We start from the raw sequence: 70,678 nt of genomic DNA on the forward strand, positions 1-70,678 counted from the left end.
ATCTCCAGCCTCCATCGGTCCATAAGTATTGTCAACGGTGATCGGTCCAGGGGAATCTAGGGGGCCCGGTAGAGGAGGCGCACCAAAGCCAGCAGACTCGAGGCCCTCAACATATCACAAATAAACAAGGAAAGTTAGATATTGGCAGATTTCCAAGAACAAAAATACAATGGATAGCCATAGTACCTCAGGATCTAATGGTGGTATAGCCTCCAGCAGTGGTCCGGTGTCTGTAGCCGCAAGGGTGGGTGGAGCTCAGGGCCCTCCAAGCGTGGTCATTGCATAGCATCAATCATTGGGTCGATAAGCTCCATTATTTCAAAAAATATATTTTGAACTCACACCTTACCTATAGCAATTAAATGCAACAAGTGGGCAAAAAAAAATAAAACTCACAGTGAATACAACAAAATGAATATATCATATTGAATATTACAACCATATAGCAATACAATGCAAGAAGTGGACAATAATAATTTAACTCACAGTAAATACAACTGAACGAACAGTACATAGTTTGAGCACAGATTACAACAGCATCTAAAGCATTCCAACACATACCATATTGCAACATAGTCTGAATATTTCAAAAGTTTGATTCATATTGCAACATAGTGCGAATATTACAACAGCTCGATACATATTGCAACATAGTGTGAATATTACAATAGTTTGATACATATTACAACATAGTCTGAATATTACAATAGTTATATACATATTACAACATGGTCCGAATATTAAAATAGTTCAACACATAATGTCATCAATATTACAAAATTACCGCATGAAACACTTAGTAATACAACATAATGAACTGTCACCACAAGCTTCAAATCTAAGTCTCATTTGCAGTGCCCTTTTTATTCTTTGGCTTTTGGACTGGCACTGGCCTTACCTACTTGCCTGATGCTAGAGTCTCCACTGGGTACTACTCGTATTATGCCCTCGAATGCAGCCCTCGACATATTAGACATTCCATGCAGGCTCGTGTCCCATGAGCAGCATCCATGTCATTCCTAATCCGCTGAGTCTTGTGTCAACCTTGCTATTTTGGTCTGGAATCCAAGTCGGGCCATTAAGAGGCAGCTTAGTGAAGTCCATTACCGCCTGCCACCCAGGCAACTCGCCTCGCCAGGTACCTTCTGCGGCTTCCTTCCGGTAGTATGGTGATTAAAATTCATCGATCCTATGTTGCCCTTTGTGCAACAAGAAAGCACACGAGAGCATGGCAAATGCAACAGGGATGATTTGTTGTAGGTGCATTGGCACTTGTTTTCCGCTAGCCACAAGTAGCATATAATAGTTATTTCATGTCTTCTAATGTCAAGTCCTGTCAAATATTAGTCCCAAATAATATATCCGTAATTAAATAGGGGTACCTTCGAGATCAAGGATTGATCAGGAAACAAGGAAAGCATTGTAGACAGGTTCGGGCCCCCGGTTAGAGTAATACCCTATATCCTGTGTAGATGATGTTGCATATTGATTATCTCGAGTAAAAGTAATGTGGCTAGACCTATTACAATGAATGGGATTGGATGTAGACTAATTAAGGGTTGAAATCACCAAGTATCTCTGATTGCTATGATCTTGGATTTGCTTGTGTCGAGTTGCATGCGCGTCCATTCTCCATATGGGGGTTAGGGTCCCCGCCTTATAAAGGGGTCCTGACACCGCCTTAGTCCCGATTGTAGTCGATAGGGAATCCTTCATCTTGTCAGCCAAGGCAAACCAGCCGAATCCATCCTAGATACTAGTCGTACTCAAGTCGGATAACTCGATTGAGACCTTTGTAATATATGTGTTCATGATCCCCGGGAGTATCGGGTCCCGTAGATTCAGATCCGTAATATCCAGAGTTGTTAAGGAGGTGTAGGATGTACCTTGTCTGTGTATGGTGCACTCCTTACGCGTATATACCCTGTAGTTAGATATTCGACAACTCTACCCATCTCACACAACACCACCTCAAACACGTGCTAACGATTACCAACCGCTAGAACCTTGTGCATCTTGCCCTTCTCACTCTTCTCTTTCATGCATGTAACATGTTATCTTCTCTATGCAAACCTAAAGGAGGTGCTACCTATTTTTTTTATAGGTTAGCATGCTTGTAGTGCAGTTAAGTAGCATTCCAGGCTTTTGTGGGACCCTAGGGTGTTACAATTAGTATCAGAGCCTAGGCTTTAGATTCTAGATAAATAAGGCTTAATTTGACACACTTGCACATATAGGAAGGGTACGGGTTTTCATATCTTGCGTACCACTTGATGATGAAGTGTAAGTTGTTCTACTTTTCTTTTTTTATTTGTTGGATGTAGTATATTGTGATTCCTATTGTTTTGATATCCTAATGTGTTATAACATTGTTGTTGTTATCTGTAAATGATTACCTCTTACTTTATAGCTTATGCTTGTGTTACTTTTTTATCTTGATGTTCTAATTGGTACTCTATTAAGGTCTTTTAGTTATTGATGTTGAGTGGTGTTGCGGTTGAGAGGTTTAACGGTAGTTCATGTGGTATGTAAGACCTAAGAACTTTTGGACGCTTGTAGAGGATAGGTAGATTTGGGCAGTGCGGATGGGTTGAGTGGACGGCCCCACAATGCCTTTTCTGCATTGTTGAGTGAGGTTGCCCTACTGTTAGAGTTACGCCCTAACTATCTATATTAGAAGCAAATATTTGAGTGACGGATGGATTCGCCACCATAACGTGCACCCTATCTATTCACTCTCGATATATCAGATGGGTGGGTCATTGTGTGCCTTGTCCTATAGACATCTCAGCCTGACTTTCGTATGATGCAGGGTTGTTCCTTATAATGCAAGGGCAATTATATGTCGACCGTGGAGACATGAATGGAGTCCTGAAAGGTTTTGAGTTGTGTTTGCAGTCGTGTTGGGGATGAGTGAGCGCTAGTTCTTTTGAGGCCTAATGTCTAAGCCTGAGAGCTTGCACTTTGAGTTGGTTTAGGAGAAGTGTTTTTCTTGAAGTCATAGAGGCTTTGTAGTGTTATTTGGCATGCCTGTTTGTTTGTAGTAGCCTTAAAGCCTACGTCTTGGTTCTAAGTGGTTTGGGGTTAGCTAACTGGAGTGGTCCATAGGCTCCAGAAGCAGCGGTTCTGTTGTAGTAGCTGGTTGCACTAGCGCGATGCTAGTAGAGTGCCGTTGTGAGGAACCGTTCAAATTTTATTCTAATTAATCATCAGGAATAATCTATAACATAATCACATCCATAACGATTAACCAGAATCCAATACTGGTAATCTCGGCACGTATTTTGTGCCCAAGATCAGAACACATGTCTTTCCAACATATAACATCACAACAGAGCTTAAGAAAGAGTGAGTAATTAAATTATATTACAAGTTCTTAAGCACTTAACTATTTACACAATTTACAATAAAAGGAAGCTAGGAAGATAAAGAATAGATCACCTCCTAACCAAAACTAGATAGTACGTATCGGATGATAACACCCATTAACACCAAAAGCTAGGTGAAGCCATATGACCTTAGGCTCCACCCAAAAGCATGCCACACGAGTAGTTTGCACTACTTATTCCCGTCACCTACATTGGCGGGTGTGATGTAGCCAAACACGAGCCCTCCTCTTTGGCAGAACCTGAAAGAGCAGCGTGAGTACGAAGGTAGTCGCAAGACTTAATCCATAATGGGTACATATAGATAACCCGACTCTAAGGATTATGCAATGAGTCATTAGTAAGGAGTAGACCACAAGGTTAAGTGAATTTATAAGCGTAAGCAACCTAACATATATGTGTGAGCATCTATACTTAACTCAAAGCACATCTATCATGCAACATCAACCTATACATAAATGTAAAAGAAACCATCCCATATAATCAATAATCCTCAACAACCAAACCCAACATACTATGTCATATCCCTAAATTCGGAAACTCTATGGCCGATGCAGATGGACAAAAGCATGCTCATGACCGAGAGCATGACAATGCGTTTATTCACGAACAAAAGGCATACCAAACTGATGCGATGGCATACCGATGAGCGCAAGGATGATGGAATGCTGAGACACCCCATTGATTCTACGCATTGGAGAAACATCGATAGGAAATACAAGAAGCCCTTTGCAAAAGATCTGAGGAATATAAGATTTGGGTTGAGTAAGGATGGGATGAATCCATACGGCAACATGAGCAGTAGTCATAGCACTTGGCCTATGACTCTATGTATCTACAACCATCCTCCTTGTTTGTGTATGAAGCGGAAGTATATTATGATGCTGGTGCTGATACCAGGGCCGAGGCAACCTAGCAACGATATTGATATCTACCTGAAACCAATAATGGAAGATCTTGTAATACTGTGGAATGATGGTGTGTAGGTATGGGATGCATACAAATGAGAGAACTTCATCCTACGCACAATGCTGTTCGTAACAATCCAAGATTGACCAGCCCTTGGCAACCTATCAGGCCAGACTGTTAAAGGCTATTGTGCATGCGTGTATTGTTTGGATGAAACATAGAGCTTGTGGCTGAAGAACAGCCAAAAAATGGTGTACCTAGGTCATTGTAAATTTCTTCGCAAGGATCACCCGTACCGTAGCAACAAGAGAGCTTTTGATGGGAAAGTTGAGACACGATCACCTCCTAAGCATTGCACTGGGAGACAGGTATATGAGATGGTAAAGGGACTTAGGGTTATCCTTGGAAAGGGACAAGGGAGTACACCGGTTCCGAAATCTAATCTTAGAGCTTCTATGTTCAAAAAGAAATAAATCTTTTATGACTTAGCATATTGGCCGGATTTGGTGGTTCGACACGCAATCGATGTCATGCACATTAAGAAGAACGTGTGTGATAGCTTGATTGGTATGTTACTAGACATACCTGGCAAAACAAAGGATACACTCCAAGCACGGAAGGACCTAAAATGTTTGAAACTCAGACATGATCTACATCCCAAAGAGGTGGAAGAAGGCAACAAATTTCTTGGCCCTGCGAGTTACAATCTGAGCAAGGCGGAGAAAATTGCAATATGCAAGTGCTTACATGGCATCAAAGTTTCATCCGGTTACTCCATCAACATAAAGAGACTAGTAAACATGAAAGACTTGAAATTAACAGGTATGAAGTCTCATGATTGTCATGTGATTATGACACAAATGCTTCCAATTGCAATTAGAGGTATTCTACTGCCGAGGGTCCGAAACCCAATCATAAAGTTGTGTTCATTCTTCAACGCGATATCACAGAAGGCCATCTATCCAACCAAGCTAGATAAGCTGCATGAAGATATGGTCGAGACTCTATCCTAGCTTGAGGCGTTGTTCCCTCCATCATTTTTTTGATATCATGGTGCATCTCATTGTTCACATTATGAAAGAGATACGGATTCTTGGCCCGTGTTTCTACATCAAATGTACCCTTTCGAGAGGTTCATGGGAGTTCTTAAGAAATATGTTCGTAACTAAAATGGCCGGAAGGCTGCATGGCCAAGGGCTAGTGTCGGTGTATCAGGAACCGAGGGTCCCTGAGTCCCGAGACCAGGCCAGCCGTCCGCCACGTGTCACCATCCCGCGAGGTCCCTCCTGCGGGATGAGGAGAATCTAAGTTACGGGAGAAGGTGCTCGGGGCCACAGCCTCTGATCCCCGAGCACCCCAGTTCCCCGATGACCCGCAGAGTCCAAGTACCAGGAAGAAAGTGCTCGGGGAGGTGCCCGCTCGCCCCCGAGTACCCTAGTCCCCCGATGGGCAGAAGAGCTAAGTACTCGGGAGAGAGTGCTCGGGGCTGCACGGGGCAGCCCCCGAGCGTTCGGTTCCCCGAAGGTTCTACTGAAATGCTCGAGAGAGAGTGCTCGGGGCTGCACGTGGCGGCCCCTGAGCGCTCGGTTCTCCGAATGTTCTACAGAAGTGCTCTGGAGAGAGTGCTCGGGGCTGCATGTGGTGGCCTCCGAGCACTCGATTCCCCGAAGGTGCGTGCGAGGGTGCTCGGGAGAGGGTACTCGGGGTTGCACGTGGCAGCCCCCGAGCACTCGGTTCCCCGAAGGTTCGCACGAGGGTACCCGAAGCCCCGACGACCCAGAGGGGCCCGCCGGCGAGGTGTCAACCAGTCAGGGGTCCAAGGCCGCATTTAATGAGCATGCGCGGCCTGACATCCTGACATCCCCAACTGCTCCCGCCACAGTGTCAGTCCCTGCCATGCTTTGGCAGGGGGGCGTGGGTCCATTAATTACACGGGTCCCGTCCCGTGTCATCCGGGGTATCTCAGGATAACGTTGCCAGGATCAAAGCGTCCGCCTGCCACCCTGCCCTGGCAGAGGAACAAGACAGGGTGGGCGCGCCGGGTGCCTCTGTGGCTGCCCGGTGGGCCCTCTCAATGGCACCAGGGCGTCCACAGTGATGGATGGTCGGACGCGCGCCGCGTTTTTCCACCGCCCCTGTCACTTCGCCCAGAGGGAATGATGACTCCTTTTCTCAGCCGTGGCGTCTTGGAACATGTGCCCCTTCTTTCCCATTTGGGGTATGTCGTGGCCGGCGAGTGCATAAAAGGATGGGCATACAGAAAGAAGACGAGAGGAGGGATCGAGAACACAGACCAAGACAACCCAAACACATGAGAAAACATCCGAAGATAGATCGAGACGATCGAAGGCATCATCCGAAGAACACCGCAAGTGAGCTTGAGCAGAGCTAGAACAAGGGAGCCTCAAGCTCTCACTTAGACAATATATTCTTGTAACCAGATATATCCCTGAGGAATCCCCTTCGAGGAAGGATATTGCATCCACACAGGAGTAGGGTATTACGCCTCCGTGCTGCCCGAACCTGTCTAGACTCCGGTGCATTTATTTCTCTTTGCACTAGGACGACCATCCCCCACCACCGGCCGTTGCATTTATTTCCAGTTCTATTTATTTCTCCGACGAACTCATTCAGGATCATCCCCCCGGCCGAATCTCTAAAAAGGGGTCTCTCGGGACCCCTGCGACAGGAGTTCATCCTCTGACAGCTAGGGAACCGAGGAGGTCATTGATTTCTGCATCGACTACATGAATCTCAAATCGATTGGTGTGCATGTATCTTGCCATGAGGGGAGGCTATAGGGGAAAGGGATGATAGGTGAAACGCATTCTGCACTAACGACCTTGTTTCATTCACGCAAGCACATTTTGCAGTTCTGCAATAATTAGTTGTAGTGGACCCGTATGTCGAAGAACACTAGAAGAAGCTACGCACCAGAAACCCAGGGAAGTCTGATGTTTGGATCGCGCAAGAGAACAGGGATCATTTTGGTGCTTGGTTACACAGACAAGTGATGCATAAGCAGATAGAGTGTGCTCAGTTCAATGTGTTGGCTCATGGACTGTCCACTACAATCCTCACATTCTAAGGATATGACATGAATGGCTATACATTTTATATGAGAGATCAAGATAATAAGAGCTCCAACCAAAATAGCGATGTCCGTATAGATGCCTATGACTGCAATGGAAATAGGGAGACCTATTACAGATGCATAGAGGAGATCCAGGAGCTCGACTATGAAATGTTAAAGGTTCATCTTTTCCGGTGCCAATGGATCAGACATCCAGGGGGTGTGAAGATCGATAAGTACGGTATGATGAAAGTGGACCAAAAACTCGTTGGATACAGAGAAGAACTATTTGTACTTGTGAATGATGTTATGCAGATCTTCTATGTTAAGGACCCGGACCCGGCTAATAAGGAGGAGCGCCACGTGGTTCTTCAAGAAAAAATAAGGATTGTCAGAGTGGAGAATGTTGTTGAAGAGGAAGACTACAATCAATTCGACGCGCTACCTCCTTTCGGAGAGGACGTCGACCTAGGTCCCATGGAAGACACCGACGAACCTCCCTATGTACATCGTGATCATAATGAAGGGCAAATCGTTAAGACAAAGTAGCTAAATTGTATTAATTACTATGTATGAATTTATTTTAGATGCAATTATACCTCACTTTTGTTATGGAAGCTTCAATTTGTAGTGTATGGTGGAAGATATATTTATTGTTGAGCATATTGATTTTTGATTTTAGGTATATACAAAAATTAATTTTGGTATATAGCAAGTTCAAATTTAAATAAACTGCTAGGTCAACTTAATGTTAATAAATATAGATAGTACAAACTCAGTTGAAATCACTGAGTAGTGCAACAGTTTGTTCAGTCTTACTTGGTGTAGGGCTTGGTATAGATAGTACAACCTAACAATGAAAGTAGTTTCACTGCCGGCCCAATATGTCCACCGGCGGTGAAAGCCCTTTCATTGCTGGTGTCGCGGGGTGCAAAAAAATTGTTTTATATTAGCTTCACGCGCATGCGCCCAGAGACTCAAACCCAAGCAGTGAAGGTACTTATTGAGCCGGCAGTGAAAGTAGTTTCACTGTCGGTTGTCCTAGTGAGCCGATAATGAAGTACCATTTCACTGCTTGTGGTCATATTGAGCTGGCAGTGAAAGTCCTGACCTATAAAATAGATCGACGCCCTGCGCCCTTTGACACTTAGAAAAAATTTCTCGTTCCCTGTGCCGTCCACCGAAACGCCTCCTGACGCCGAGGAGCCCACATCGCCGGAGGTCCACGAGCCCGTGCACGATGTCCATGTGCTCCTCGATGTCATCGTCTTCCTCCCCACCGCCATCGCCATCCTCCTGCCCGATGCCATTCCCGTCCTCCTCGATGTCGTCATCCTCATCCCTACCGCCGTCTTCGTCCTCCTCCCCAGCGCCATTCTCATCCTCCTCTCCGGCGCCATTCTCGTCCTCCCAAGATCCAATACATCATCGTTGTGAGTACTCCACCGCCTGTCGTCTCCCTCCACCTCCCAAACGGGGTCTGTGGTTGCTACGAAGTGATAGATTTTGTGAGGTTGATGGTTGATTTGGTAATTGAGTTCTAGTTTCACCACTGGGTGGTTTAGTCAATTGAAATTGAGCTAAGTGAGCTCAGTTGTGGTGTTTAGGCAATCGATTGGTGGTGGTGTTGTGATGGTGGAGGTGCTGTGTTGGAGGTAATATGCTCTGTGTTGGAGGTGATATGCTCTGTGATGATCAAATGGAACACTGAGATTGGGCTAGATGTCTAAGTGCAATAGATGTTAAATCTATTTGTTCTCTATTGTTGGATCGGCACAGATTGCTCTGATAGTAGTGGTGCATTCCATTATTTAGTCCCTATGCTTATTGTTGATAGTCTATACATTGCCAGTTAGGCTTCATTCCTGGACTAGGAGCTGTTGTATTTGTTCATTCAATTCATCTTGTTTTGATTGAATTCTGGAAGAGCGGGAAAACCTTTGGTACTGCTCTGATATTTTGCTACTCAATTAGTGTTTGTTTATCAAAGAGTAATCCTCTCCCTATCAGCTTTTATGTCCAGCAGCATTGTCCAGGAAGAAAGCTCAATTTCATAGAACATTTTTTTTCAGTTTTACATCTAGTTGTGATCTTAGCTTCTAGCCCAGTTTGTGATATGTCAAATGGACAATTAGGGAGCAGGATATCGTAGTCCTGGGGCCAATTGTTATATTTATTTGAGAGCAATTTTATTCAATCATCCATATGTTGTTCAATTCATTATCCTGCTTGATGGGAGGTGGTTTTGCTTCTGTACTTATGGCACTTATGTGTATGTTCATGTTGAGTGTATATGAACTACTTTGTTTCTTGATTTTTATATTCGGGTGGTCCTCAAGCATATTTTGCATTCGTAAATGATGAAAGGAGATAACTATTTACCATATATATGACTGCAAAGCTGGACTAGGATGGTTATTATACATGCACCTTACACGTCTTTTCACTATCCCAGCCGAGCTTGCAGTCCTATATAATTAACTCTATAATCCGATGTGGATCAATCAAATAATAATGGCGATGATGATATGGCTCGAGGCCATATTTCTTTATTACTTCTAGGACTTTAGTACTGAGTTCGTGGGTTCGGAGAGGAAGCATTCTTCTCAAGTCAGCATTTATATGCCAGTCCTACTAGTTCAGAGAGTAGCTTCTCTCAAGAAAATTGTTTAGGCCAACCTCAGATAGGACGTCCAGCTCGTCTTGAGAGAAGCTGCTCTCTGAACTAGTAGGACTGGCACATAAATGCAGACTTGAGAGAATGCTTTCTCTCTGAACATGTAATCAATATTGAAGTCCTAATAAGGCCATTTGCTAGAGCCACTGAGCCTCACTCCCTCCCTCGTTGGCTTTATCTCTACCTCCCTCCTTTCTCAGCTCTCTATACATATACTACTCAATCGCTCGTCGTCATCGTATGCAAAACTTCCAGGAAGGAATGGCACCATCAACCACCAATCCGACCCAAGTGCCAAAAGGAGATGTAGTGCCACCGTCAAACATTGAAGAAGGTAGCCCGAGCCACTACCTCATCGTAGAACAAATAGGCGCATGTGGAGTTGATGAGGTAATTCATAATTAGATGAATGCATCTCTTCTACATATTATCGTATAGGTTCCTAATAGTTTTTTCGCATCTGCACAGATGCTTGATGCTCCGGAGGGTCACGACAATGAGCAATCCCAAGCGCGGCATCGTGTCCGAGGTCCCTCGAAGATGCCTACCGAGCAATTTGTGATCACGAAGGTCTCTCCAGCAGGGGAGTCAACTGCACCTGAGAGAGTTCTAGGACCGTATAAGTCAGTCTGTGGTATTGCTGTTAAGGATCACGTGCCCATCAGCTACAGATTGTGGACTCGCGAACGAGGTGATCCGCATGTGGTTCCTGATTCGATCAAGAACGACATCTTGTGGCCTAAGATATTAGAGAAGTTCGACTTCCCTGAAAGGACAAATATGGACTGGCGAACTCAAAGAAGAACCTTTACCCCCACAAAATCGGCAGCTGTGGGTATCTAAGGAAAGAACGACAGTGGAAACAACAGCTAGATCAACTGCGAGAGAGAGGTGTCACGCTTGAGACGGAGAGCTCAAACGATCGATCGATGTGCTTCATTCTTGGGAGGGGTGCTTCTTACTCATCTGATGGAAGCTTATACTTTACAAACTACAAAGACCAAAAAGTGATGCAAACGCTTGCAAAAAAGCTTTTGGAAGCCCACGAGCAGTCTGCACAAGGCTCTTTCAAGCCAGACAGGGATAGGGACGAGCTCACTTTGGCCCTGAGAAACAAGGAGCACGGTGGTCGCACATGAGGCGTTGGGGTGATGGGTTGGAAATATGGATTTCCAGATGAAGTCGATGGTTACAAGAGCCGAAAGAGATCCCAAGCACAGTGAAATGCAGAACGAAAGGCAGAATAAGCTAGGATGATGGAAATACTTGAACAAGCGCTAAAAAATGAGAGAGAATATACAAAAGAAAAAATAGCACAAGCAGTAACACAAGCCCTCATCCGTGAACGAGGCACCATTGTGAGCCAATAGGAATGGCCGGCAACGTCTCCTGAGGTTGTGTGCTCCAGCCCCAGTGATCGTCGAAGTAGTTGTGCGTCCACGGGAGTTTCGGGAGCTGACCCCATCACTTATCCCGTGGATCTCATCACAGCACGGACACCATATGAACTACACAATGGTGCTAGGAATTACCATCAAGGTGGCTTTCGGCGTGGCTTATCCTCGTGGCTCCCATGAACATTTGCACAGACATCCGATACCTAAGGGCTACACTATGATCGAAGTAGATGAGGTAGTTGACCAATACCGCCATGTTGAGGTGGACTACCCCGCAAAGGAGGGGATGAACATTATAGGAGAGAACGAGCACACATTCATCGCATGTGAGAAGGTCTACATAGTATTTCCACCAGGTATGGGACAGTCCTGGTCTATTAATTAGCAGATCCTCAGCATAGAATGAGCCACTTGTGGTGTAGTGGGGGAAGAATGAAACTTTCTGGAGCTACAAGGCACAAGAGGGGACTTCTGGGTGGTGTGACGTCACTTTGACGGTGGTGAAACCTTAGCAAGCTTATTCTTGTTAGGAAGATGCTTTGTAAGGGCCCTGTAGTGATTTTTTGGTGACACACAATAGACATGTGTTAAGTGTTTTGCAAACATAGCAACATAGAAATTACGACTTATGAGGAAAGCTAAACAACCTATGTATATTGTAAAATCTGATATATCAGTCGTACTCACGATTATGAGATACTTGGATCCTCACATGATTTATTAGTTTTGTTTGGTTTGGTTGGTTGGTGGGATGTTACCTGTGATAGGTATCAAATCGGTTGGTTTGGTGATAGTTCAAAAACATATAGAGATGTTTCTAGGCAGTATAAGTCTAGTGATAAATCACCTAGTTAAATAGGTTGCTTTTATAATTCTAAGATAGTATAGTTAGCATTTATACAAGTTTAACTTGTTATAGCATGTTCTTTTATTTAAGCTTGTATGTCATTTATTTTTCACATTTGGGGAGTACGATATATACTCACACTTGTTATTTCCATCCAAATATATATCAAACATTGCTAAGACAATGAAAGAGAATCAGACTACTACATCGATAAAAATGAAGATTACTAGACTGATGGATCCTGGTCAATCGACTATGGAAGATGGGAGCTTCGTTATGTTTTACTAGTATGCTTTAGTTAAAGACTTTGATGCCTTTATTTTGTTTAAGTTAAATGTTGTAATAATGGTACTGTGTACGATAAATACACTGATGAAATCGCTACATATATAAAACTTGAGTATATATGTGGTTTATATCTTGTTTTGTTCTTTTATAAAATCGAGTGTGACAAGTCTTTATAAAATTTTGCAAGAACTTTTATTTTTTTTGTAAAACGTTTTTATTTCTTTTATGTTCAGGATTTAGGCTGTTACAACATGCTTCATTCTCTTTTTATCACCAGGCTTTGTACTCTATATGCAATGAAGCCTCCTGCATAGGATTAACCTGTTAGGTTGAGTAAGAATGCCATGTAGTTCGCTTGCTGATTCTTATGGATTCCATAACATTGCAATACTACGAGTGAAAAGCTATAGATGATGGGCTTGAGATCACCCCAACAAAGGAAATGGGAGCAAAGAGCGACAGAGGGGAAAAAACAGGGAGAAGGTAGGCTCAGCCTTTTCTAGCTGTCGGAGATAGTATGTTGCCTTGGTCGGAAAATGATGGTACCAATACACGTGCAAAATAAGATTCTCAGGTGCTCAGTTGGTAACTCCTGTCGCGGAGGCTACCCATCCAGACTAAGCCCGTGGCATCGCACCGCCCATGAGTTAATTTCTTTCCGATAGCCTCAACACCTCTGGATCATAATTAGATCGCTCATGTCCATTGCTAGTGGAGTCGAATGCTTCGTAATCCTTTTAAGTAGACATATATATATATAGGTTATAAATTATAGATATATAAAATATGTATGTGTAGAATGTAATATGAGTTCAGGTTTTACAATTTGTATCTCAGTGTAGAGGTTAAAACAATTAAGATTCTCGAGTGTGAGGTTCTGTTAAAGTATAATTATATTGTACACCTTTGACCATTAGTTTAAGTTTTCGAGTAAACTTCTTGCTACATGAAACTTAATATATCTGAAATCAGTTCTTCACAATTGTTGAATTAGATTTTGCAGATTATTGAATAAAGTATTTTAATTTGTTGAATGCGTATGTAATGGCAATAGAATTAAATATAAATCACACGTAATAAATTGTAGGTGGAATAGAAAAAGGAAATAGAATGAAAAAAATGAAAAACAAAAAGGCTGTTACATGGGCCTAATGGGCCGACTGTCAGCCTACCTATAGGGCTTTTGGCGTTACCTTGCCAAGAAGAATTAAAGCGATCCTCTAAAACGTGAAGAATTAAAACGAAGCAAAGATAGCGCAGAAAAAAAAGGAGAAACTATTTTAACGGCTCGTCGGCCTCCACGAAAACGAAGACGACGCGAACCCCAAAAAATATCACAAAATCTTCCTTCCTCTCCTCGCGGCCGCGGCGACAGGAAGAAGAAGACGACCACGTCGGCGGCGATGGCGTGCCGCGCACTCGCGCTCCGCTCCCTGCTCCTCCCCGACCCGCTCAACCGTCTCCCGGCCGCCGCCGCCGCCTCGGCCGCGTCGCCACCCGCGGGGAGGGCGCCCCGTGGCGGCAGTCGCCGCCCCCACCTGCGCTGCTGCTCCGGTGGCGGGGACCCCGGGCAGCCGCCGCAGGAGGCCGTGCTCGAGGCCATCTCCAGTGAGTCTGCCCTTCCCGTTCCGTTTGCCAGTTACTTCTCCCTTCTTGTGCCGAAGTGTAGTGGTTGCCCGGCGCTTCCGCCAGTCGCTTTGGTCGGCGCTTGCCCAGTTGATTGGTAAAGAATAGTTATATATATCGGGATACCGACTCACTGGTTGATTTGCGATGGTTGGATTCGTGGGGTTATGCGGATAGGTAATATTGGGCGCTGTTTTTGATGGAATCAGTGCGAAATGGGATTCGTCGGTGGCTTGGTGTGATTGTGCCAAGACAGTTTCCGCCATAGCTTCCTTCTTGTATGCTGCGTTTGAATGCTAGCGTGTCGACATATCCTGCTGAAGATTTCTGTTAGAAAAATGGAAGTCCGTGGCGGATCCAGGATTTCAACCATGGGGGTGCGAACTTAAGCGATGCAATTCACCAAATTCAAGCAATAGAGCCCAACAGCCAAACAACAAACAAAACAGTTAAGTTACTTTTCACTTAAGGGTTGTACAATCTTGATTTTTCTCGAGGATTGTACAATCTTGAATCAACTACTGGTCAGCTGCGCGCTCCCTCTCACAGCAGTTGATTGATAACCCAAATTTACCTTTTTTGAGTCGCTCTTGTTGCTCGCTGCCGTTTCAGAGAATCAGCGTGGTGACATGGTCGCGTGGAGGTCCTCCAATGGTTATGTTGATTGATAACGGTAGCAGCTAGCAACGGCAGCCAGCGGGGCATGCGGTGTGCCGGCGTCAGCCATCTTGCGTGGGCCGATCACTGTGGCGCCATGCATATAGCAACCAGAGTTAACCGAGGCATAGAGGGGTCAGGGCGTGAGGGGATCTGTGATCGATCGTCAGGTGCCACCATTCAATCAATCATCAATAGATGGTGCATACGTGTGTGCGTTTTGCCGCCTGTTGGGCCTGTGGGCTTAGGAAACGAGGATTTGCTGGCATGGTGGGCTATTTTGCTTGGTCGGGCACTTGGGCTTTATATTTGATGAGCTATTATATATATACGATATACTATGAGGTATTTATACTTCGTATTTCTGCAGAAAATTTGGGGATACAGTTGTACCCCCATGCACCTACAGTAGATCCATCCAATGCCGTCACTCAGTCTTGAACTTATGGGATGATTTGGTTTCGTTTCAGTACATTGTATTCTAATCCCTCGTAACATCGATTCGCTGTTTATCTGTCATTTGGTACTTCCTGTTCTTCAGTATAAGAACCTCACGATTCCAAAGAATCTACTGAGAGAATCACAAGGTGGAATGTTCAATAGAAATAATTGAATGCGGAGGCTTATCTTGTTTGCTGTATTATATGAAGTACAGTCACCACAATCACATAGATGAATTGGAGTATTGACCGATATATGGATGATAAGTTGCATATTCTGCTTGTCGGACTATGTGTGCGTGGTTACGTTCTCAAGATTCGCAAAGATACACTTTTCTCCTACTGTTTGCTTTGATCTAAGGAATGATTTCCAGTTTCCACTCAGCTAGAAGTTTTGCTAGAGTTTGTTCTATGTTTTACTTCATACTGACTTCTATTTTGCTGAAACCAGAGGTAGCAAGGTCGAAAGGAAGGGTTGCACTCACAACAAATATGGTCATGGGTGGTACTGTGACTGATGATGCAAGTGATGAATGGCTTGTTCTGGATCAGAAGGTGTGTCTCAGTGTCCAACTTGTCCTATTTGTTGTTGCAACTTACATTTTTTAGATAATGGAATAAAACTATCCCAGCCTCTACATTGTTGCTACTTACATGCATGATGGACATACAATGGGCACTATTGGGGGCATTGATTTTTGATAAATTCAATATAAACCCTTGATATATATTTGAAATGTTCTTTTGTGCCAACATTTCATTGACAAAAGGTTCCTTCTGAAGCAATAGCTTGGTAACATTACATTACTAGCTTCTGTGTTCATGCAGATGTTGGATTTATGGTGTGTTCTGACTTTTTGAAATGGTGAATCATGGGAATGGATCAAATGACTCGTTACTGCATGACATAGTCATTTATGGTTTTGTTTCTATGTATTGAATACGATATTTTACACCATCAATGATGTTAGGCATTTTTTGGGAAAACAATAGTGATTGAGAATTCTCAGGGCACAAACACTTGAGGATCAGGCTTTCATTTTCAGTATGCTTTTATCATGATTATTGCTGCTTCATGCTAATGCTTTTTCTGTGTGCAACGAAGTGCATTGTTCTGCTCTACCCTCCTAGTTTTTGAGTTAAAAATTTGAAGGAACCTTGAAAAACCTGAACTCTATACCATCAAACTAGCCCTGGTACCCAATAATACCATCAAAAAGTTCCCCCTTCTATCCATACCATCACAGACTTAAACATTAGCATCCATACCATCAACCATGACTTGCCCTGTTGCTTTGCCGTTTCATTTTCTTCTATTGCCCGGAATACCCTCCCAGACTCGAAACAGGAGACGAACCAAAGTGTCGTTCTTCAACAAGATAACGTGGGCAGCCCTCGGGAGGACGGCGCTCGGTGTCAACAGAGCTTCTCCACCGCTGATGAAATGAGCCACTTCGATTCACATACATGCAAACAGCTTCAGTACAAATGCTGCTGAAAAAACTCTGCACAAATGCTTGACAATGAGGGGGGGCCCCTCCTAGACTTGTTCTGGCAACAACAGGACTGGGTAGCCGCAGCCGGAAGCCATGGATGTGACAATGGGAAAGAATGAGTTGTGCGAAGTTGTGAATAACGAAGGGGAGGGGAAATTTCGTCCCAATAAATGGTATAGATGAAATTTCTTGTTTAGGCATTGCTTAATACACTGCTATTTTGTTTCACAGGTTAATTCATACCCCACAGATAGAGGATTTACAGCAATTGGTACTGGAGGTGATGATTTTGTCCAGTCAATGGTAGTTGCTGTTGAATCTGTTCTGCAAGAATCCATTCCCAAGGTTAGCGTTTACAGTTGTTGAAAATATTTAAAAATATTTTATTTGTTGGGGGAAAAATACACTGACATGGATTTCATACTTCTAGTGCTTTGCGTAATCAATGTTCCAACTTAGCAGTACATTGATTATGTGCTAATAAGTTCAGATACTGTTACTCCAACAGTGCATTAGTCATTTTTACACGTAGTTATTTGCTGTTTACCCATATCTTAGATGGTACTAGTAGACTAATAGTTCCATGTAAACTATGATTCCCTGTGTCAATGCATGGAGTAAGGCTCTGTTTCTGGTTTTGATTCTGCTACTAGCAGAAGCCAGAAGTCAGAACAAACGGGGTTCTAAAGAAGTAGCTTCTGGAAAAGCCAGAAACCTGCTTCTAAGGAAAATAAACTAAAGCTGAGAAGCTCGCTGAGATGCTGAGAAGCCAAAAATTTGTTGTAGAAGCTAAGACCATCTCCAGTAGAATCGGCATTTTTGAAGATCCGGTTGCTACAGTACTTTGCGGTAACTCCAGCAACAGTGCTAAAAGAGACTGCCAGTGGGCCCGAAGGGAGAAAACAAAGTCTGTTACTGTAACAACACTGTAGCAGTACTGTTTACAGAGGCTGACAGCGGGCTCAGAGAGAGAAAAAGAGGAGTAAAAGGTAAAAAATAGGGTAGCTGCTGGAGATGAAAAAATAAGGGATATTGTAATAGTGATAGGAGATGCTATAATAGTGTTTTAGAGAATGAAAATTTGAGGTAGCTGCTGGAGATGGCCTAACAGTTTATTTTCAAAAACAGCTTTTCAGACAAGTTAAAAACACAGCTTTTCAGAAAAGCTCAAACAAACAGGTCCTAAGTAGTGTATCATAGGAGCTATCAAACTCCATTGTTTCAATTGTAGTTTTTTTCTTGATGAACGCTTATGCATTGTACAATCTTTCCCTTGCTTTGTTTCTCTCATTCTCTTTATATATATCTCAAATTGGTCTGCACAGGGCCGGGTATCTCAGAAATTATCTTCCAGGGGAAAATATGTTTCTGTAAAGATTGGGCCTATTCGTGTGGTCTCTAGTGAGCAGGTAACCCAATTTTTTCCCCTTAATTTCGACAGAAAACTTCATCAGATAAATGATATCTATTTACTCGGTTTCTTTTTCTATTCATTTCATTATGTATTGACATTGAGTCGTTGAGACATTGGCTGTTGCTTTTCAGGTTCAAGCCGTGTATCGTGCCATGAGAAGAGATAACAGGATGAAATACTTCTTATGAGCTGCTATTACACATCCTGCATGTCTCGTAGCTCCCCTTCATCTAGTAATATGAGAGTCATGCCATGCATCCTGCCGTACTTGTAAGTACTGAATCAAATGGAAAGCTTGTGTTGATTGCATGATTTCTAGGTGGCCTCTTGTGATGCGAAGATTCCCTCGTTGCAGGCTGGAGCCTGGTGAATTCAGAAGGAAATGGGAAAGATCTTTTCTGTGGCATTCAAGCCCAAACAGAAGCTGCTCCAATGATCCTCTACGGTGTAACTTGATGATTTCGGTTACATTCCGTAGTGCAGGGTGGTCATATTTAGTTACTACACATGAAAGATGTATTTTTATTGTTTCCTCTAAGATGTATTTTACTGTTTTATAATAAGTCTTCGCAAATTGTTGATGTGTGTTTTCAACGCCTGCTCCCAAACAAACATGAAACCGTCATGCTGTCATCCTCTCTGCCCTTTCAAGTTTCAACGCAAGTACTCTATAAAAACTGGCTAAAAGACACCATAGATTATTCTTTTTCCTGAAATTAAGCTAAGGGTGCTATCATGAATTTAACAATCGTCAAACTTTCTGGTGCTTGTAAATACGGCTTCATCTCATTCATATAAAGGAGGTAAAACAAGAAATCGCTGCCATCCAATCTGATTAAAGCCTCAGAGTGCATGTATGTGTGAGTAGTTTGATGAAGCATGGCTGCAGTCAGCGAGACCACCTCAGGGCTAATGTTTGGAGAACATGCCATGACTTTTTGGTCTTAGCAGTTGCGCCCTTGTACATTATGTACCCAACACAGGGAACGGCAGGAATCTTGTCCATGGAACTCATTACTTTCTGTATGTAAGTTGTGTTAATATATGCATGCAGACGACTCTAAACTCCGATGGCCTGTCTCTGTCTGGGGGTATTGGTATCTATGTCCTTAGAATTTAGTTTTAAAAAAATCTTGAAGAAATCCTCCTAACCCAAAGAGGGGGTAAAAGTACTATTGGAGTAAACAAACTCGAGGTGACTCCTTTTATTGAAATTGAAATTGAAATCATAAAGTCAGGATTATTAAAGCCACAACAGGGTAGCAAACGAAAAAAGAACAGAAGAAAAGACTACCAGTATCCAGATATACGTTCTTCAGACTGCGCTATGCAGCTATGGTTACAACATGCCAGGCGGTACTTATATCCAGCAGAATCCACAAAATCAAGCTACGGCAGATTTTTGTTGCTTTGCTGCTCTGGAGCTCACACCTCCTTGGCTGGTTCCTTCACTTTACGACCAAAGTAGCATGTGATTAAGAAACTGCATGTTAAACATATCTATATTGACAGAGTATGAGAAGAAAACATCATAGCTCACCACTTGGTATTGCTTTTCTTCTTTGTAATAGTGGTTGAACCCTAGAGTATCCTTGATCTCCTGAAAAGATGGCAACGCGCCAGGTGGAGGTACACCGCCGTCTTTTATCGCAACTAAAGCATCCTGCGTGTCAGAGATTCTTGTGCTATGAGCAATAAGTAGCGCTTTCGATGCCAAAGTTAAACACCTAATATGTTGAAAGTTGCCAGGTTACTCAATAGAAATAGTTGTGATTTGTGAGCACCAAAAAGGTCTTCTAGAACTAAGACATATTACAGTCATATATTCAATATATGCTGAAAAAAGAAGGAAAGAAAACCAGTCTGCAAAAACATTGTAACGATTCTGTGCAAGGTGAAGGATGAGACGAATGGTAGAAGGTTGTGAGTACTGTAATTGGTAACTGGAAAATTTGGCCGTTATCATTGGTGCTCCACTCATGCTTCCTTTCTCATTGAACATGGAAGTAAAGCATACATTGAAGGTGGCTAGTGCTCTGGAACATGTTTTGATCATGGGAGGTTAAGTGGGAGATTAATGTTAGGGAAGTTTGTGTTGGGTCTGGAAAATTGGAAGACATTAATATTGTATCTGGGCAACTAGCCGTTAAGGGTATAATAGGACTAGGATATTAGACTAATACCCTTAGACCTATTATACCCTTAACACTAGCTACATTCCAAAACTTAGGCTTATAGGAGTTCAAAGCCTGGTTTATATCCCTTAAGGAGAAGAGAACTGCACTGGGGTCTCCAGGACAGATAAATGCAATTTATGGTGCATGGTCTCTGGTCCTAGCTAGACAATTGTTTAACTTCTTGTGTAATAATACCAGAATAAATAACCTTCATCAATCAATAATGGAGACAACTACCCAAAAAAAGGTGAAACTTATAAAACCCAATGATTTCCATATTGGTCGTTATGTAAGAAGGAAGTGATTGGAGCATCTTATTCACATGATTGACCGATAAAGGATAACACAGGCAATGTTTAATGCAAGAAAGAGAATGTATAGCCAGCCAACAGCACGAGAAATCCGAGGTACCAGGGAAATGTAATGCAATAAGAATGGAATAACTATCCTGAGGCACAAAAAGGATCAACAGGAACTTAAGACTACCTTGTCGTGTTCAAACAAATTAAATATGCAAATGATTTCTATCAGCAGTTTGACGCTCATAGTCTCATCCTTGACCAACATAGATCAATTACAAAGAATAATGTCACATGCTTCACGTATATAAAAAAACAAACCTGCATTGCACGCATTGATACCCCAATCAAGGATAAAGGATAGACTACAAGTCTGAATCCAATTTCCTCTAGTTCAGCAGGGCTCAATATGGGAGTTTTACCACCACCTTCTAACATGTTTGCCTGTAGAACAGAGTATAAATGTCCTCATGAGTCATGTCACTGCTAGAGAAAGGAACAACTTCAGAGAAATGTTAAAAGGACATTTGGAAGCAGTCATCGTTGATGAAGAAATATGAGCAGTAAAACTAATTTCTACAGGCATGCTTTTCAATTCAAACTGAGGGAATATGAGAAAATGGTGATGTGTAAGCAAACCAGTTCATCGTACACATCTTATCTCTATACTAAAGCTGAGTCCAAATGGTGGCATTAGAGGTGCCAGATCACCACATTTCATCACTACCATCCTACCCAAACCTAAAAGACATAAATACACCTACGGAGAAATTAGATCATACATCTAGAACCTAGCATAGATACTAAAAACATCTGGAATCTACTACTGAATTACCCAATAACCCAACCTAAACCAGCAAGAGTGGATATAACCATGCTCCATGCATATAACATTAGTTAACTGGGCTACAAATCCTTCCCAAGTATTTCCTTCGTTGACTGGTAAAAACAAAATTTCCATACTAAACTACAAGATTAAAATTCCATATTGAAGTGTGGACTCAATTCTAGTTTAGAGAACACATGTTTTTGGGTGGATCTCTTTATACCCTTGTCAAATTCATTGGAAGAAAGGATTAAAGGTAACATAAACAGATAATGAGGAGTGTTATACCATACTAGGGAATCTGGAAGAATGCAGAAACAACCATGACTTTTGAATGATTATCACAATTCACAGGTAATTAGAAGGGCACCAAAAACATAGAAAACATCTAACCATCTTTGGAACTTCTGGTGCAATCACACAGAATGCCTTCATCTCTTCTACTGAAGCGAGGGCGTCAATGAAAAGAACATCTGCTCCAGCATCCGCAAAAGCTTTTACTCTCCATAATGCTTCATCAAGAGAAATAGCTTGACGAGAATCTGTCCTTGCTACAATAACAATGTCAGAGCCACTCTCCTTCCTAGCATCTACAGCAGCTTTTATGTGCATTATCGCATCCTCCCTTGAGATGACTTTCCTTCCTTCAGTATGTCCGCACGCTTTTGGCGCCACCTTAAAAAATGCTATATGTCATATTTTTTCCAGGATAAACTAAATAGAAAGATCAATTATGAAGCTGAAAGTTTCTCCTCATCTTTTGATATAACCAAAGTAAGCAAATCTAAAAGGAAATGGACAAGGATTGTATTATGCATCCTGCAAACGTAGAATTTAACAAGCCAACCACACTACAGCTTTTTGTTGGGCAGTGGCAGAGTTTATCATCTAAAACTTTCAGAAAGATCAACAGATTAAAGTTGTTATTGCAATCAGTGAGAGTTAAATATGACAAAGACCAAATGTGATATTATGTTAGTTAAACAGTGAAAAAAGATAAATGCGGTGCCATAAAACATATGTCATATAATAGCATGCTTTAACTGACTTACATTTTGAGTGCAGTAAGTCAGTAAGTGCAACATAGTAATAATTCAATTGCAATATTTTTTTGAGAACACAATGCAAAGCACATTTGCTTAATAAATTGAACATTTCAGCGTATCCATAAGTGCATTTTTCAATCAGATTACTGTAACATTTAAACTGTTATAACAAAACAATTGAATCAATTCAGTAATTAGGAAGGAATCCACTATCCAGTGAGAATATATTTAAATAGAAGAGTATATGTTTAAGATAGGTTAATAATAGGTAGCGATGCCAACCATTGAATTAGATCAAGATGATTCAATTGGATTACAAAAGTCCACCAACATCTTCCAAAGTAATGTCCTTTTTTGTTATAATATTTTTAACCCTACTTAACCAATGTTTGATCCTAGGCTGAGCATTCCTAAGTAGCCACCAGCCCACCAAGGAAGAAAAAACAGCCTCCAGAGAAAACCATACGTCACCGAGATTTCATGTTATGGGTAACCATTAAAAAAAACTCAAATGAAATTTGTTTTTTTTTTTTTTTGGAAAAGGATGAATTTTTTTGGGAGACAAACTAGATTTTGAAATTTACATGAAATAGATATTAAAACAAGCTCAACGATGAGCCCAAATGAGCAAACAAAAAAGGTCCAAATTCAAATTTATCCATTTTGTTTACTAGTGTGCTGGACTGTTGGGTGACGGGGATCACCACAATATCCCTTTACAGGAGTTAACTGGCCAAAGAATTTTTTTTACGTTAGCCACTACAGAAAATACATCTTGACGGCATATGGGCAACCTGTGTTGGTCTACAATCTACAATATCCAATATGGGTCCAGTTACTAATATTATGATCCTTGCTCTCCTAGTTGAAGGATGGCACCTGCTAGATACTTTCCCTTAACACAGAATCTTGGAGCAGGGGTTCTAATCCTAGCCATTCACAGCCTCACAAGTCTTCAGCAGGGTGAATAACTACTATTAGTATCACATAAAGAAAAATGTGCATAGAACATAAGCACTAAAGTTTCGCAATGTACACCGTATTAAACAAAATGTAAAAAAATACTGAGCAATTGCTGTCATCCTCAAGAACAACTAGGTAACTAAGCAGACATGTAGCAGCTTTTAGTTGAAATAAGTGTAATGTGTCTAATTTGTCCAAAATATGAGCAGCAATTGTCGAGGCACGTTAAGCTGCCAATCTATGGATGGATTAATCGATATTCCTTAGAGAGCACACCTGATCTTCAAGCATGATTCCAGCGAAACCAGAATTAATATACCCTTTTATAGTTCTCTTGATGTTCATAGAGTTCCCATAACCATTGTCTCCATCACCAATCACTGGGATAGATACAGCTTCAGTGATTAGACGTCCTTGATCTACCATTTCTCCATACGAAATAAGCCCGACATCAGGCAAGCCAAGTCGCGCGGCAGAAACACAGAAACCTGAAAAGATATAAAAACACTCGAATATATGAGATAATTTGAACATCCGCCAACAGTTTCTTCTGGACAAGCACAGTAAGCAAAATCTTGTCTGTTGTTATTTCTAAGGCCTACAACAGAGTAATTTCCACACTAACCCCTGTCATCGATTAAATTTGCACTCTCATTGAAGAAATGCCGGCTTAACTATATTCCACAGTTGTAATCAAATCATTTTATTTGTCGACACTTAAAACACCATTGCAGCAGCCAGCATGTACTCAGAAAAATAACCACGGAACATCTTTAGTCCGGGACAGAATGGTTGTCAATGCCATACCCTTCTTCTTGAGGTTGACTGAGCATCAAGTTCTAATGATGTACACAGTTTAGTACAATATTAAATCGTCGTGATGAAGTTATCAGTTTGCTTAGTTTTAGCAACACAGATTTCTTGTCCTGGTAATCCAGAGAGAGAAATGACCTAGTGCTTTCTTCCTTCCTAGTTCCTAGAACACGCCTGCTCGGCGTACAAAATTTTGAACATTGGAATTAGACGGTGCAAAGCCAGCCACCAACCGATCGGTATCTCAAGTTCTCAAACAAACCAAACCCCATCACGAGGGTTTTACTTTTACCACGACCAACGCACAATGGCAGACGACCGAAACAGCGAACGAACCCCGCGTGAGAATCGAGAGAGCGAGATGCACGCACCGCCCATGAATCCGATCGGGAACCCAGCGCGCTCGACGAGGCGGGCGCCGAGCGCGTCGAAGCAGCAGGGCGCCTGGTGCGTCCCCGGCGTCGCCAGGATCCGCCGCAGCGCCGCGGCCGGGGATTCCCCTGCGCGCACGCCGCGGGAGCCTTCCTCGGGGGCGAAGTAGGGGCAGCGGGCGGCCATCCCGTCAGCGGGGCGGTGGAGGAGGAGGCGCGGGCGCGACGAGAGGTGAGGACGAGGCCGGCGAGTGTAGAGGAATGGGAAGGGAAAGGAACCGGCTGGAGTGAGGGAGTGACAAGCGCGTGGTGAGTGGTGACTGGCTCGGCCTGGGTCAACCTAGCTGTTAGCGAGTCAATCGGCGTCGTCTCTGCGCACCATCATCTGCTGAATACTCCTCCGTTCAGTTGCTCAGGCGCTCGGTCCTCGCTGTCTCGCGCGATCGTTAGGCAGTCAGCTAGACAGACTGTTAGGCTGTAAGCGTTAATCATGGCTCAACTCCACTGGCTTATCTCTATTACTTAAAAAAAAAAAGATGTATTCCGTCCACCAAATATTCCTCTGCCTCCTGCGATTCGTATGTGATTTCTCTGCCTCCCCAAACCCTAGATCCCGCTTCGAGCATGCCGACATCGCAAATCTGCTAGGAGTCTAGCGGTGATGCGCACAATCTAGCGGATGACGACACGCCTCCCATCACTAGCCCTTCCTCGTGCACCGGCGAGTACGACCCTACCGTCCGATCCGGTAGACAGCGACACGCCTCTTGTCACTGGCCCATCCCCTTGTGTCCTTCCCTGGCGAGGGCGACCCAACACCAGATCCCTTCATCTTTCCCTACTGCATATCGCTTCTCTGATTTCTCCCCCAAGATTTCAAGCACTCGCACATTCTTCTTTTTTTCCCTCTTTCTTCGCTGGTTTCTCCCCAAATTCTTCATGTCACAGTCCCCGACTTGTTCCATCCTTCCTCCCAATAAGTTTGCTGCGCCTCACCGCTGGCGACCGGACATAGCAAGACAGGCCTCCTCCCACCGAATCCTTCTCTCCTCGAGTGGTGATTTCGTCTTTTGCTGGTAAGTAAAACCATAGCTTGCTATGATAGATTGTTCTAAAAGTTCGTTTTTGTTCTGCGGGAACCTTTTTCTCCGGTTCTCCCTGAGATTGCGCGTGGTACCTTACTAATGCAATCCTGCGATCCATTCATCCATGGCTCGGTTAGGTTCTTCTTCGGAGTGCAAAATCAATCTCAGCTGACACCATAGGAATTGGTACCCAAGGTTTTTCATCAGGGGGTTTAGCTAAACCCGATGCCCCATGTTAAGACCGCCCCTACCAGCTGCTGCTCACTTCGCGGGGTGATTCCGTCGTGATCGAGCAGAGCGTCTCATCTTGGGTTCAATAGAGGTACGCCAGCATCTTCTTCTTGGTTCTGTTCGCTGTCAGTGTATAAACACAATGCAAGAGGCATCCTGCTGAGTGGAGAAATGGCGATACTGCTGCTTAACATCAGTAGGAAAAAAAGAGGGAGAAATTTATCGTAGTTTTTGTCTCCCTTCACGACTGCATTTTATTCAAAGGAGGATTTTCCCCCTTGCACACTCTCTGGCACGTACTTGTAGAATGCAAGTTTTTACTTGATTTTTTATGTTGAGTAATTTTCCACGGGTGATGTCATGATTGATGCCTGACACTCGTTTCTTTATTTCAAATAGCATATGCTTAGAAGAGGTTGGTAGCAGAAAATGAAAGCTCGCAAAACATGGTATGAGCCTCATTCTTGATTATCATATTGGTGCAACTTGCTGTGGGGTTCAGTTAAATAACATAATCAAATGCAGCATAGGAAGGAACTGGAGGCTAGAATAAGGAAGCAGCTCCAGGGACCTGAACTACCGCTATCTTCATATGACACGGTATGGGTTTCTATGGTTCCCTGGATTCATTCCATCTTCGTTTCGATCGTATTCATTTCATCTGTATTCAGGTAAATCGCTTCGCCCTCTCACTGGATTGCTGCCTCTCAAACACTCCGTGAGCACCCATCAGATGATGACTCAGAGAGGAGTGCCCGTCCGGGGGTGCTCCGTTGGACACGGACACATTGAGCAACCATGCGGCTACTTTTTCCACCATTAGCCAGTCGCCTCCTCAAGAAGAAATCAAGATCAGGTTTGCCGCAAACCTCCACCCAACCACCCCCAATATGTAATCATGTGTGTTTTGGTGGTCAGTTATTATCCATTTCCTCTTGTTTTGTTGCAGGATTGCATCGATTCCCCCCTGTGCTGCAGTCTGTTCAACCCACCACCAAAATCATTGATGTGCTCTCTGTGTGTATATTTTTGCTTTTATCAGGAATATTTTTTATTCTTAAAATTGGATGCTTACAAGTTTTCCTGCTGAGGCTCATAATCCAGACATTGCATTGTTTTTTGGCATCTTCAAGGTAATTCCTCACTCTGAAGTTCATAGCTTTTGCATATGTTTCATGTCATCCTAGAAGTATTGAGGATTATTATTGTTGTTGATCGAGCCTTACATGGCTTGATTAGTGCTCTTTTTTTTATAATCCCCCAAAAAATTATGGCCACGATCCTAGGTGATTGGTGATTTCACGGTTCATTACACGGCTTGATTAGTGCTCTTTCCTTATATGGCTTCATTAGTGCACATGAAATTCTTCACTCTTTCCTTCTATTATGTGGACATTAATTTACATAATATCAGTTTGTTGATTTTTTTTTTTTAACTTTGTGATTGGTGATTTCACGGTTATCCTTCCATCTAATTTGTGCGCTCCTCCACTACAGCGAGTTGCTCCACCACGGCGACCGGATCCATGACAGACTCCAGATCCAAACATTCAAATTGGATTTGTAAGGCTGCATGCAAGTGCATTTGGGCTAGCTACTTGATGGGATAGCTCACAAATTTAAAGCACATTGCACCAAATGCAAATTAGAACTTTGCTAAAGGTCAAGAGGAATGCATATGACACTTGAAATCGAGACAATGTAGCGCTGTCATAGGGTGTTGTTTCTATGCAACTGTAATAAAAACTATAAGCCTTTTATGTCCACTTATCATTGTTTTTACTCAAAGCTGGTTTCAATATGCATTTGTACCTAAGCTTCTAAAGATTAATCTCGGATTTTCCATTTTTCTTTTCATTCTCATATACTTCGGTAAAAAGGTTGGATTTAAAAATTGGACTTTTCATGTTCTTCCCTCTTTGGTTGTATGATGATTTTGTTGAAAAAAAGGTGACAATGTTATTGTCTGATACCAATTTATGAATGGATGTAATTACACTTAAAAGTTGACACATTTGCAACATGTCTACGGTTATATTTGAAATTTCACTGGTTAATATAATAAATGTGGACCAGTTTTACCGTATTTTTGCCGTTTGCATGCAAGCTCTGAGCTCTAACTCACAGCGTCTACAGATACTGCAATGGTTCTTTGCTTATATCTCATTGAAGGTGGACGATCGCGCTCGAGGTGCCATATCTTGCATAGCTTTGGCTTCTAATTTTATTAGCCTTTTCTTTCCGTCAATATTAGTTGCTTACTATTGGTTTAGTGTTTGGAATTACTACATTCTGCGACTTTGCCATGCAGTGCACCAAAGTTAGTTAAATTTTTAGCTAGAGCACAAGTTCTATGTGCTTGCAAGTATGGCCATATGGGAGTTAAGAGGGACCAATAGAACAGATGTGTTTTGACCTAATGTCAATTATCTATGATCTTTCTACGCGTCTCATATATTTCATTCAGGCAAAACAAGTTATCTTGTTCTTGTTCCGTATTAGATTTCATTTTGCCAAAATATTGTGAAAGCCAACAGCTTGTTGATAGTGCTTGAACTACCTCTTTGGATCTTTTTTGAGTTGTAGTCCCTTGCATTTTGATTTTCAAATTGATTTATCAAGAAGTTATGGTACCAGTTCATTGTGAATTCCTGATTTTCATATTGTTATACTAAGATAACCACACTAGATTATTGATTCATTGCATGATAAAATGTAGCTTTTTTAGTAAGTCCTTTGCACTTCTCTGATGTTCTTACATTGGTACAACATGCACTATTTCCTCCTCCTTCAAAAAGTGACACCCTGTATCATTATCTATGTTTAAGTGATGCTAATTACTCGGATTGAACTCAGACAGTGTGCACCACGGTTTCTATAAACATGTTAATCAGTAAATAAATATGATTGTCGCATCTTGAATGAGCAGAACATTTGGAAGAAATTTAATCGATCTTTCGTTTGGAAAAAAGTAACGCATTTGTTGCATTTGGGATTTCGTTGGATCAATAAGCTACAATGTTTTGTTGCTGTATAGTTCCTTTCTTTTGGGTTACTACTTCCTCTTATGATAAATTCTTTAAGATCACCTGAGCCACATTCACTGCTGAATTTGTTGTTTTAGATCCTGGAGCACAACTTCTGAGCAGCTTATTCAATCTTATAAGAAATAACTGTATTATAATATGAACAGATGCGATTATAAGCAAGAACGATGATGACATTGCTCCAGTAGATGAACGAGAAGATGGTTGGCTGTGCTTCTACGAGATTCTTGCTAATTATTTTGTTAGAGTTTCTGAAAGTGGGAGGCGTATACTTGAGTTGATAGTGCAACCCTGGAGCCAGTCGTTTGCGACCAGCATATTTACACTTTTTTTCCACATATGGGTATGCTGCGTTACTCAGTTCAATAAATAATGGAATGATGTATGTGTACAGGCCCTATTCCATTACGAAGAAATCATGTTTTTTTTCTCCTGTTGCAACGCACGACATTTGATTAGATCACCCCTGTATGCTTGATTGTTGTCCCGTTATAACGCACGGGCAATAACTAGTATATGTGTATAAATTCCCATGAACAGCTGATACAAAAGTGTGTTGAATCCTCACTCTTTCACTAGCAATCAAGGCACGAACCCCATGACCCTCTGCGATGGGCCAGCACCAGGCGACGAAATTTTTTTCGCTTCGTGTCGAAATTCAGTGGCTTTTCTATTTTACGTGTACTTACAGTACTTCTTCGTTCAGAAATAATAGATGTATTTTAAGTCTGATCTTTGAAATTAAATTTTGATTAAGATTTTTTTACAAAATATATCATTTATATCTACAAAATTTATATAGTGTGAAATCATTTTAAATTATAAATCTAGTTATATATTTTTTATACACTATATATTCTTATAATTTGATTAAATGTTAGTTAAAATACATCAAATTTGATTTTATAAAAAAATACGTCTACTATTTCTGAATGAATAGAGTATTATAAAAAAAAGAACAAGCTTTAGTTTGAATGTTTAGTAGATATGGTTGTACCTCATCCTATTGGGGATCAAACTCTAGATTTATTCTTTGTATATCTCTCCAAGATGGGATTTTTCTTTTAACGGTAGATGACATACATCTAGATATTTAACAACTAGATATATGTAGTAATTTTGTCTACAAGTTATACTGATGTTTTTCAAAAATAATATTATAAAAAACACTCGTGTTGATGTAAATTATGATCTCCGTAATTTAAAAGCTAGTGGATAGAGTTGCATCCTAATTCATCATCTCAAAATTTTATAGTCCAATCTTTTTCGTGAAACCTCGATTGTAATATTTGACCAAAGATTGCAGAGGATGAATGGGACATGAGAACTTGACTTCGGAACCGGTAGTGACCTACTTACTACATACAGGGCAAACTCATCTCTAAGGCTTTACTTGTCAAGCAATTAGTCTCTCCCAAACACCAGAGCGTTGACTTAGGACAAAATTGCGTTGACCGGATTTTGAGGATAAAACCAGGTGTTCCATGCACCGAGCGTCCAAGTCTTTCATCCACTAGAAGGCCAAAGGGCGCCTGCCAGGCTGCCTCCTCGAACCCTGATGCGATGCCTTCGTTTTCCCCACTACAGAACCATCCAGGCGTCAGCGACGTGTCCACCCCTGCCATACGTGCCCCGCCGCATGCACGGACACGTACGTGCCTGCCCACGCCCTCGACCCCGAGAAGCCAAACGCTATCTCGGCTTCCTCGATCGGCGGAAGTAGATAGTCACGCGCTCGCCTGCTTCCTTCGGCAGCTAAATCCTCTCTCTGTTCTTGCTCTGTTCTTGCCTTCTCTAGGTCGTCACGTCGACGACGTATAGGTGCAGTTCGACCGGTTCGTTCCCTTCTATGCGGCGACCATCGGCGGCGACAAGACTCCAGTAGTTGTGAGTAGTTAGTGCCAGCGGCTGCCATGTCGGGGATCTCGCTGGCGGTGGCGCCGCAGTCCGACCCGGACCACGGGTCGGAGAGGCAGCCCGCGGCGGCGACGCTGGGCGGCGTCATGGGGTCGCTCCGCGTGATCGAGCTCCAGCTGGTGGCCTTCATCATGGTCTTCTCCGCCTCCGGCCTCGTCCCGATCATCGACCTCGCCTTCCCCGTCGCCACCACGCTCTACCTCCTCGCCGTCTCCCGCCTCGCCTTCCCGCCGCTCCACACGAAGCTCGACGCCGCCAACTCCCCCGCCGCCTCCCAAGAAATCTTCCGCGGCAGCAAGTAACTCGTTTCCTCCTTCGATCGTGTTATCAGATCAGTAACTTGTTCGTATTACTCTGTTCTTTCGCGCTAATTGGTACGGCGGGCGCGTGCTTGCCATTGGTACTTGGTAGGTTGTTCCAGGCGTACGTGTTGGTGGGCACGACGGTGGGTCTGTTCCTGCCGCTGGCGCACGTGCTGGGCGGGTTCGCGCGCGGCGACGATGCGGCGGTGCGGTCGGCGACGCCGCACCTGTTCCTGCTCTCGTGCCAGATCCTCACGGAGAACGTCGTCGGCTCGCTGGGCGCCTTCTCCCCGCCCGTCAGGGCGCTGGTGCCGCTGCTCTACACCGTGCGCCGCGTCTTCGTCCTCGTCGACTGGGTGTACGACGTCTGGGCCAACAAGCTCGTCACCCGCAGCTCCGCCATGCAGGTACACCCGTTTGTCGCAGCTGGTGTACATGGTGACGAACCGAGTGATCAGAGCGACTTGTCACTTGTGTAGTGTTAGTAACCTGTGGCGTTGTGGTTTTGCAGGAGGCGGCATGGGTGTGGTTCGGGAGGTACCTGGCCGTGGCCAACCTGCTCTACTTCTCCGCCAATCTCTTGGTCTTCCTCATCCCCAAGTTCCTGCCCCGCGCCTTCGAGAAGTACTTCCGCATGCGCGACGAGGCGTACGCCAAGACGGTCGAGGATAAGCACCTGTCCTCCGGGAAGGCGCCGGCGCCGGAGCCAGAACAGCAGGTTGGCGATGATGCCGTGGCCGTGGCGGCGAAGTCGGTGGAGTCCAAGAAGGCGGACTGAGAGGCCCGTGGCTTGTAATTTCTCTTCGTTTTCTTTCAGATGACATGGGATCTGGACCTTCGGTTTTCAGATCGTTTAATCGTACGGTTGCGGCTTGGTGCTTTGGTTAGTTGCGTCCGTAGCGCCAACAGCCGATCGTTTCGTCGTCCCTCTTACCTTGCAGTTCTTGCTGCGTTCATATCCGTGGCGCCGTGTGTGAACGCCATTTCGAAATTTGAAGGTGCCGCGCCGCATGCCCATCGAACGTGGAGGCAGAGCGTGCATGCAACATTGCGGTTACCGCGGCAACCTCCCCACCTCTATTTCAGGCGGAGGCGACGCCCCTCCACCACCCGCCCATCCTTCGCAAGCGTGAGCGCCCAGTCCTGTGTGTACTTTAACGTACGCGCGACCATGAGCACCTGTAGCACAGCCACGAGCGCCCGCCGCCGCCAAGTCCATAAGCGTCGGTGCAGTCCTAGCTGCCAAGCTGACGCCGGCCACCTGGAGACGCGGATGAGGGACCTGGAGCGGGACTGGGACGCCTACAAGGCCAGCCGCTCCGGCGCCCCGCGCCACCGCCGCAGCCGCTCGGCCACCGGGACGCCTTTGCGTTCCTCCGCCGTCACCGCCGCCGTGCTGGGCGACCTATACGATCTCCGCCGCTGCACGCCCAGGCAGCTCGTCTACTCGCTCCAGCAGGCCGGCAGCGCCGACAGCGACGGCGCCGCCACGGTCGAACAAGGTAGGACCCCAACGGGTCCCCACGAAGAAGACGCATTCAGTGTCTGCTCCGTGGAAGCCGGGCACTACATGGCCGCCGTGCCCACGGCGACCTCCTCATCTTGCTCGTGTCACTGCCGGTGCGCTGTCCTTTGCTGCGGATACTCGACGAGCTCCTCGTGGTCGTGGTCCACAGCCGCCGCGTCCTCGTTCTTGCCGGCGGCGGGCAGCGTTGCTGGTGAAATTGCAACGAAGAGGGACGAAGGCTGGTGGGCGACGGGTAATAGGTTTGGGCGGTTTGCCGCCATTGCTCTCGTGGCCGTGGGCGTCATTGTAGTCATGGCCATCTTGGAGCTTGGCGTGGACGAGGGCTGTACGGAGTTTCTAGTGCCCACATGATCAATTTGTGAGGTGAAACAATCTATCAACGCTCCGCTGGTTATGGTCGATTTTAGCTTCCTGTATGCCATTGTCGATCTTGAAAGTACCATACCTGAAACAACTTGTACTGTTCACTGATCCTCTCATGTTGAGCACCTACGGTTTCAGTGTCCTGTTTGAGCCATCAATTTGAAGATGTCAAATCTCGTGCCCAACTATTCCCCAAAAAGAAATTTCTTATTCTTCAAGAAGGGAAAAGAAAATTCTAGTGCCCAACTATACGGCTGGGAGGTACCAAAAGCACAAGCTACATAATGTAGGGGATACAAATAAATCTACAGAAAGAAGACCCTGCAAATGACCCAATGAGCCTGACTTCTCATCGTTACTCCAACATGACAGGGAACTGACGTCGTCGAGCATACTCTATAACTGAGCTCGCAAGCCATTTACTATGCAACTGTGAGGTTGTTGCTTTTGGACGAGTAAAGATGAGCTCCACTCCAGTCTATGCAAAACAAGCCTTGACTTGAAGAAACTTATAACTAGGAACGCCCCCTTGTTCGTCGCCAAAAAAAAAAAAAAAAAAAAAACCGCCCCCCTTGTTAGAAACTTAAAATGTCCTTCGCAGCCGTCCGATCGTGACCGCGGCAGTAATCGAACAGCCATTGGCATCCCCCGCGTAGGACAGCGCAAGGTCCTTCTCGGATGCTCTGCGAACTGAGACGTGCAAACTTGCATGTTTTTTAGTCTCTTTCTCTGCACATGCTTGTAGTTGGTACTTAGTGGTTAGGTATCTCTAATGGTTATCTCTTTTATATCTCTTAGCATACTTTCTTAAAAGATTCTGTTATTAATTCTTCATACATCATAATGCTTAGAGTTATATTTTATTTTCTCTCCTTTAAGAACTAGCTCTCTTAAATTTTCCTCCACGTCAGTTTCATTTGTATCTCACTCACTTCTATTCTCTCTATACACCACATTAATAAGAGCTAACTACTATCTACAACCACTAGAGTGACCCTTATGATGTATTGCTAATGTTTTTTTTAAGGAACAAGGCAGACCATGTGTTCAACATTTCAGTTTCAGTGTGCTAGCTTTTATGTAGCATATCTGATAGGCTCGGGGACCTAGACGACATGACCACGGAGCATGTGAATTGGGATCATCTGACTTTATAAGGGGTGAAGTTACGGTGACTTCAATTATTTGTGAGCCGTTGAATTTCATATGGCCGGATAATATTTGATGATACAATACCAACTGCAAATTATTGTAGCTTCTCTCACATATTACTCTTCCCCTCTACCTTTACCCTTGTGAAGTCAGAAGATTTGGATCAGGAATAGGTCGCCTATTACTTGCTTCTCATCTTCTTGGCTCTCCTCCCTCTCCTGCTCCTCAGGTTCAGCAAGTGCCCACAACGGTGCCGCCCAAGGCCATCAACGTTGGCGACCAGGTCGCTGTGCTCACCACCGATTTCACGATACGTGCCATGATTGACCACTGGTTGAACGGTGGAAGGAGTTCCTGCACGTGATCGAGGAGGGAGGCAGGCTAGTGGGCTGGGTCGGGTTAGGGCTCCACAGGTTTTAGACTCGATGGGGTGGGTTCGGGTGTAGAAATTGCCCTGTGGGGCCATCGGGTTGGGTTTAGGGTTTAATTTGCACCCACGGGTGCCTCACAATCCTCGAAATCTAGTAGTCCCTAGCACTCTAGGTAGTGGCTCCTCAGCGGGCGACGGTTCACACTCTCGGCGGCTCAGTCTATCGACGCGGCGGTTCCTTGGCGGGCGACGGCTCGGGCGCTCGGCCTGTCAGTGCGGTGGTTCCTTGGCGAGCGACAGCTCGATCGATGATCGATGGCGGTGGTCACTCCTCCCCCTCCCCTGTGTGGCGCCATTCCCTCCTTGACTCCCCTTGCCCATGGTCGGCGGCCGGAACCACCACCACGGCAACCCCTAGCAGCGTCAGGTTTCGGGCCTTGGGTCCTCGCGCGGGGCCTGGGCAGGGTGGTTTTGCACCTGATATGAATTTCAAGGCCGGATCAGATTTGATGTTTTGGGTTTCAGGTCAAGTGTGTTCTCTCTCCACCCGGCCCTGAACCGTTGCCACCCTTAGGCTCATCTTGGGGTTCAACCTGGATCGGCGACATGCTTCGGTCATCGAGCCTCGGGAGCTTCCTCAGTGGGATGACGAGTCAGGTGATGACGATCCACCGAAAGACGTTTTGAGCTCATGGACTGTGCCATCAGGCACACCAGGATCGGCGGGTGCCATGTCGAATGGCGCCATGAAGGAGGAGGAGGACATCTTGGACGTGCTTCGGAGGATACAGAAGGAAGGTGGCTTTGAGGCTCGAGTGCCCCTCAGCACAGGAATCATCAAATATGCCATCCTTGTAAGTAACCACTAACCACTAATCTACAGCAATACAACCATGCATGATATCAGGGTTCAGCCTTTCGGATTTCTTTTTTTTAAAAAAATCGGAGGGCACCGGTAAGACTGATATTTTTGAAAATCGGAAAATTTTGGTCTGATTTTGGTCAATTTTGGGTCAAATTTGAATATTTCGGCCGGTAAACCAAATATAGGGGGTGGCCGATATAGATTGCCATTCAATCTGTGGACGATCTACTTACGCTGGTAGCATCTTGGCATTCCACAGGACCTCTTCAGCGGCGGAGCGGGAGCGAGATGTCAGCAATCAGGCTCGAATGTGCCATGTGGGAGTTCCTAAGAAGCCCAAGAATAATGAAGAAGGCGCAAGCCGAGGTGCGTGGTAAAGAAATGTGACTCCGTAACACAGTGTGTATGCACCATCTCTCTCAATCGTCCATTTCTTTCATCCATTCGTTGATTATCTCATTTAATCTGTTTTTTTACTAATAATCTAGCATGAATCTCGACAAAATATATGGCCGAGATAGAGATTGTGTGCTTACTGTTGTAGAATTTTCCCTTCCGTGCGTGGCAGGTTGCAAGGGAGGCCAGCCGTGGCCGAGGAGACTCTAAGACTGCACCCGGTCCTGCCATTGCTTCTGCCAAGAGAGTCCATGGAGGAGTGCAAGGTCATGGGCTATGACGTGCCCAAGGGCACCATGGTATTGGTGAATGCGTGGGCAATCGGAAGGAACCCGAAATACTGGGACGATGCTGATGCGTTCAAGCCGGAGAAGTTTGAGGGTAGCAGAATCGACTTCGAGGGCACGTATTTTGAGTTCATACCATTATTAGCTGAACGGAGAATGTGCCCAGGCCTGACGTTCGCACAAGCCACCGTGGAGCTTGTGCTCGCTTCCCTGCTCTACCACTTCGACTAGGACCTCCCCGGCGGGATGGCACCGAGCGAGCTGGACATGACGGAGGAGATGGGCATGACAGTGAGAAGGAAGAATGATCTTTACCTGCGTGGCTGCGTCCCATTGTTCGTGTGAAGCCACACGCACTACCTTGGCTGTTGTCTGTTTGTTTACAGTATGATCCGTTCTTACCGTCGACGTTACCGATTCTGTTCTCCAAGATCTGCAGCAACTGCCAAAAATATACGAACACGAAGCATAAAGCCAGGAAATCCGTGCATTTTTGTCTGATTTCCCATCCATATAAAGCCATGCATAGAACAGAAACAACAAAAAAGACGAACGCGAAGCATCTCTCACAAACCATTCGATTCAGATTTCAGTTACAGCATGGCATGGCTCGCCAGCGCCCTGCGCGGGCTGTGGACTGGCTAGTCGATGACGATGGGGCTGGACGAGGTGTACCCGCCGGCCCTCTCCCGGATCGCCGCGGGGATGTCAGCGCGGAGGTGCTGCACCCTGAACGCGACGGCGCCGCCCTCGGCGGCGCTGTCGACCAGCTCGAAGACGCACCCGTCGCCGAGCCTCAGGTCGTTGTCCAGCGCGAAGGCACGCCACCCGGCCTCCAGCCGCCGGATCTGGCGCCCACCCGTGAACCGCATCTCCCAGGACCGGCCACGCCAGGTCAGCGTCGCTGGCGCCGACGCCGAGGGGAGGAACGGTGCCAGTGACTTTGGAACCACCTGTTTAGGATCAAGCTAGAATCAAGATACGAGACAAAACAATCTTGATCGATCATGAGTGATACCACAGATTGACGCGAACCTAGCAGCAAACTAATGCCTCAATAATTGTACCAAATTTCTTTTCAAAAACTAGAGTATGAGTAGCAGCAGTATACCACTTGAAACGGCAGTTGAACATGGGACTTGCAGATGATGCATGCAAAGTATGGCTTTCCCAGAAGAGGGAGGATCCTAGGCTGAATCTTTTCAATGCACATCTTCTCCGACACCGACACCGACACCGACACCGACCTCAAATCAGGTCTAGCTGGAGTGCCATCAATAGCCTCGCCACTCTTCTCTGCAGAGTTCACCACTGCCTTACCCTTGGTACCTGCAATGCAAGTCATGCTGTTAAGAACAAAAAGATGCAGAATGCAAAGTGTATCAAAGGCATCCTCACAATACCTGCAACGCTGCGTGATTCCCGAGAGGAGAGGTTTGCGGTGTTAGAATCACTCGGCATTGGCTCTATCTGAAGATGACAACGTCATGAAGAAATCAGGAGGTGAAAACCATTCGCCTCGAATGAATATATTGTGGTTTCTGCAGCACAAGTTCCTTCCATTCTAGATGGGGACTAAACTTATCAGCAAACTGGCTAAACTCTTCCTCACTTTAACAAGCCTGTACATGCGAGACTGAGCACCAAATTCGTAGAGTTTTAGGCCACGAACATGCATAATTGATGCATAATAGCTACCACAAATGAGAGTAAAGGAATCACGAAGAAGAATCTAGAAACAGACTCGGTCTAGGAATAAAGAAGGCACATCAAATCTTGCAGTGAAACAAGAAGGATGCGGGCAGAGCTAGCAGAGACCGGGGGTGGTGGATGATCTTTACCTTTCGTTGAAGGAGGAAGAGGACGGCATGAAGGAGAAGAAGACCAAGCCTGCTGCTGCGCAGTGGCAGGTGGCAAACAGAAGCTGAAATAGCTATAGCTTTCTTTTCCTACTGTTGCACGGCTTACGAGATCACAGTGAACCCGTGTGCGAGGGAGAAAAGTGCAGGACATGAACACACAGTGTTCCGAGGCATCGAGTGACAAAGCAACGCCTACGTACAAGAGACAAAACCCACACAATCTACTCCCTCCGTGTTAGTTTCCAAGGCATTTTACCTATCTCTACAGATTTTGCGAGTTGATATGCTGTGATGTGACATACAAATTAATTAATTGCAGAATATTACAATAACTAGGGGTGGCAACTAGGGATGATAACAGGGTGAATTGGGTGCAAGCGAAACAGATATGTATTTGACCTTAGACCTGTATCGAGTTACCCGACTCGTATCTATGAAGGGTGATGGGTAGAATTTTGCACCCATGTATGTGCCCACCAGGTATCTGAAACCCGTAGGTTGCTCATGGAATGGCGGTCGTCTGGGGGTACGGTGGCGGTAGGCTGGAGGTGGGGTGCAACTGTGCGGCATCGGTGGCCGATTGTGGAAGTTGGCACGGTCGTGCGGTGGTGGTGGCTGGTTGGGGGAGTGTCAGCGACCGGCTGGGGGCGGGGTGCGACCGACTGGAGGAGGGGCGCGAGTGCGGTGACGGCTAGTTGAGGGGCGTGCCATACTGCCATGTGCATGTCGCGTGCTGCTAGATGCATACTTAGGAAATGCTAGGGTTAGACTGGGCTAGGTCTAGGGAGAATTGGGCTGGGCCAACTTGCATGTCAAGTATACCCGTGGATACCCGTAGACAGACTAAAAAACTCATATCCGACCTGTTGCTTTGTGGGTACACAGCCTATGTTGCCAATGGGCAAAAAATCAGACCCACACCCACACCTTTCGAACATGGTACCCATGGTAGCATTGTCATCCCTAGTGACAATGGTTGGAAAATGCCAAAGAGCTGTTTTCTTAATCAAGCTTTTTCCGGCAAAAAATTAGACCCACGCCCATGCCCATGCCTGTCGGACATGGTACCCACGGTAGGATTGTCATCCCTAGTGACAATAGTTGGAAACTAAAAATGAATGGGTCGCAAGCAAAATCAAAATATGAGTTGCCGGAGTTTTGGAAATTAAGCCTGAAAAGACTAGCTAAGTGTCTATATATTAAAAAAAATACAAATATTGGATATGGTAACATCAATCACAAACTCAAGGTATGAAAATATGGATAAGCTATGGGAGCATCATCGAACGAATACGTTAGGAGCGATGCGTAGAGATTTAAGATGAGACTCGAAAAAGGAAGAGAAGTTTATCTGTTAATTTTTCTTCTAATCTCTTTATTTATTTTTATTAGTAAAAAGTATATCATATTCGTAGCCGGTAACGAGGTGGAGATGCTAGAGGATGAGAATAAATAGTAGAAGTGGGTAAATAATTTGAATTTTAGAGATTTTTATTAGATAAGAAGAGAATAGGAAAAAAATAACGTAAGAACCAATTTATATTTTATATAATTGAGATTAATCTTACATAAAGGACCGTGATCATGGCGTGTGTAAATAGTTACGCACCATAATCTAAATTATAATGAAGTCAGTAGTACGCACGTGATCCCACTATGCCAAGAGTAGTACTCCATGTAATTACGTAATACGAGTCCACAATCATACCATCACACAACATAAATGACATATGCTCATATATATGTCCGTCAAAGTGTAAGTTTGCACAATAAGTTCGACAACTATTATGACATAATAGAAGGTCAAACAAACTGTAAATCTCCTAAAACCGAGGTCCATCTGCAGCAGGTCAAGAGCCGAAGTATTCGATGTAGTTGAGGACTTGTTCTTCATTTCTAAATTCTTGGAGAGAAGTTTCAAGAGATTGAGCATACGACCACCTATAACCGAGGGCGCAGTTGCACCTCCAGCGTTGCCCACCACCGAGTTAGGGCTTGGGGAGTGGCACGGTGGTGCAGGAAGGCACATGACGAGGAAGACACAAGTTGGTGTGATGGAGATGAGGGTGAGATAGGGCGAGTGAAGCGGTTTGAGGGGGGAGGTGGCGTTGACGGCGTGAGGTGGTGGCAGCCCGACTGGGGAGATGTAGTGAGGCTACACGACAATACTCTAAGGAGGTGATGTGGTGGAGAGGCAACAACTTCATCACCGATGAGGGAGGAAGAAGAACATTGGTGTGGATCCAGAACCTAATTAGCTAGAACAAATTCAATGTATGTGTGGAACAATTTTCTATATTGATTAGTTCAATGCATGTGTGTTACAACGAGAGTACAAAATTTGCAGCAAATAATATAGTAGACTAGGTTTTCTCATCCTTGCCGCCACCCGTGGTGCCCGTCGATGTGGATCTCCTTGCATGGCAGTCTAAAGGCGAGCGTGGTGATGGCCCAGGCGATGAGGGAGGACGCGGTTGTCGGCGAAATGGGATCGGGGGTTCCCCGACTCCCGGGGCCAGATCAGCAGTAGTGCCACGTGGCGCCATGCCCTAGGGGTCGCCTCCCCGGGGGGTCCCCGAGGGCCCAAGGAAGACAAGTTCCGGAAGAGGGTGCTCAGGGCGGTGAACAGTGGCCCCCGAGCACCCGAGCTCCCGAAGAGCCAAGAACCAGTTCCGGGAAGGAGTGCTCAGGACTAGGATCAGTGGCCCCCGAGTGCTCGGAGTCCCCCGAAGACTCGACATGCACAGTACCGGGAGAGAGTGCTCGGGGCCGTGATCAGTGACCCCCGAGCACTCGGTTCCCAGAGGACCCAACCACACAGTACCAGGAGAGAGTACTCGGGGCCGTGATCAGTGGCCCCCGAGCACTCGGTTCCCCGAGGACCAAGAAAAGGTATATCCGGGAGAGAGTGCTCGGGGCCGTGAACAGTGGCCCCCGAGCACTCGGTTCCCCGAGGACCCGAGGAAGGCAGTTCCGGGCGGCAGCGTGCTCGGGGCCACGGGCATGTGGCCCCCAGGTACCCGAGCTCCCCGAAGACACGAAGTCAACAATACCAGGAGAGGGTGCTCGGGGCCACGAGCAGTGGCCCCCGAGCACCCGAGTCCCCCGACGACCCAAGATGAACAGTACCGGGAAGAGGGTGCTCGGCCATAGCTCCCGGGCACCCATAGTTCCCCGTCGACGTTAGAAGCCCCTTGCCGTTGGACCCCACAAGGGCTCAGCGGTGAGATGTCAATCGGTGGGAGGCCCGATGCTGCCTCAACAAGAGCATGGCCTGTCACTTCCGACCACTCCCCCCACGCTTATCGTCAGACCCTGCCACCGCCTGGTAGGGAGGCGTGGGGGCATTCAATGCAACGAGGCTTATCGCCTGCCCCCCCTGCTGTGTCAGACTCCCTCTGACCCAACGGCGTGCGGGACGGCTCAGAGGCTGCCCGGTGGGCCCCCTCCCCTGCGTCTGCTAAAGCTAGGACGTGAAGGCCGATGGGACAGCTCAGGTGGTGTGTTGTCAACCCTTGTAACATCAAACTGTAGCGCCATGATAGCTGCTCTCCATTTATGTTTACGGGAACTTGTGCCCCCGGCTGGGCACGCAAGCCTCCCCCTGTTGTATAAGAGGGGGAGCACTCGATCAGACTAGGACATCTCTCAGACTCAGAGGAGATCGAAGAGAAGGCTCGGTCTCTGGGACTCCAACGAGGAACGACAGAGGCTCTCTCGGAAGCCATCAGAAGGAGTAGTTCGTCAAGCTCAGAGAGTCCGGCACTTGAAGACCCAGGTTCCAAATAGATAGACAGAAATACCATTGTAATACACGCCAACTCCAGGGCGTTGGAGATCCAGAAAGGGCATTCCAAGAGCCCTCATAATACAATAGCATACACACAGGAGTAGGGTATTACGTCTCTACGTGACCCGAACCAATATAAAACCCAGAGTCTTTCTCCCATGTCCACTGGCCTGACCGGTTCCCATGTGTACTCATCATCCAAGGCGGATTCAGAATCATCCCCCCGGCCGAATCTCAAAAGGGGGTCCCTCCGGATCCCCGTTTGAGGAGTTCACCCTCCGACAGCGGTGTTGGTGGCGCCGTTATCGTGGTGCCACATGCAGACATGGTGCATGTCTAATTTGTATGGTGGATATGGTGCATGAGCATTCAAATATATAGTCTAATTTGCACACATATCCACTCAAGTTCTGAAAAACCTAAAAAATATTAAAAGTTACTATACATATGGGCTCTATTGGGCTCAATTTTCTTTTTCTTTTTTTCCTCCTTTTCTTTTTCCCTTTTTCCTGGGCCGGCTGAAATGGGCACGGCTCATTCTTTCCCCTCTCTCCCTTTCTTCTTGTGGAGGAACCGTCCAAACAGTATTCTAGTTAATCACCAGGAGGATCATTATTCACAATCACAACCTCGATGATTAACCATAATGCCATTCCAGTAGTCCCGACACGTGTTTACTTTCAGGATCGGAATACATACCTTTACAACATATAGCATCACAACACAGCTTAAGAAAAATCAAGTAATTAAATTAGATTACAAATTTTTAAGGATTTACCAAGTTATTACAATTTACAGCAAATGAGAGCTAGGAGGGAACTAAAACCTGCTCAACTCCTAACCTGCAAAAGAAACTACGCAGCAGAAGACTAAAACTATACAACAAAAGCACGATGGAGCCACATGCCCTTAGGCTCCATCACAAAAGCACGCCAACAAAGTAGGATGCACTACTTATGCCCGCCACCACCCTAGACAGACGTGAAGTAGCCAAAGACCAACTCCTCCTCACATGCAGAACCTGTAGAGCAGTTGAGTACGAAGGTACTCGCAAGACTTAATCCATAATAGGTAACTTATAATTAGCCCGGCTCCAAGGATCATGCTTTTGAATGTTAGCAAGAAAATGGCCACATGGTTAAGTAAAATTTACATGCAAAAGCAACTTGACACATACATGTGTGAGCACCTAAACTTAACTAACAACAATACCACTATACTCTGCAAAGACCAACTGTACATAATTATAACTGGAATCATAACGAACATATATGTAACACGAACCATCTCCACCATAACCAATCACAATCTACAACGGAACTCTACGATGGTGCGCATGGATAGAAGGCATGCTCATGACCGAGAGCGCGGCATTTCGAAATATTTTTACACCCTACAGGGGATACTCCTTTATCCACACGATACGAGGACCATTCGGCTTGTGCCACCCGCTAAAATGCACACAAGGGGGGGTACTCATGATAATCTTTCCCAATAAGCCTCAACCATTTGATACATGTATCGCTCGACGCGGAGGTATCTAGAACTATTCTCGGAGCAAACTAGATACCTCTTCCAAGCCCACCCACTCACACCGTCGATGTTCAGGCCCAAATGATCACAGCTACAAAGGTATTTAGCTCACCTTACCATTAGATCGGTATATGGTGAGTACAGTAAGTGCTTAAGCCAACGGCGACCAACGATCGGTGCTTAACCTATGCAAAGCGGTCTACGGTATCTAGGCTCCTTCCCCGAACTACCCCGAGAACCTCCTCCAGTGCAGATGATACCCCTAACACCGCTCACATCTCATCTCATTCTCACCACTCATCAACTCATCATCAATATCATTGTGTAAGTAATTATTAAGATTATGCTTGCGAACGATGAAATATTTCACCGCTCGACTTCTACCGTAAACCTATGCAATACTAAGCAACTCGTATCACATTTTAAGTTAGACATTAACATGATTATGCCCGGGCTACAAGGATATGGATCAACAACAATTGAAGGAAAAGATTATGCATCTATATAGGTTCTACCCACCGTATTCCGACATCGACTCAAACTTATGCATACATACATAAGGCATATTTATCAATTTATACCATACGAGATCCAAAGTATTGGGATTAGTATGCTTAGATGTTTGTCTTGCTGCTCTGGAGTTTGCCTTATGCTACCCACAAAATTCAGGGAGATGTGCGTCGTCTTCAATCACCACCAGGTCACACGCTGGTTCTCCGCTCACTATAGAAGAACGCATGCAATGATGAGTATGATTGAGGTGCAACAATGCATGCCACAATATGCATAAAAACATGCTAGATGTGCAAGACACGAATTAATGTCACACTAAGCGATCTAAACGAAGTCAGAAAAATATCAGGAGGCCAGAGTATCCGGGTTGACTTGGAGTATTCGGGTTCCGGAGCCTCCAGGCCAACCTCCTGGAGAGGGTTCTCTATTAGCCATTTTCGATTTAACCCGGAACCTCCAGTTTGGTCTGGACTATCCAGATTGTGCCTGACACTCCGTGTAAGACTCCGGGCGAGTGTGCTCGGTTAAATCCGCCGGTTTAACTCGGAACCTCCGGGCTTACCTGGATTATCAGGGTGGGGTAGACTTAGACATTCTCAAAAATTTCCCTCGGGCGATTCGACTCGCATGATAGATCTATGCTATACAAACATATATATGCCATATCCAAAGGATTCTAGACCCAACTTGCACCCTAAACCCTAACAATTTTTTAATATAATTCAATGGGCTTTCTCCTGTTGAACCCGAAGCATCCGGGCTGTTCAGAATAGCTGTTTTCGAGGGGATTTTGGGGTTGATTTGATTTGCGAGCCTCTCCAAGCCTAAGGTAAACATGTCAGGGATAATTTAAGGAGTCTGGAACTCACTCATCAACCTAGCAACACGACTTCATAGCTCAAATTCACCCAAAACTACATTTTGCTCCAAAAACTCAAGAACATCTAAAGAACTCAAGAACAACTGGATTTCTCCATGAAAACGAAAACGAATTGGATAGATGAGTAGCTCATGAGCTTGTGATCGTATGGATACCACATTTATACCTCAAATCCTTCTCTTGAGGTCGGATTTTGGGGAGAGGGAGAGAATGCTTGAGAGAGAGTGAGAGGGGGAGCTCCTCCCTTGCTTTGGCTAGCTGGAGAGGGAGAGGGAGGCATGGGGGGAGTGAGGGAGAGAGAGAGGGAGCAGGTGGCTGCTGCCCCTCTAGGTGGTTAGGGCGGTGGGCCCATATGTGGGGCCCACTTGTTAAAAAAAGGGTCCGTTTTAACTGCGAATTTCATTATTTTCTCTCCCAAATTTATTTATCTCATCCAATTGACTTTAGACGAATTGCATTAGCGTTCCAAAATAAAATTACACAAAATTAAACATAATGCTTAAGAAGCGTGATTATGCTTAATTGCGTAATTAAGGATTTGCGACATGACACTCCTCTCTTGGCCTGGCAGGCCGAACTGGCCAACCCAATTCCTTCTCCCTCATCCGTTCTCTCTCTCCCTCCCCCACCTAACCCTCTCTTCTCTCTCTCGCGGGCGACATCTAGGGTTGAGGGCGGCAGTGGCGGCGCCATCGTCGGCCGGGAGCAACGAGAGGGAGTTGAGCGGCAGGGTCCCTAGGCGCTGCCTCCGCCAGTAGCTTCGCCTGGGCCTTGTCACTCACACGGGACCTCAGGGTACGCGCGGCTGCTAAGGGAGCAGGCACGTGGTAGAACCGATAGCGTTGGGATCGAAAGGGTGAGAAAAAGAATGAGGCGGCGGCGGCAGTGCACCAGTGCGGTAGCGGTAGAGGTAGTCGGTGGGGCAAACGATCGTGACAGCACGAAGGTTGCGGGCGAGGCAGACATGCGTGATGTGGGCGGATGACGCGAGATGCGGGTGAGCGGAGGAAGACGCGAGGGTGGAGAAGAAAGAGGGACCACCTGTCAGGAACAGAGGGGAGGAGGGGCAATACGTCTTGCCTGTTGAGGATGGATCACTACATATTTTTTAAGTAGTAGAGATAGAGATTTCTTTTCCCTTTTTCTTGGGCTGGCCGAAATGGGCACGACCCATTCTTTCCTTTCTCTTTCCCTTTCTCCTCTCTTGGGCTAGCATGCCGAACGGGCTGACCAAATTCCCTCTCCATCGTCCCCTCTCTCCCTCCCTCCCCCACCCGACCTTCTCTTCTCTCTCGTGCAGGCGGCAGCTAGGGTTGAGGGCGACGGCGGTAGCCCCATCGTCGGCCGGGAGTAGTGAGAGGGAGGCGAGCGGCAGGGTCCCTGGGCTCCGTCTTCGCCAGGAGCTTTTCCCGTGCCTTGGCACTCGCACGGGATATCGGGGTACACACGGCTGCTATGGGAATGAGCGCGTGACAGTACCGGCAGCGGTGGGATCAGAAGGGCAGGGAAAAGAAGGAGGCGACGGCGGAGGGCGGCAACATAGAGGTTGCAGGCGGGGCAGACGACGGTGGTAGCGCGGAGGTCATGGGCAGGGTAGACGGGCATGATGCGGGCAGACAACGTGCGATGCGTGCAGGTGGAGGAAGAAGTGGGGGGCAGACGAGAAAGAGGGACCACCTGTTAGGAACAGAGGAGTGGAGGGACAGAACGCCCTACCTGTTAAAGACGGACCACTATGTATTTTTTAAGTAGTAGAGATTGGAACAAATTGAATCTTACCTTGAACAATTTTGGAGCTCGTTGGTGTAGGGGACGACACTGGCGAGTGGTGTGTAAGCCTACGGGTTTAGTGGTGGTGGTGGGAGGGTTAACTTGGATTTTTTTAATTTTTATTTTATAATTTAGCAAAAATAGGCGTCTGTTTCAAATTTTTTTTTTACAAAAATAGGCCCCTGTCGCCCATCCAACGGGCGATATTTAAATCTTGCATGTTGAAGATAAATGATGTGACAGTCCACTTATCTATGAAGATATAAAATTTGTATTTCCACGCCTCCGAGATAGCAAATTTTATATAACACAAGATGTTCTTTCTAAATTTGTACATAACCAATTTCATTGGATAGTAGAACTTGGTATTTTTATTGACAGATAGATGTGTGTACAAGACATCTAGGGTTAATACAAAGATTGTGGTAGATGATTTAGGATAGTAGAATACTCGGAATTTAACAGAGAATCTATTGTATGGAATGAGGATATTTTTCCCTTCTTGCACGAGCCGCTTTGTGCTCCGCCTCTTCATGGCAACGCAGGAGAGCCTAATGCCTCTGAAGTAATTCCTCATGCTTATGAAGTTCGTCATCCTTCCTCTTTAATTCCTCCTCCTGGAGGCGGCATTCCTCGTCCTACCTTTGAAGGTCCTCATCCAGCCGCTTGCGTTCCTATTTTTGCCGTTGATGTTCATCATGCCGCATCTGATGTGCCTCCTACAAATTACATGACAATTATGAGTCACAGAACATGAATTTAATAAAACATAGTATGTAGCAACATATTTGCAAACTTAGAATAACTGCAAATTACATGACAAGTATGAGTCACACAACATGAATTTAACAAAACACAACTTGTGATAACATATTTGAAAATTTAGAATAATTGCAAATTACATGAAAATAATTAGTCGCACAACACCATCATTAGACACACATGCACAATGAGGATGTGGACGTGGACGTCTCCCATTAATTGTTACACCTGAAGGACCTGCTTCAGCATCGTTGGTGCCTATCTGCTTTCTATTTTTTAGGCAATACTTGTAAGTGTGTCCTGTTTGATTACACTTGCTCCACCGTTTCACATGATGACCGGCTTTAGACTCGTCCATGTCATTCCAAATGGGCATAGTGTTGTAATGGCATGGTTTTGCTTAACCGTGTCTGGATATGGGATGAACTGTTTGTCTTAACTAGGGTTTTTTGTGAATGTACCAACTGTACCGAACCCATATAGCTCATAGTTCCATGTGGCTTCTTTCATGAAATACTCGGATACATACATACATACAAGGCACCAACTGAGTCTCAACACAAGCAACAATCACATGTGAGCATGACTTTTGAAGCAATCTCGGCTTCCGGGATGAACATATGCATGCACCATTATTGAGAATAATACATTCCTGCACATTCCTCTCACGATTGCCCCCTCACCGACCTTTGTCCCTACAAAGAATTTCAAATCGCTACTCCGTAGTACCCATGGGCCTAGCGCGGTGCATATGTGTCTTCTTCATCACATCGGTTATGTATTGAGTCATCTTGGACCCATATATCATCTGATTGTCATCCATTATTGTAGACGTTGCTGGGTACCGGTCCATAAAGTACTTACATGTCCCATACAGAACAAATTCCACAATTACAACATGTGAGAGTCCTCTCACACCATGCATGACCCAGTTGCATACCTCAGCTAAGTTCGTTGTCATGATACCATACCTAGCCCCCTCGGTGTCATATAGCAGAGCTCACTTCTCTTTTGGCTCATGATCAATCCACTTGGAGAAGGTCTTCACCCTGTCCTCCTCTGCAGGTTCGGATGATCTAGTGGGATCTGACCAACGGATAATAGCCCCACATTTTTTTTTATATATTTTTGAATATTTGCAAGATTACACGCCCATTTGAAAAATTAGCAACAATAGGCTACGTCGCCCGTTCGTCGGGCGAGAGTAAGGCCTCGCCCGAAGAACTGGTGAGACCATGTGGGGCCCGATGATCAGAGAATTAAAAAACCGATGATTGACACATATCGCTCATTCACCGGGTGAGACCTTGATCTCGCCGAGTGAATGGGTGACACCTTTGTCTCTCCTGTTCACCGGGACAGCAAGGTGTCACCTAATGGATAGGCGACACCTTGCTTTGGCTGAATTAATTTATTTTGCGATGGTCCGCAATTTTTTTTGTTGATTCGTCCATTGCCATTAAATATTTGTGCAATATTTTGGATACCTGGATTTGACGGAAACAAAAAGTTTAATACAGTGATTTTAATGGTAAATGCGACATACACTGATGTTGGCATATACGTTACACGATCATTGTAACATAAACCAGTACCGCGGCTAAACCTAACATGCATTAGGGATTGTAAACAACAGGATTACAACATCTTGTCTACTGAGTGCAACGTGGGTACTTTCCCTTGCTTGTCGCTTCTGGTCATACATCACGTGCCTGACGTGCCCTCTCGCGCTTCCTCTCCCTCTCCGCCTCACGGGCCTCCGCCATCATGCATTTATGATCCTCCCTCATCTTCTGCTGGTCCTCCTGAATGCACTTGCGTGTAACCTCTCTCCTCTTGTCGGCTTCCATCTCATGGAAGCGTCTCCAAGCGGTGCGGTGCTCAGTGTGAAAGAGGAACACATCCGCTTTTGACTGCGCAGTATCCAACCACTGTAAGAAGTCACATAGTGGTGGTAGCGACTGTAAGGAGGACCAAAATGTTAAGTGGTAAATCTTAGTTATGTTTGGAGTAGTTTGACCAAAAGTTATTACTTGGCAGCGGGAGCCAACATTGGTGCTTCCTGAGGTGGATCGTACTTGTAGTTGCGGCACATGAAAAACCTCCTTCCGTAGGTGTAGGTGAACTTGGAGGACTGCATCACCCTACAAAGGTCTCCACACCAGCACATGGGCACTTTAGCCCCATCAAACGTGGTATCTGGCATGTATTTCTTGAGGAATGGACCGGACACCATTTTTGTTAGAGTTGTGGAGGTTGAGGCTACTGGTTTGGTTGTACATGCGGGCATGAGATCATCTATTTATGCAACGAATTTGTGCTTGTGCATAGACTAAGTTGACGGAAATCAACCCTGGAAAGCAATTGATTATGCAGTAAGGTGTGGTCATATCAACTGAAAAGATTACTTCTGAAAAGGCTACTTCTGAAATGGCTATTTCTGAAAAAGACTACTTCTGAAAAGCCTATATTTGAAAAGCCTAATTCTGAAAAGACTACTTCTGAAAAGGCTACATCTTAAAATGCTAGTATTGAAAAGGCTACTACTAACAAGTCTAGGTCTGAAAAGGCTACTTCTGAAAAGTCTAAGTCTAAAAAAGGCCACTTCTAAAAAGGCGAGGTCTAAAAAGGCTATGTTTGAAAAGGCTAGGTCTGAAAAGGGAAGTGATTAGAATGCTTATTCTGAAAAGGCTAGGTCTGAAAATAGAGTACATATATAGTAAAATGAGTAGTTGTAGTAGAAGCCGTCATTTTTATTATCATAGTTGGATGTGTGTAGGTAACACAAAGTTGACGGTAATATTACATATATGGATATTTGAAAAAAGCTTCTACTGGGTGGACTAAGGATGTATCCCCCTTCGTTGACATGCCGCTTTGCACTTAGCCTCTTCTTGCCGGCGCAGGAGTGCTTCATGCCTTTGTAGGTGTTCCTCACGTCTTGGAAGTTCGGCCTCTTGCCTCATTACAATGTCCTGTCAGAGATGATTTTCCTCCTCACACCTTTGAAGTTCCTCGGACTGTCGCTTATGTTCTTGTTCTTGGCGTTGACGTTCTTGTTGTTGCTCGCGTTGTGCCTCTTGCCACAGCCATGCTTCCTCCATCCTAATCTCGTACTCACACTTTTTTTTTCAGCCTCTCTGATGAAGCCCCCACAATATGGTGGTCTGAAAAGGTTGATCCATTCTTTGAAATGACAAAGCTTAGGACAACAAACCTAGAGTTATAAGTGATGTACTGAAGGTATAATTGGGAGGTGTGGACGAAGGTAAAGAGAGACGCACTATGAAATCATCGTCAAGCTCTGGACACATAAAGAACCTCCTACCAAAAGTTTGGACTTCGAAGGACATCGACATTCGAGCTCGATCGCCACACCTGCACAATTGACGCTCGTGCCATTGTGGCAATCCCATAGGGTGGTTCCTCCAGGAATCCATGATGACCCGTTTTGAGACGGCAAGAAAAGACAATTATTATCACGGTATGAAAAGGCTATGTCTAAAAACAGAATACATATTTTATTATCACGGTTGCATGTGTGCGGGTAACACAAAATTGACGGTAATATTATGGCGCAGTAAAAGGACGTATGTTGCTACAACATATCTATAAAAGGCTCATGTCTCTAGAAAATGAAGCCACATTGATCGATGGAGGGTAAGGGCGGGAGGGGTGAGGAAGAAGGGGGCGGGCAGGCTAGCATTGAGATGAGAGGGTTCGTTTGGTCCAACTGAGTACGAGGAGCATATCTACAACTTCCCTTTGCAAGATATGAGTGATTTTCTTCCTCCAAGTCATATAAGGATTTACGAGCACCCAAATGGGTCGTGGCCCAAGTGTTCCTATGACTACAATTGCGTCGTTCAGATGTATGATTGGAGCATTTATGGTATTTGTCACCATACCCGTTCGTGTCATTTTTTGAAAACATTATACATTATGACTTTCACAATTCTGTAGGCCTTCGACGACGATCCCAACAACTACCTGTACATGAGATGGGTCGACCCTCTTGTACAGCATATCCAAGATTACGTGCACCACCTGTGAAATAAAACCTTCGACTTGCAGAGGAATGTTAATAATATGCCAAGTCCTCCTATAATATACCTGAAGGACACTTCTGTATGCATCGATCCGTGGTGCACCTGCCCATGCCGTAATAGGGCTGGTCCTCCTCCACCTCATGCTCCTGCCCCCTTCATCAATGCAATACGGTGATGGAGCTTATTGGGACTCAGGAGCCTCCTTGCAGTTCACTCTAAGTCAGTACGATTGGAACCACTATAAGGACGGTGTTATAATTTGTGTATCGTCCCTATTGATGTTCAACCTTTTTACATTCCCTAAGGCATGTTAGGCTAAACTCTGATACACCATTAGGGGTATCGTATATACCACTGTACATTGGGTTGATATGTTTATTATGATTGTTACGGAATGATTGTGCTACGAGTCTATGGTCTGAATAGAATCATAAAACAAAAATATGGTACATGAAAGATATTATAACAATAACAATAACATAGTAGCATGTAGAAAGTAGCATTACACTGGCGAAAACATAGTACCATAACACCAATAATAACATAAGACTATGAAATTAAAAATAACCAAGTAGCCTATAAGTTACGTCCCTTCATAGGGACAACCCCCCTGTTGCATCCGTCTTTGGGACCCTACGCCAGGTGTTGAACAGAGCTTCCTTCTTGAAGTAGTCTGAGACATAACTTCGAGTCCTCATCCCCGTCACAGCACACGCGACAAATCGCATGAGAGCATAGCTTCTACAGTAGCATGGCTTGTAGCAGGTGCAAACGCACATATCATCAAAGATGGTGTACTCTTAGATAACTCTCTCACGCTTGCCCCCTCCTTCTTTTGTCCCTGCATAAAATTTTGTATCTGTGTTGTGCAGTTCCCATGATCTTCACCTGATGCATCTTTGCCTTCACTGTCTTGTCTTCCATGTACTTAGTCATCCTCGTCCTATAAATCAAACGAGCATTATTCAGCGTCGTGTGTGCTATTGCATAGCGTTCCCTGAAATACTTGCTCGTCTCTTGAAGTATGAACTCTAGAATCCCCATAAGCGGTGACCCCCTCACATCTTTCATCACCTACTTGTAAACATCTGCTAAATTTGTAGTCATAATTCCGTACCTAGCTTTGTTTGTGTCGTAGAGCAGAGCTCACTTCTCCTTCGACTTATTCTCAATCCACCCGCTAAATGACCTGGTCCTCCGCATTATGCCATCTTCATTGTCTATTTGCAGGGACTCAAGAGGTACTGGTTTGTACTCCGGTTCCCTCACAGGCTTCCTTGCACGCCCATGTGTTTGCTTCTTCGCCAGCTCATCTAGTGTCTTCTAAAGAGCATCAAACTTCTGCTACTGGTTCTGATCGCACAACCTCTTGAACATGTTCATAAGGTTCTTGTTCTTGATTTGTCGAAAGAAGTTTGCACCAAAATGCCTCATGCACCTCCTACTCTACAGATTTTGTCACACATATCCCATCACCCCATCGTCCATTACATTTTGCAAATCCTGAATTGCCACGAGCATCCCAGCATGCTGATCATGTATAATGCACACGTTCGGTCAAGCATTAACAATTATCATCCTGACACGGTACATGAACCAATACCAGTTGGTGGTGTTCTCACTCTCTACAAATGCAAAGGCCAATTGCAGAACTTGGTGGTTCCCATCAACCCCAGCCAGGATCTATCTCTTGTACCTGCCGGTAAGAAAAGTGTCTTTGATGCATATGATATGCCGATAATGCTCAAAAGTTTTGATATATGCTTCTAATGCAAAGAAGCATCGCTTCAGGACATACTTGCCAGGTTTGGACAACAATGTGTACTTATCAATATCGTAATATGTCCTTGGGTTCTTTTGAGCAATGGTCTACAACAAATGTAGAAGATTGTCATATGACGCTTCGTAGGTCCCAAACCTTATCTCAATTGTCTTTTTTTTTGCCCTTCATGCCTTGTTGTAGCCGATAGTATATTTGTACTCCTCCTTAATTTGCCTGATTATGGACCCTGATTCGTAGTTCAGGTTATTCACAATCTGGATGTACATCATATTGGCGACAAAGGCTAAGCTGATGTTACTGTGGTCGGGCTCAAGTTCATCCATGGTGCAAGTGTGATCCACCACAATACCACAATCGACACCTCCCAATACTCAACACACTTCACCTTGATGCCGTGCACTCGCCATGGGTAACTCTCTTTCATGCACTTCACATCGCATTCCTTCTTAGTTGACTTGACAATATAAAACTATCTTCGAAATGATATCGCCCATCGAGTCACAACGTCATTATCCTCATTTTGCGTATACTCTCAGGACATCTGATTTCCCTCATTTACCAAAAGGTTGTTAAAGTTTGGATTGTTCCAGTCTGCGGGAACAAAAGCGTCATCCTCATCATCCGACATGTCATACTCAGGACATTCGTCCACCTCAAGATCACCCCGCTCCATCTGTTCAATTAGAGAAGATATTTGTTCCTCCTCGTCTGCCTCATCAGTCGGTTCAGTCAGATAATCCGATGAATGTGTACCATCTAGATCAACATCGTCATCGTACTTTTCCTCATCACCCTCCTCCTCTGCATACCTCTTACCTTGCATCTCCCTTACTGCCTCCTTATTCTTCTAATGCACAAGAAACATATAAGGCTAACCTCTGTGCACAACATCCTGTAGGTACCTCCTCCACACTTGATCTTCCCTGAGCGGGTACACCTCCCAGTATACACCATCCTCAGACTGTTGCCCATAATACTAATGGTCATCTCTTGAACCTTGGGGTCAATTTTGAAACCCCGCATCAACCAGACATACACTTTTGCGTATAGGTCTAGAGACACCATTGTCCATTAACTTAAATACAGACAATACTACCCTTTCTAAATCATATAATATTTCACTGTCTCCATAAAAAATCATAAATTACCACTGGTTAGTCATACCTGACAACCATAGACAAAAACCCTAGCATTATTACGACATAATATAAAATATTATGTAAAACAACATCTACAATAATGCAAAATTCATTACATACATGGCCCAATATGTAATCTATACTGCAACAAAATATTCCCGGATCGCTATATCAAATATCTCTAAATCTTACATCTACTACCTCAATTTTGCCTACACTATATCTAAATCTTACATCTAATACCTAACATATGTCAAATACCACATCTAATTGCTAAAATATACATACAAATAGGATCTAATTGCTAAACTATATATAACCCTAATTCTAAACCTAGAGCTACATTCTAAGCTATGTCTAGTAGCTATCTTACCGAATTTGTAAAAAATCCTATATCTAACATCTAACCTATATCAAAATCTAATCCTATCGGGTTTATAAAAAAAATACCTCTTTCCTCTGGCAAGACTTCGTCGCAAAATTTCCCCTCACATCCCTTCTCCTCTCCTCTTCTCATCCCTCTACTCGCTATCTCTCGGCTGAGTTGGAATCATATGTGTGGTTGACATCGACAAAACTGGCATGGCCGAATTATATAAAAAAATGTCGCTCACTGTTCAGACGAGATCTTTTAAATGGACATGTCCCATGTCATAGATATGAAGATCTCGCTCACTCAGCAGACAAAAATAGTCTATTGATACTAATTTTTTAATCAGGCGTGTAATCTTGCCAACCAGAACTCGCTTAGCCCGGAGACGAGGGACCAAGTCTCAACTCTCAAGTCAAGTGGTCCTCCCTCGCGGGAAAAGCAACCACGTTTCCCGCCAAAACCCCGAGAAAGAAACAATCCCCAAGCCCATTCTCCCGCCGCCCCGCCCGAGTCTCAGAAAGAGAGAGAGAGAGAGAGAGAGAGAGAGAGAGGGAAGGAGAGCAAGCTCGTCGCGTCCACATCGCGATTCAAACCAAACCCTAGCCAGACGCATGGAAATCGTGCGATCCCAACGGCAGCTCGCGGCCGGCGGCGGCGGCGGCGGAGGCGGCTCGAGGGGCCTGCCGACCTACCGGGCGGCGCCGCAGCTGGAGGTGCGGCTGGAGGAATTTGAGCTCTTCGCCATCGATCGCCTCCGAGGTGCGGCGGGGCCTGCTCGCTTCTTCCCGTTCCTTCCTTCCTTCCTTCCTCAGATCTGTCTAACGGTTAGAGTGCGATGCGTTTTTTTGCTGAGCTGTGTCGAGCAGTTCTGAAGGGGATCTCGGATGGGCTCTCGCGGGGGAAGAGGCCGGAGGAGATGGAGAAACTGGTGAGCGATTCTCCCTTCTCTCTGATTCTGGTGGGAAATTTGGAGAGGAAACTATGTTTTGAGCATATTCTATTGAAGATTTCGATTTTGTGTAGAAGTAGGTGGCAGTTCCAGTGGATCTTGTGGTCTCGTGTAGGACTTAGACCATGGTGTGAGTTAGGTTTGGCTAGAGAAATGGAGAATCGTTAACTCAAACTCTATGACTGTTCGAAATTTCCAAATGTTTTTGACCATTTTATCATGCAGATGTCTCCTTCCCCCATAAGGGGCAAATGTTGTGTCTAGTTATATGTGGGCTTACGGTGATTTAAATTTCTTGTTGCAGTTATTGCTTTCTCCATAGAGTGAAGTCAGATAATGCGAATTTTTGGAAAGCCTGGTTATGGTCTTAGCATTGTACTTTGATGGTAGATGAAAATTCTGTTTTAAACAGAAGTGCCTACTTCTTGCTTTGCACTTCAGGTCAGTGAGTTGTGGAAGGGACACATGAGGCACCAGGATCCAGCAGAGACTTTGAACAAGGATGTATTATCTCACTTTGTGCTCCGCCTTGTCTACTGTAGAACGTAAGCTTGGCATTCTCACATTCGCATTCCTAGGCTGTAGTAACCTCGGAGGTTTGCTTGTGGTTCTTTGACCAACTTACTAAAAAGCTGCATTTGATACACACCACACAGGGAAGAATTGCGAAAGTGGTTTCTCTCCATGGAAACTACTCTTTTTCGGTATCGCTTTCGGCTCGAGAGTCCTGAATCACAGGTGACTTCCTGTCTATTTATCATATAATTGACGAGGAAAATAATTAGCTTTAACCATTGCTTGTTGCACTGTACTTTTCAGAGGATGCTTATGAGTGAGTTTCAACTGCCATACAAAGCATTGCCACACGCAGAATTTGAGGTGTGGACTATGGAGACTTAATAGAACTGTTTAGAATTGTATCTTGATTCCCAATGTAGAACAGCAGTGTTTGGCCTTTGACTGTTTGCATGGTGAAGTAGTGAAATGTTCTTATTTTCATGTTTTAGGCTGTGAAAGACAAGTTGAGCCAAGTTGTGCGTTCCATTGGTCAATCTGCAATTGGTATGTAACAATTGTTATTCGCTACTGTTAGGATTAGTTACAGAATAGGGTGCTTCGCCTTGATTCATATTTTTTTGTGGATCATCCAAGTGATTAACAAACTGAAACAGAGGCTGGACCACTGTAACTGAACTTTGAAATTCTTTCTAAAGGAAATGTATTTGTGAAACTGTTACTGTGATTTTTCATCTATTTTTCTTTGGTCTTTTTGCTTGTTGAATAGAATTGTGTTCTATTATCTGCATTCTCTTCTTTCACTTGGAGCTAAATTCACTTTGTACCTTTTTGTTTGGCATAAATTCACTTTGTACCTTTTTGTTTGGCAGTTGAGTCTGTGTTCTTCAAGGTATGTACGCCTACCTGTTTTAGCTCTTAATCTATGTATTCATTTATAAGTTTTTTGGTGCAACCAAAAAATCCAAATAAATCACATTGGAATCCAATTAAGGTACCATTTGAGGAAGTTCCTGATCTTGTCGCCAGCCGCCGAGTATTTCTTTCGAAAGGCTATGCTTATGTTGCGATGAGTCAGGTTCGCTGTGAACATGAGAATACAGTTCTATTTATTTTTGGTTAATGTTCATTCTGAGCTTATATCTGTATAATTTGTTAGGTGGTTTCACTTGCGGTTACCCAATTCCGCTGCAATATCTCGAAGGCACTTGTTTTAACAAACAGGTACATGGTACACGTGTTTTACTTTGTGCAGTACCTAACATGTTTGGGAAGGATACTTACTTATTTCTCTATAGAAAAGATTTTTTGTGGCTTTAGATGTACTTATCTACACTATTTGTTGTTTGGCAAATGGCAATTATTTAATTTGCACGGGATAAATTTAATTTAAAGAACAAGTTCCTGTCTGCCCTATGGACATATAACATTTGTGCCTCGCCAACGCTGTCTTTCTTCATGTTTAGACAAATGGAAAGCAGTTGGTATTAATTTCTACACTGAATACTCATTAGTATTAGTCATGTTAAGCTATGATGCATGAAATTATTTTATTTACAGAAAATGGACCGCAACCATTAAGGAACAAGAAAAGGACAGGTTGACTCCTGTGAGTATCAGTGTACCGGTTCTCTACCCTTCTTTCAGACTGATCTTTTAATAACTTCCATGATGACTAATTTTATTTTGACAGATTGTTGAAGCATTAAGCAATGCATATTTTGGACCTGATTACTCTCAGGTATGATGTTTCACCTATACTTGCTTTTCCAGAGATTTAACTATATTACTTTCCAGCACTTTTGCTAACTATATCGCTTTAATTGTATGACGTACTGAATATAATATTTCACACAGCCAAAGGATGCTGTCGAAATTTCTCTGAAGGATATCGACCAACTGTCTAGAACTTCTTTCCCTCTTTGTATGCGCCATATGTTAGATAAGGTGAGGCACCTTAAAAGTTTCTGTAGATATACTTAAAAATTACTAAGCGTTTTAAGGTGAGGCACCTTAAAAGTTAATGTACATATGCTTACCTTATGACTAGGTTACAAAGTGTTTTCTTTTATTCTGCAGTTGAGAGAAAACCATCATCTGAAGCATGGGGGTAGAATGCAATTTGGTCTGTTTCTTAAGGTAATAGTTGAATGGATTAGTCTGACTGTCTGAAACTTAATTTTGTAAGTACCTAAAATTATGTCACATTAACATACTTCTGAAAATTATGATCTAGGGTGCTGGACTAAAGTTGGAGGATGCTCTTGCGTTTTGGAGAGCGGAATTTTCTCAGAAGGTACCTATCTTTGCCTATATAATGTAGATATGCAAACTTTGTTCCTGAGAAAGCTTATGTATTGTGTCATGCAAACATTTTATAGGAATGTCACCACGTTCTTGCCTGTAGCATTGCAGGTTGAGTTAATATGGTATAAAACGTGTAAAATTAAGCAGTTAATTTCCCCTGAGTTGAACATGCAAGTCATTGCAATTGCTGTTGCCTCATTGATGTTGTGTCTTCTTTGGATAAGGTCGGCTCTGAGCGGTTCGACAAGGAATATGCCTATAGTATCAGACATAATTATGGAAAAGAAGGAAAACGGACAGTAAGGCCCTAATGCTATGTGTGTAACTTGAAACGGCACTGGAGTTATTACTTACTCTTACAAATGCTGCTCCAGGATTACACTCCATATTCATGTCAAAAGATCATTTCTGCAACACCTGGTGTTGGCGACCACCATGGTTGCCCTTATCGACATTTTGGGTATATTCTCATCCTCTAATGGTCTTCCTGTAGACAATAACTAACAGAGTAGATAAGCACTTAAGTTTTTTTATGGCTACTCGGAACCTTATGTTAGCAGTAGCACTCCGTATCTTCTCTTCCAGTCTCACCTTTTTTGCCTAACACGTCTTTCTAGTATGTGATGATATGGTGTCCCTGGGCTTTACATGTTAATAAAATTCTTGTGCTTGAATAACATCGTGTTGAGTTTGGGGAAGTTCCTAGATTACTCCTTAACTTTGAGGTAGAAGTAGGATTTCATTTGAAACCCAGATATCTGAATGGAGCAACAGCCCTCTAAATTTCAATTTTTCCGATTAAAAAAGTGGATCCAACAAAAAAATTGTAGCTTAATATCGTTAAAAAAACAGCTGAAGGTACTTGTGTTTATCAATCATAAATGTAATTTAACATTTGTTTACTCATTAAGTCCATATTGTTGGAGGTGTGGTAAAAAACCTTTCTGAAATGAAATCACTTAACCTTTTCTATGAAGGAACAGTAAGAGAGGTGCTATTAATTCATTTTTGGAATAACTAGCAAAGTTAATTTACATAGTTTTGTACAGTAGCAAGCATATTAGTGTAGCAGAAAAGGCAAAAACCAAGCTGCTTGGCCAGGTTGGAACCAAAGAGTACATTACCAAACTATTAAGCAGATCCGTGAGTAATGTTTGTCATAATTGCTGCCTCGTTTTGTCTAGTCTCCTTGCTTTTGCTTGTGTCTATGACAGTTTCTTCCTTGATTATGGCCATAGCACTGTTCTGTTGTGATGTCACTTAACATGCCAATTTGCGCATTTGCAGATATAGCTGTAATTCTACCCTAATTTATATTGTATTTGCAGTGAAGAGAATTTGCGGGCAGCACTCAACAAAATGGGCGTCAGTGGATACGCATTGGAAGAGATAATGGATAAAGTGAAGAACAGACATTACCAGGTGCTTTACTTCATGGCCATTAGCTTAGTTGAGCAATATGCTATCCTTGTTTCCTTAAAAAAATGCTATCCTTGTACTGACTGGTTCATCTGGCATAATGAAATATTCAGCTAGCTTGCACATTGACCTTTGAGGCAACACATGGTGTCTCATGTGACTCTGGAATCAACCATCCAAATCAGTATTTCAGTGAAAGCCAGAAAATCTCACGAGCCAAAGTGAGTGTAATAGTACATTATACACGCGACCATTTTTGTTATGCTTTACTGTTTTTGTCAACACTAGTTATTTTTTCAATCTAATACGTGCACTCAATGCACAGAACCAAACAGTGGAGAACCAATCAGCGACTTAAATTGTATCGCTGCTGCAAAATGTATCAATTCGCAAAAAGGTACCAGGTTTTGACACCACTCAGTTTTTGCTTTACATTCTATGCTCTAGTGTTAACCTGTCAGCCGATTAAAGACTTAATGCATTTCGAATGTGCGATGATTAACGAATTTGCACTTTATGGCCATATGTAATCCATCCCTGCTGGAATTCCCCTTCAAGTTTTTTCTTTCCTTTTGGGCAGAAATTCCCCTTTGAGTTGCTCAGCTCCATCATGCCCACATTACTCAACTCTGATGGATGGGCACCAACTGATCATCCAAAAATCAAAATGCATCATTTAAGTGTACGACTTTTAACGACCCTAATAGCTATTTCTTTCCTTTTTTTCCTTTTCTTCTTTGGAAGCATCTCATACCCGTCTGGTAAAATTCTGATCTGTGCATGACTTGTAAACTGTCAAAGGATGTGGCTTTGCATACTGTGTGTGTTATGTTTTGATTTGTCTCATCTGGGTTATCCCTTGGTACTGCGATTTTTTTTTCTATATCGCATACGTACATCTCATCTGTTAACTCTTACGGGAAATCTGTAATATGTGTATGCCATATGCTATCACTCCTATGAGCTTGTAGTTGTAGAATAAGAAGCATGGTGGCTTCTTGCTAACAATATCATAAGCTTTGTACATAGGATATTCATCAAATGTGTAGCTTGTGATTTGGAGCAGGTCAGTCAGCGTCGAATCAAGATCCTCGCTTGTTGCTGATAACGTGGTGATCACCAAATCGCTGATCTTTGACGCCTCATGGGAACGTTGTTGCTCCAACTGCGGGCTGTCATATATAACGTACAAGAGATGGCGCCACATTGTGTACTAGTAGAAGTGTTAATCAATTGCCGGGCGAACAGCAGTGGGGCAACGCATGTACATGTAAATCTTATGTTTTTTATTTTAATGCACGAGCAGCGTACTTGCTGTATATGCTCAGCGAGTAATATATTTTTACAGCTGCCACCGGTTGTTTAGGCTTAATTAGGGAGGGTCCTCTGCCATTTCAAAATTGAGTAAAATACAGGGCGGAGTAGATATGGGCGCTAGAATTAGTGTATGAAACTATAGGACCGTAGAGAGAGAGAGAGTAGATGCAACTCGTATTGGATTGATCAATGGCAGAGCATATACTTATACATGTGCATGCTGCAGAGAGAGTATGTGACTAATGGAGGCAAAAAAGGTAAACATCAATAAATTTGCATGCACACTATTTTAAAATAAATTGGAAAAAAGTGTGCGCCTTATAAAAAGAAATGGAGGGAGTAAGTTATTTGGGCCTTTTTTTAGATAATGAAAAAACTGTTTTGGCTTTTTGCATCATGCGATGCAAACAACATTGTCCCTTATCAGTTGAAGGTTGAAGTCTCAAAGACAAATATAGTATATGGTGTTTGGTATCTCAAGCAAAAATTACATAGCAAAAGCTCTTCGGGGAAGGAAGTGGATGCTGGACTCTCTAAGTTCTACTGACTACTTAGCTATACTCCCAACCGCTTCCCGATTACAAAGAATGTCTCCTAGCTGGAAGGTAGATGCAACAATATTCTTATGTGATTGAAAATAGTGTTGAAGCTTACGGAAAGTCATAAAGACATCATATGGAAGTTTATGTACCTGAGGATAACCTTGGGTCCATGCAAAATTTCACTCACATAGTATAACAGCCTCTGAATGAGCTCCCACTTCTCGACTGTCTTCCGTTCAACCATGAGAGCTACGCTAACTGCTTGTGGTGTGGCTGCGATGTATAGGAACAACTCTTCCCCAACATCAGGTGAGGTTAAAATAGGAGGACGAGAAAGATACCTCTTAAGGGAGGAGGACGAGAAAGATACCTCTTAAGGGAATGCTGGACAAGAAAGATACCTCTTAAGGGAATGCTGACTCTGCTTGCTTGGTCCACTTGAAACCTTCATGATTTCTTAGAAGCTTGAAGAAAGATAATCCTTTTTTGCCTATCGAGAAATAAAAACGACTAATAAAATGATTGAGCACCACCATACATCTGGTTAGTCTTTGAACTTCCTTTGTTATGCTTGGAGATCACATATCTTTGATAGCTTTTATCTTCTCGGGGTTTGCCTTGATACCTCGATTAGACACTAAGAACCTGAGTAGCTTTTTTGAGGGAACTCCAAAGGAACACTTCTCAAGATTTAACACCATTCGATGTTTCCTGAGGTTGTCGAGGGTTTCTTGTAAATCAGTGAGTAGATACTCTTTGATCTTGGTCTTAACAACTACATCGTCAATGTATACCTCGAGATTCTTTCTGATCTGATCATTGAAAGTAATCTGACCACATCGTTGGTAAGTAGCACCAATACTCTTTAAACTAAAAGGCATCTTACATAGTAAAAAAATTCCAAAATGTGTGATGAAGGAAATTTTCTCATCTTCTTTACACATGCTACTATGATGATAACTCGAGTACACATATAGGAAACTAAGCAACTCATACTCAAAAGTTGGGTCAACCTGTTGTTTGATCCTTGGGAATGAAAATGATTCTTTGGGTAGGCCTTGTTTAAATCGGTGAAATACACACACCCTCTACTTACCATTGGCCTTCTTCACCATGACAAGGTTGGCCAACAACTCGGATAAACAATTTCTCTTATAAATCATGCCTTCAAGAGCTTGCTTGCTTCTCGATGATCGCTAGCAAAATGATGGAGTTTCTGTTGAACGGTTTCTGATCCACGCCGAATATCTAGCGTGTGCTCGATGACCTCCCTGGGGATTCTGATCATATCAGATGGCTGCCACACGAACACATCCGCGGTCACCTATAGAAAGGTGACTAGCTTGAGCTCCTATTTAGGATCCAGCATGGAGCCTATCCGGACACACTTGGATGGCTCTGCCAGGTCCAATGGAACACTATTAATGTCATCATTGGGCTTAGGAGTTAGCTTAGGCCTAGAGTTCTTGGGTTGCTTATGTACGGAATTAACATCATACAATGACAACTTCTCAACTAGTTTAAGACTTTTCTGGTTGCATTTCAGACCATAAGTTTATCTCCATGCACTGTAATGACTCCTTTAAGCCCTAGCAACTGCACACATTAGTACATGTAATGGCCACTAGCCATGAACTTGGCCAGAGTTGTCTGACCGAGAATAGCACTGTACGCCGTCTCAAAATTCACCACGTAAATATAGAATTTTCTCTATTATGAAATTCTCAGGCGCCTTGAAAGTGACCGAGAGCCCGAAATAGGCGCAGCCGAAGATCCCAGGATTATGTCATGGAAGGCATGCTTCACAGGCTCAATCATTGTTCTAGGTACCTACATAACGTCTAAAGTATCAAGAAATAAGATATTCAAAGAACTTCCACTATCAACCAGAAATCAGTTTATCTTGCAATTATTGATGGTGAGCTTAACCATGATTGGATAATGACTGGGGTTACTGATCGAGTCAGGATAGTCGTTCTTGTCGAACGTGATCAGGATGTCTGACCACTTGAGGACCTTTGACACTAAAAGAGTTTTGGCACACATATCCTGTTCGATACACTTGTATTGTCTTTTTGACTCGTATGTGGTAAATTCCCCAAACATATGGTTTATGGTATGCTCACTGCTTTTGAATGGCATATCATTATCCTTATCATCTTTTACGCGTTGTGAGGGTTTAAAGTTAGAAGGCCTACTCAAGGACTTCATTCCAAGTTCTTTTCCACCTGTTTAAGCACGACACAAGTAGACAAGTCATGTGTATCTGATTTGATAATAGGACACTATATTTTGTTTGTGCTCTCCTCCGATGAGAGTTTCTTACCCTTGTCAGGAAAACGACGGGACTTAAAGTCCTTAAAGTCCTTGTCGTGAGTTACAGCCATAACGTTTAGCACCTCAACCTTTTTCTTCTTCTTCTTCTTAGCCTTATCAACCTTCTTCTTAAGCTTATCATCCGATTTGAAGGTCTCGTCGTTTAGGCAAGGCTGAGGCACCTTTTCCCCCTTATCGAGGGAACATCTTTGCTTGTCTGCTTCTATTGATGCAGGATTTCAGTCAGTCATCTCAAATAGCTCCTTGACACTTTAAGGCGGATGTATGGCCATATCTTCAGTTAGTCTCTTGTTCTGCACTCATTGTTGGAAAGTTTGAATTACCAAAGAGTCAATGATTTTGGGAATTGTATTCCTGATGTTACTGAATCTCTCAATGAATTGCCACATATTCTCATTGTTCTCATGGAGAAGGCGGTGCGATTTGTCTTCCTTCTCAGGATACTCATAGGTTCCATAGAAGTTGGCCAAGAAAAAGTTAGATAAGTGTTCTCATTAGTAGACTAATTATGCAGGTGAATTGATCAACCATAAGTGGTAAACCCTCCAAATGCCGTGGGAAAGTAATTGGTCATAACCTTCTTATCTCATCTGGCTGCTTGTACGGTAGTCGTATAAATCTCGAGGAAGTCTAATGGATTAGAGCTTCCATCATACTTCTCCATCGAGCCGGGTCAAAATCTATCCGAACAACGTACTACTCGGATATTGGGTGTGAAAGGCTGACACCCGGTAACCACCGTGGTCCATCTCCAGTAGTCGGAGACATAGCCTTGACCTTCCGGAATCGTATTAACTTGATTCCCGGAACTTGGTTTGGCCCTTATGGGAGATCTCTCTCCTTGCCACACCGTCATCAGGAAACGCACCACCATCACTGGGCAAACACGGTGCTGAACATACTAACCATAAAGGCACCAAGAACTCAGAACCCGCTATGGCAGAGCATGGCCGCATGGCCTCAACATCATGAGCATGTCTTTGCTAGACATCAAGATGTGTTGCACGCCCGGCCGCCCCGGCGGCGTGGCGGGAGCAGCACGATCTCCTCGTTGCTGGAAAGCACCACCGATTTGAGGCTGCTCTCCACCGTGAACTTGGAGAACCCGTGAACCCGACGCCAACAGAGCCAGCTAGGGACATTGCCGACGATGTGCTCGAAGCGCCTCAGGCCGTAGTCCAGTATTCCGACGGGCAACAGATCTCACGTCCTCGAAGCCCGACAAGAATGAGGAGTCCGTGCAGCCGTGCTATCCTGGTAGATCACGCACCAGAGCACAACTTCGGCGAGGCAGAGGCTGCAGCCAAGCCGCTGGCACCGAAGGCGTCCTTTGCGACACGGAGCGTGATGGCCCGTTCTTGGTGGCAAAGCGCCGCGTGGCGCTAGCAGATAAGGAGGGCATAGAGGCGGTGGCAGCGTCGGCGCGCCTACTCGTAAGGCGCCAGGGAGCCCGAGTGGAGCAGGCGGGAAGCGTGCGCGGTGTTGCCCGTGGAGAGGTCGGACCTCGCAGCGAGAGAAGCAACCGGCGGTGGACACAACGTTGGCGCAGCAGAGCTCGATGTGGTGGAACGCGAGCGAGGGGTGGAGGAGGAAGGGCAGCCAGTGCAGTGGGCAGAGGCATGGGAGGAAGCAGTGGGATCGGATGGATGCGGAGGTCGTTGGTGCTTTTTCCTGGAGCGGGAGCGCAGATCCGTGAGGATGAACGGCCCACACGTCGGCACGGTGTTACGTGAGAGGACGGGTGGGGACCACCAGTCCACCATCATCCATCACTACTGTTTTCTTTTTAAGCAATAGCGATAAGTAAGGACATTTTTCGAAATCACACGTTGTGGCTGCTCTTAAGTATCCACATCGGGGACTCTCCTTATCTATTGGTTTCTATTTAAATCCATATAATTTCTTATTGAGTCCGCACCGTTATAATCTAGACCCATCAAAATTATTGGTTTAGATCTTTTCTTTTTTAACGATTGACATAGGATTTTTGAAGTCTTTAGAGTAAACGTGGAAGCTTCTTTTTTACTAATTATTAAGACAATAAATTTGTGAGTTCGAAGAAACAAGGTAATAGATTTGTGCTTTGAAGACCGTATGGACATGTAAAACTTACACTAGCTTGTAACTGGCCCGCCGGACTCCAGCCGGAGTATTACATAGTTCGCTCAGGTCGCACACCAGACTCACGTTAACACACCTGATCTCAATTACAAAGCGCACGGCAGCATCACTACACTAATTACGCATATGCTCGCATCGGCAGCAGCTTGCTAGCGGCCGATCAGTAATACTTCCGCCGGTCGTCGGTCATGCGCTCGCGCCTGAGCCGCTCCTGCACCCTCGATATGTATATGGCCGCGCGGCGGTCCACGTCGTCACCGCTGGGCGCCACGCCGTTGCCGATGACCTCCACGATGACCACTGACGACGGGGATGGCGCAACAGAGGTTTTCGCCTTGTTGCCGGCCTGGGCCGGCGCAGCGGGGGCAGCCGCCGGCGGGCGGGCGTAGAAGGGCATCGCCATCTTTTGCTTGATGCCTCTGGCGCGAATTGCGCAAGAGAGCTGTTGATGTGGGTTTGTGTTGTGTAGGCTCGAGGCACCATGCTCTCGACTATTTATAGCAGTCTGTACCTTGCAAATGGGCCCGTACGGCAATAAAAATATCTTGGTAGTGCACTTGTACATGCTGCCAATATCTCATATCTTTGGATCAAATATCTATGTCCTTTTGAATGTGCTGGTTTCTTTCCATGCTGCATAGACTCTGAAGTCGACTCCATGAAGCTTTTTACAGATCATATTGCAAGGTTTAGAATGATCACTGCACTCCCTGACTAGTTGTCGAATAGATGCGGAATTACACTCACGTGCACATCAGCAGCTCAGGCCAATCAGTCAAGAGTATCTGCGTTATCAACATACTTATCCAATTCAGATATCTCTCTTACACAGGGAGGAAAAGTTTCATACAACAAAGAAAGCCCATTCTATTTGATCTAATTTGTTTCAAAACTTACTAAACTTTGTACTAGATTGTAAGGAATGACAACATGCCGATGGAGCTATGCAATCATGTCTCTCAGTATCGAGGTTTGTCATACTCCACGTAGATTGATTATCGTCAGTCATCAGACTTCATCTCCAAACTCATGCAAAGATCCATCGAGAAACGATCGAATTGAATCTCTTTTTTGAGAATCAGTCTACCTTTTCCATACCAGTTCAGCATATTAATCCCACCTTAAATAGGATCTACGATATATGCTTATATATATATTCCTCCTCATATCATTGATGGTCTCCTTTATACACTCCACTTGGTATGCTTAATAATCTAAGAAAGATATGGGATTAGTATATCTGATCAACAAGTTTCGTCGTTCTTGATCCATATCACCAACCTAACTAATCGATTTGTATAGATAGGGAGTGAAGGAAGAACTTAGAAGATAAGATTGATGTCCTTCTAGAGAATAAAAAGAGAGGAGACTGATAGGAGCAACTCTTCAAGTTGACGAATTTCCTGCATAAAGGAAGCTGGCCAAAATAACGGCATCATTCCCAAACAGAACGTGGAATCTACTCCAATCTCTTTCATTCCCGAATGTGCCAAATGGGCGAGTCTGATAAGGAAAAGAGAGAGTGTTGCATATCCTATCCTGTTGGGCGGTTGGCGTGTCATTGTATGTTGAGGTATGGTTGGATGGAGGTATTGACCCATCTAAACGTGCGCCCTGGAGGTTGTTTGGTTATGGGAATTTCTACCGCTAGCTGTTGCTCTTCAGAAAGGTGGTTTGGCTCTCAATTTTGCTGAGATGAATTACAAATTGCGAAATGGCTTGTCTCTTTAGAGCTCAAGATGATTCAAACTTGGAATGCCTCCTACGAACTGAACTGGTTCCTGGTATATAAAATCTCTAGATCAAATTTATTTTGTTGTTCGTGCGCAGGGAGTAGACGGCTGTGATCCGAGCACAGTGCAGGTCGGACACGTGTCAGACTCTAGTTGGGTGGTGGTGCAAAGTACGAATTCTGATTTTCAACATTTTTCTCTCAAACCATACATCTATTTTCGAATCCGTTTGAACCACCATGTTGTTTAGAGTGAATACAACTAATTGAGATCTAAATATGAATATATTTTTCTCATTTTTAGATTTTCTGAAATTTTCAACATTTTGAATATACTAGCTCAACATTTTGAATATACTATTTCAATATTTTTACATAAAATACTGAAGTAGTTTTTCAAAAATGTTAAACTATATTTTGAAAAATGTGGAACGACCTAGTCTTTAAAAATGTTGAATGAATATAAAAACATGAAATAAGGAAATAAAAAACAAGGAATTACTAATAAATATTAGAAAAAACAAAACGAAAAAACGTACCTGATGCCCGTGTGTACTGAGTTTCATTGTTAGTGGGTCGGATGAGCTGCTCAACGCGAAAGATAATTTCGTGCGTTACCTATATACGTGATCTTAAAAAAGTAGCTACTCCTTATCATAAATACTCGATGTTTTAAAAAGAATTTGGTAAAAAAAATTAACTTTAACTATCAATAAATTTTAAAATATAAAAATAATATGTGTAAATTTGGTTTAAAAAATACTTTCATAACTAATAAAATCATTATATTTTATAAATATATTATAGTTAAAAATAATGATCAAAAGTATAAATTAGAAACTTCTAAAGTTTTTTTTTTCCGAAGGGAGTATATAGACGGTCTTATCCACTATCCGAACAAACCACCTTTAGCATTTTACCTTTCAGCCACGATGCTGCCGCTCGGGTGGTGAGCTTGTCCGGGTGACCTCTAAGAACCGTCTCCGATGTCGCTTTCCATGCTATGCACGCGGAGCACAAACTTGTGCACGAAGATCACATTCCCCGTGTGAGCCTCCCTCCCCTCTCTATATAGGTAATGTTGAGGGCAGTCAATCCCAAACCTTGAGTAAACACTTCGTCCTCGTCGTCTTTGTCTACCGCCATGCATGGACAGCATCAAGGTATATACAATGGTGATTTGTTCCCATGAATTGGCTACTACTCGGTGGTCACAGTGTACATATTCTTACAATCGATGTTTTAGCCGCATGTACACGGAGACAGGTGCTGGTTTGTGTTGGTGATACACCCTAGAGATGGTTTAGAGTACTTTAAAGAATTCCTACATATCTTGAAGAAGGAAAAAAAATAAATAAAAGGAGGATGATGAGGGGAGATTTAGGAAAATTTCAGCAAAAGAACTCACTTGCGGTCTAACTGTCAGGTACGTTGACACGTGGGTTACCACGTGGATTTCCCGCGGTCTGACCGCTGAGCTCGCGGTCTGATCACCATCACACAAAAGCTCAGATTAATTAGATCGATCACTTTATTTTGCTGTCTCCCTCTCACTTTTTTGTCACTCTCCCTCTCTCCACCCGACCCTAGAAAGAGAGAAAGAGAGCTCTACTCATCGCGTTCGAAAGCCAAAGATTGGAGGTGGGAACTCCCACAAGCTTCCTGGAGGACTTCCCTAAGTTTTCCCCCTCTTCTCCCTCGCCGAGACCCGTTCATCGACTGCAAGCTTCACCACCTCTCTGGGAGCCGATCCACGAATTGGAGCTTCCTCCAAGCATTCCAATCCAATAGAAAGCTTTCATAAGCTGAGGTGAGCTATCTCCTACCATTTCCCTATTGTTTCCAAGCTCGATTCGACCCTAGTGTCGTTTAGGCCCAAGTCCAACCTAGCCTAGATCCAATCCATAGGGTATTTCGAGTTTAGCTCGGTGAATAATACCCAAATCACTTTAGAAACACTCCACTAGTCCTAAAGAGAATTTTAGTACCCTTTGTTGTCAAAGGTCTCATTGGAATCCTCACCAGCGACCCGCAAAGACGCTGCCTGCAAGGTCTGGCAGTCTGACCGTTGTTAGGGCCGGTCTGACCGCCAGTTGGGATCAGAGAATCCGAGTTGAAAACTTATACATAAGCTTGATTGCCACTAGGGTCGCTATAACCACCACTACTGGTCTGGCTATTGGTGGGCGGTCTGACCGCCACCATGCCTATGGTCAAATTATCAGAGGCCAAAACTCTCTACTGGCCACCGCTCAGACTGCCACCTCTATGTCGGTCCGATCGCCAGCCTGTTAAAGCTATGTATACTTAGGTTACCTTATCCGGGGTTTCAAACTTTGAAACCCTAATCACTTAGTAGCCTTTTACAAATGTTTTTGAAGCTCAGTGCTCTATTATACTTCAAGCATGCATCATTCGCGCGTTTTTCCATTATTCATTTGTTTATGCATTGCATTTTGATTCGTTTAGAGGGCATTGCGTCGCCGGTCCAAGTGAGGGAAGGCGACGCCAACCTTCCGGAGTTTTGCGAGTGTTGTGCGGGAAGTATCATGCAAATCTCAAAGCAACAAGGCAAGCATCTAAGCAAATTGCACCCTTTGATTTGAATTGTGGAGTCCAAAATTGATATATTATGCTTTATTTAAGTTTGCATATTCAATGAGTCGATGTCGGACTTCTATGGGTAGAACCTATGTGATGCATTGTCCTACCTTGGTTATTTGATTATCTATAACC

General features: G+C 44.3%; 5 protein-coding genes across 10 annotated transcripts; 3 read left to right on the forward strand and 2 right to left on the reverse strand.

Annotated features, from left to right (window-relative positions):
• The first annotated feature begins 13,864 nt into the window (after positions 1–13,864).
• Positions 13,865–18,791, forward strand: LOC133924086 (uncharacterized). Its single transcript, XM_062369462.1, has 6 exons — positions 13,865–14,185; positions 15,752–15,855; positions 17,028–17,141; positions 18,122–18,205; positions 18,342–18,480; positions 18,566–18,791. The coding sequence occupies exons 1-5, from the start codon at positions 13,981–13,983 to the stop codon at positions 18,396–18,398; spliced, it is 564 nt and encodes a 187-aa protein (XP_062225446.1). The 5' UTR covers positions 13,865–13,980; the 3' UTR covers positions 18,399–18,480; positions 18,566–18,791.
• Positions 18,792–19,424: 633 nt separating this feature from the next.
• Positions 19,425–25,023, reverse strand: LOC133924085 (uncharacterized). 2 transcript variants are annotated; one of them, XM_062369459.1, is made up of 6 exons: positions 24,706–25,023; positions 23,798–24,009; positions 21,906–22,187; positions 21,008–21,130; positions 19,751–19,873; positions 19,425–19,656 (listed from the first exon to the last, which is right to left on the reverse strand). In XM_062369459.1, the coding sequence occupies exons 1-6, from the start codon at positions 24,890–24,892 to the stop codon at positions 19,636–19,638; spliced, it is 948 nt and encodes a 315-aa protein (XP_062225443.1). In that variant the 5' UTR covers positions 24,893–25,023; the 3' UTR covers positions 19,425–19,635. The 2 variants fall into 2 exon arrangements, with proteins under 2 accessions (XP_062225443.1, XP_062225444.1); XM_062369460.1 differs by having other exon boundaries at positions 19,425–19,661; positions 24,706–25,022.
• Positions 25,024–30,842: 5,819 nt separating this feature from the next.
• Positions 30,843–32,188, forward strand: LOC133923465 (uncharacterized). The gene is made up of 3 exons (XM_062368757.1): positions 30,843–31,283; positions 31,397–31,694; positions 31,799–32,188. Exons 1-3 carry the CDS (start codon positions 30,982–30,984, stop codon positions 32,063–32,065), a joined length of 867 nt encoding a protein of 288 aa, XP_062224741.1. The 5' UTR covers positions 30,843–30,981; the 3' UTR covers positions 32,066–32,188.
• A 4,615-nt stretch (positions 32,189–36,803) lies between these two features.
• On the reverse strand, positions 36,804–38,153 carry LOC133923466 (B3 domain-containing protein Os04g0386900-like). Its single transcript, XM_062368758.1, has 4 exons — positions 38,090–38,153; positions 37,652–37,718; positions 37,360–37,577; positions 36,804–37,201 (listed from the first exon to the last, which is right to left on the reverse strand). The coding sequence occupies exons 2-4, from the start codon at positions 37,707–37,709 to the stop codon at positions 36,890–36,892; spliced, it is 588 nt and encodes a 195-aa protein (XP_062224742.1). The 5' UTR covers positions 37,710–37,718; positions 38,090–38,153; the 3' UTR covers positions 36,804–36,889.
• Positions 38,154–55,162: 17,009 nt separating this feature from the next.
• Positions 55,163–61,395, forward strand: LOC133924087 (probable DNA primase large subunit). Of its 5 annotated transcripts, none has more exons than XR_009910756.1 (21): positions 55,164–55,461; positions 55,569–55,630; positions 56,093–56,196; positions 56,308–56,389; positions 56,471–56,530; positions 56,659–56,713; positions 57,040–57,059; positions 57,162–57,245; positions 57,327–57,391; positions 57,728–57,776; positions 57,861–57,908; positions 58,025–58,114; positions 58,247–58,306; positions 58,404–58,463; positions 58,699–58,773; positions 58,849–58,934; positions 59,803–59,896; positions 60,007–60,114; positions 60,219–60,290; positions 60,474–60,575; positions 60,960–61,395. XR_009910756.1 is itself a non-coding variant. In XM_062369465.1 (20 exons), exons 1-19 carry the CDS (start codon positions 55,314–55,316, stop codon positions 60,249–60,251), a joined length of 1,383 nt encoding a protein of 460 aa, XP_062225449.1. In that variant the 5' UTR covers positions 55,163–55,313; the 3' UTR covers positions 60,252–60,290; positions 60,943–61,394. The 5 variants fall into 5 exon arrangements, 3 of the variants coding, with proteins under 3 accessions (XP_062225449.1, XP_062225448.1, XP_062225447.1); XR_009910757.1 differs by having other exon boundaries at positions 60,965–61,395; XM_062369465.1 differs by lacking the exon at positions 60,474–60,575 and having other exon boundaries at positions 55,163–55,461; positions 60,943–61,394.
• The last annotated feature ends 9,283 nt before the right edge of the window (positions 61,396–70,678 follow it).

The sequence above is a fragment of the Phragmites australis genome, chromosome 7, assembly GCF_958298935.1.
Source record: "Phragmites australis chromosome 7, lpPhrAust1.1, whole genome shotgun sequence".
In the NCBI taxonomy this organism is placed as follows: Eukaryota; Viridiplantae; Streptophyta; class Magnoliopsida; order Poales; family Poaceae; genus Phragmites; species Phragmites australis.

Coding starts and splice junctions, on each gene's coding strand:
- LOC133923466 (XM_062368758.1), bottom strand. CDS start 37,709: ATGCCGAGTGATTCTAACACCGCAAACCTCTCCTCTCGGGAATCACGC. Junction 37,578..37,651: donor GGAATCACGCAGCGTTGCAG/GTATTGTGAGGA, acceptor CTTGCATTGCAG/GTACCAAGGGTAAGGCAGTG. Junction 37,202..37,359: donor TTCAACTGCCGTTTCAAGTG/GTATACTGCTGC, acceptor GATCCTAAACAG/GTGGTTCCAAAGTCACTGGC.
- LOC133923465 (XM_062368757.1), top strand. CDS start 30,982: ATGTCGGGGATCTCGCTGGCGGTGGCGCCGCAGTCCGACCCGGACCAC. Junction 31,284..31,396: donor GAAATCTTCCGCGGCAGCAA/GTAACTCGTTTC, acceptor GGTACTTGGTAG/GTTGTTCCAGGCGTACGTGT. Junction 31,695..31,798: donor CCCGCAGCTCCGCCATGCAG/GTACACCCGTTT, acceptor GTGGTTTTGCAG/GAGGCGGCATGGGTGTGGTT.
- LOC133924087 (XM_062369465.1), top strand. CDS start 55,314: ATGGAAATCGTGCGATCCCAACGGCAGCTCGCGGCCGGCGGCGGCGGC. Junction 56,714..57,039: donor CATTGGTCAATCTGCAATTG/GTATGTAACAAT, acceptor TTTGTTTGGCAG/TTGAGTCTGTGTTCTTCAAG. Junction 57,246..57,326: donor CTTATGTTGCGATGAGTCAG/GTTCGCTGTGAA, acceptor ATAATTTGTTAG/GTGGTTTCACTTGCGGTTAC.
- LOC133924086 (XM_062369462.1), top strand. CDS start 13,981: ATGGCGTGCCGCGCACTCGCGCTCCGCTCCCTGCTCCTCCCCGACCCG. Junction 14,186..15,751: donor CGTGCTCGAGGCCATCTCCA/GTGAGTCTGCCC, acceptor TGCTGAAACCAG/AGGTAGCAAGGTCGAAAGGA. Junction 15,856..17,027: donor GGCTTGTTCTGGATCAGAAG/GTGTGTCTCAGT, acceptor TTTGTTTCACAG/GTTAATTCATACCCCACAGA.
- LOC133924085 (XM_062369459.1), bottom strand. CDS start 24,892: ATGGCCGCCCGCTGCCCCTACTTCGCCCCCGAGGAAGGCTCCCGCGGC. Junction 24,010..24,705: donor CCCGATCGGATTCATGGGCG/GTGCGTGCATCT, acceptor ATATCTTTTCAG/GTTTCTGTGTTTCTGCCGCG. Junction 19,657..19,750: donor AAGAAAAGCAATACCAAGTG/GTGAGCTATGAT, acceptor CGTAAAGTGAAG/GAACCAGCCAAGGAGGTGTG.